Source organism: Bos mutus, chromosome 3, assembly GCF_027580195.1.
Source record: "Bos mutus isolate GX-2022 chromosome 3, NWIPB_WYAK_1.1, whole genome shotgun sequence".
In the NCBI taxonomy this organism is placed as follows: Eukaryota; Metazoa; Chordata; class Mammalia; order Artiodactyla; family Bovidae; genus Bos; species Bos mutus.
Window position 1 is genome coordinate 32,206,085 of NC_091619.1, and position 72,089 is coordinate 32,278,173.

General features: G+C 43.3%; 1 protein-coding gene across 1 annotated transcript; it reads right to left on the bottom strand.

Moving 5' to 3' along the window:
* Positions 1 to 21,389: 21,389 nt before the first annotated feature.
* On the bottom strand, positions 21,390 to 28,086 carry LOC102283655 (glutathione S-transferase Mu 1). Its single transcript, XM_005891301.3, has 8 exons — positions 27,938 to 28,086; positions 27,421 to 27,496; positions 26,927 to 26,991; positions 26,546 to 26,627; positions 26,346 to 26,446; positions 25,151 to 25,246; positions 24,953 to 25,063; positions 21,390 to 21,928 (listed from the first exon to the last, which is right to left on the bottom strand). The coding sequence occupies exons 1-8, from the start codon at positions 27,971 to 27,973 to the stop codon at positions 21,839 to 21,841; spliced, it is 657 nt and encodes a 218-aa protein (XP_005891363.1). The 5' UTR covers positions 27,974 to 28,086; the 3' UTR covers positions 21,390 to 21,838.
* Positions 28,087 to 72,089: the final 44,003 nt, after the last annotated feature.

Consider the following 72,089-nt stretch of genomic DNA (forward strand, 5'->3'; position numbering starts at 1 on the left):
TGGCAACTCACGATGTCTAGACCAGGATCCTCTCTGTTTTTAACACCCTCATAGGGTGACCACAGTTGAATATGTCAGCACCTAATGACTACCACACATGGATATCAGTGATGGAAGTAACCATAGAAACAGCTCCTTCTCCATATTTTACGTACCACTCAAGGCCTCCTAGAGACACTGATGCACACACATCAGGTGGGCAAAACATGCAGGCAGACATGTTTGTGACTTGCTCTTTAAAGGCTTTAAAACAGTCCCTATGATCAAGGAGACTGACCAGTAGAAAAAAGGACCTCTTCTCTCCAAACCTCCTTAGAGTTCTATTATAAGATACCTCAGCCAGTCCAGTTTGATAGAGGAGACTTCAAAAAAACGGGGTGCTTTAGCTTTTTATATTATGATTAGTTTTACAAACATATTCATTGATTATTATAATTATATATTTATTTATAATTACATATTTATTTGCTATGTGGTAAGAAGTGCAAAATAAAACCACAAGTAGTTCCACTTTGCCTATGAGAAAAGGTTGTGACTGCTGCCACCTCATCTATGATCCAGAATTAAATAAATCGTGGATGAACAAAGTCAAACAGCACTGGACACAGGGAGATTCACAGACAGGGATTCATTCATCAGCTGTAAACAAGCACAGCCAATAAACACCAAAAGTGGAAACATCTTATGGTGGAAAACCATAAGGTATGATTATGAGCCCGTAAAACTAGCATCAGATGAAATTGTGACACCCCAACTGCCTAAGATACTGCAGAAAGAAGTCCACATGCCTTGCTGGGGGCACCATCATGTAAATTACTCTCTCTGCAGAGCAATAAAATAATCTACTATCAAAGCTTAAAACCGTTCTCACCCTTTGCCTTCTAGTATCTGCTTGGGGATCTACCACATAAAGGAAATAAGACAAAGGAAAACATTAGTTTAAGATAATCCTATAGTGTGGTAAAAAAAAAAAAATGTAAAATATTAGAAAACCCCACATGTCCAACAGTGTGCGACTGACAAGGCAAATTGCACTTTATCTGTTCGAAAGAATGAAACATATCCAGTAAATACTCAGTAGTATGTGGACAGGCGTATGGCCAATAAGTATAGATTTAAAGGGAAATGTTAAAGGAAAAGAAGAACCTAAGGATATACGTACACAGGTAGAAGTGAACATAGACAAAACATCCTCTGACATAAATCATACCAACGTTTTCTTAGGTCAGTCTCCCAAGGCAATAAAATAAAAACAAAAATAAACAAATGGGACCTAATCAAACTTACAAGCTTTTGCACAGCAAAGGAAACCATTAAAAAATGAAAAGACAGCCTACAGAACGGGAGAAAATATTTGCAAATGGTGCAACAGACAAGGGCTTAATCTCCAAAACATACAAATAGCTCATACAACTCAGCAACAACAACAACAAAAAAAAAACCTGATCAAAAAATGGGAAGAATACTTTAACAGACATTTCTCCAAATAAGACATACAGATGGCCAGTAGGTACATGAAAAGATGCTCAACATGACAAATTATTAGAAAATTGCAAATCCAAGCTACAGTGAGGTACCATCTCACACCAGTGAGAATGACCACCATTTAAAAGTCTACAAAAAAAAACGAATGGAAAAAAAAAATAATAGATGCTGGAGAAGGTGTGGAGAAAAGGGAACCTCCTACACTGTTGGTGGGAATTTAAGTTGGTGCAGCCACTATGGAAAACAATGTGGAGATTGCTCAGAAAACTAAGCATAGAGCTACTCTATGATACAACAATACCATTCTTGGGCATGCACCTGGATAAAACTGTAATTTAAAAGGATACCTTCACCCCATGTTCACAGCAGCACTGTTCACATAACTAAAGTATGGAAATAACCCAAATGTCCATCAGCAGAAAAATGAATAAACAAGATGTGGTATGTATACGTATTCCACATACATATATACCTAGGATTATATAAACCTAGTTCTACGGGTCTCTGCCTAGGGCTAGGAGGAAGAAAAACTCCACTCTGAGGTCCATGCTCTGGCTGAGGCCTTATGGGACCTATATTTTGAAAAGAGCTGTGGCTGTCTGCCCCTCCGGTGTGCCTAGCAACTCCCCCCAGCCCCAACCCAACCGGGGGTCTCATGCCTCACACTGCCTTCCATCAACATCTTAAAGTAACAACTGTGCTGAGCCTGTAAACAACACAGCTTTTCTGGGCCACCTCAACAGGGTCTTGGCATGTCCCTGGAGGGGCGTGGGTCCTCTCAGGGCTCAGAACCCCTGCAGCCTGTTTCAGACACCTGGGGAGCCGGCCTCACTGCCCAGCCCACCCCAGGGAATGAGCCCCACTCAGGCAGGAGGCCAGGGGCCCCGAGGCAACTCTGGATTTCCCCTTTCAAGCAATGATAGGGAGCTGTCCAGAGTGGGCCACAATAGTTTCAAAATCCCGAGTAAAAGCTAATAGCATTTGGGAATCTCACCGTGGTACTGCACCTCTGTAACCTGGGACCAGCCACAAGCAAATGGGAGGAAGAAGCTGGGATGAGGATGGGGAAAATGAAATAATGCCATTTGCAGCAACATGGATGAACCTAGAGATTAGCATGCTAAGTGAAGTAAGTCAGAAAGAGCAAGACTAATACCATATGTGGTATATAAAATATGGCACAAATGAATCGATTTACAAAACAGAAACACTCATAGACAGAGAGAACAGACTTGTGGTTGCCAACAGGGTGAGATGGGGAGGGAAGGACCGGGAGTGTGGGATTGGCAGATGCGAACTGCTATATATACAATAGGTAAAAAACAAATGCAATAGCACAGGCAATCATACTTGATATCCCTTGTGATAAACCATAATGCAAAAGAATCTTTTAAAAAAAGACTGTTTTTTACACAACTAGGTTGTGTATAATTGAGTCACATTGCTATACGGTAGAGACTGGAACACCTTTGTAAATCAGCTATTGTTCAGTCGCTCATGTTGTTCATGTCCAACTCCTTGTGACTCCATGGACTGCAGCACACCAGGCTTCCCTGTCCTTCACTATCTCCTGGAGTTGGCTCAAATTCATGTCCATTGAGTCATGATGCTATCTAACCACCTCATCCTCTGCTGCCCTCTTCTCCTTTGCCTTCAACCTTTTCCAAAATCAAGGTCTTTTCCAATGATTGGCTCTTCATATCAGGTAGTCATAGTATTGGAGCTTCAGCTTCAGCATCAGTCCTTCCAATGAATATGCAGGGTTGATTTCCTTTAGGATTGGCTGGTTTGATTTCCTTAAAGTCCAAGGGACTCTCAAGAGTCTTCTCCAGCACCATGATTCAAAAGCATCACTTCTTCTGTGTTCTGACTTCATTATGGTCCAACTTTACATCCATATATGACTACTGAAAAAACCATAGCTTTGACTATAGGGAGCTTTGTTGGCAAAGTGATGTCTCTGCTTTTTAATACACTGCCTAGCTTTGTCATAGCTTTCTTTCCAAAGAGCAAATCACCGGCTGCAATCACTATCCACAGTGATTTTGGAGCCCAAGAAAATAAAATCTGCCACTGCTTCCACTTTTTCTTCACCTATTAGCCATGAAGTGATGGGACTGGATGCCATGATCTTAGTGTTTGAATGTTGAGTTTTAAGCCAGTTTTTTCACCTACCTTTTTCACGTTTTCCAGAAGCTCTTTAGTTCCTCCTTACTTTCTGCCATTAGAGTGGTAACAGCTGCATATATGAGGTTGTTGATATTTCTCCTGGCAATCTTGACATCCAGCCCAGCATTTCTCATGATATACTCTGCATATAAGTTAAATAAACAAGGTGACAATATACAGCCTTGTGTTACTCCTTTCCCAATTTTGAACCAGTCAGTTGTCCCATCTAAGGTTCTGTTTCTTCTTGACCCAAATACAGGTTTCTCAGGAGGCAGATAAGATGGTCTGGTATTCCCATCTCTTTAAGAATTTTCCACAGTTTGTTGCGATCCACACAGTCAAAGGCTTTCAAGTAATCAATGAAGCAGAAGTAGATGTTTTTCTGGAATCGCCTTGCCATCTCTGCTGCTGCTGCTGCTGCTAAGTCGCTTCAGTCGTGTCCGACTCTGTGCGACCCCATAGACGGCAGCCCACCAGGCTTCCCCGTCCTGGGATTCTCCTGGCAAGAACACTGGAGTGGGTTGCCATTTCCTTCTCCAATGCATGAAAGTGAATGATCCAACAAATGTTGGCAATTTGATCCCTGGTTCCTCTGCCTTTTCTAAAACCATATTGTACATCTGGAAGTTCTCAATTCACATATTCCTGTAGCCTAGCTTGAAGGATTTTGAGCATAACTTTAGTAGCATGTGAAATGAAGGCAACTGCACAGTAGCTGGAACATTCTTTGGCATTTCCCTTCTTTGGGATTGGAATGAAAACTTATCTTTTCCACTCCTATAGCCACTGCTGAGTTTTCCAAATTTGCTGACGTATTGAGTGCAGCACTTTTGCAGCATCATTTTTTAGGATTTTAAATTACTCAACTGGAATTCCATCACTCCACTAGCTTTGTTCTCAATGATGCTTCCTAAGGCCCACTTGACTTCACACTCTAGGATGTCTGATTCTAGGTGAGTGACCACACCATCCTGGTTATCCTGGTCATTAAAACTTTGTTCGTATAGTTTTGTGTATTCTTGCTGCCTCTTCTTTATCTCTTCTGCTTCTGTTAGGTCCTTAGCATTCCTGTCTTCTATCATGCCCATCCTTGCATGAAATGTTCCCTTGATCACTCCAATTTTGTTGAAGAGATCTCTAGTCCTTCCCTTCTATCGCTTTCCTCTACTTCTTTGCATTGTTCATTTAAGAAGGTCTTAAATGGCAACCCACTCCAGTACTCTTGCCTGGAGAATCCCATGGACAGAGGAGCCTGGTAGGCTACAATCCATGGGGTCACAAAGAGTCGGACACGACTGAGTCACTTCACTTCACTTCACTTTATCTCTCCTTGGTATTCTCTGGAAGTTTGTATTCAGTTGGGTATATCTTCCCTTTCTCCCTTGCTTTTCACTTCTCTTCTTTCCTCAGCTATTTATAAAGACTTCTCAGACAACCACTTTGCCTTCTTGCATTTCTTTTTCTTTGGGGTAGTTTTGGTCACTGCCTCCTGTACAATGTTACAAACCTCTGTGCATAGTTCTTCAGGCACTGAATCTGCTTGTCACCTCCACTGTTAATCATAAGGGGTTTGATTTAGGTTGTATCTGAATGGTGTAGTGGTTTTCCCTACTTCAATTTAAGTCTGAATTTTGCAATCAGGAGTTCATGGTCTGAGCCATAGTCAGCTCCCGGTCTTGTTTTTGCTGATTGTATAGAGCTTCTCCATCTTCGGCTGCTAAGAATATAATCTATCTGATTTCAGTATTGACCATCTGGTGATGTCCTTGTGTAAAGTTGTCTCATGTCATTGGAATAGGGTGTTTGCTATGACCAGCATGTTCTCTTAACAAAACTCTGTTAGCCTTGGCCCTGCTTCCTTTTGTACTCCAAGGTCAAACTTGCCTGTTACTTCAAGTATCTCTTGACTTCCTGCTTTTGCATTCCAGTCCCCTATGATGAAAAGGTCATTTTTTTTTTTTTTTGGTGTTAGGTCTAGAAAGTGTTGTAGGTCTTCATAGAACCAGTCAACTTCAACTTCTTTGGCATCAGTGGTTGGGGCATAGACTTAGATTACTGTGATGTTGAATGGTTTGCTTTAGAAACGAGCCAAGTCATTCAGTCATTTTTGAGGTTGCACCCAAGTGCTGCATTTTGAAGGCTACTCCATTTCTTCTAAAGGATTATTCCCCACAGTAGATATAATGGTCATCTGAATTAAATTCTCCCATTCCCATCTATTTTACTTTACCGATACCTAAGATGTCGATGTTCAATCTTGCCATCTCCTGCTTGAGCAGGTCCAATTTACCTTGATTTATGGACAAGGTTCCTATGTAATATTGTTTTTTACATCATCGGACTTTACTTTCACCACCAGACACATCCACACCTGAGCATCCTTTCCACTTTGGCCCAGCTGCTTCATTCTTTCTGGAGCTGTTAGCAGTTGCCTTCTGCTCTTCCCCAGTGGCATATTGGACACCTTCTGAACTGGGAGGCTCATCTTCTAGTGTCATATCTTTTTGCCTTTTCATACTGTTTATGGGGTTCTCGCAGCAAGAATACTGTAGTGGTCTGCCATTCCCTACTCCAGTGGACCATGTTTTGTCAGAACCCTCCACTATGACCCGTCAGTCTTGGGTGGCCCTGCACAGCATGGCTGATCACTTCATTGAGTTACACAAGCCTCTTTGCCATGATAAGGCTGTGATCCATGAAGGGGAAAATCAACTATACTTCAACCTAAAAAATTAAATTAAAAAAAAAGCACTCTTTTCTGTTCTAATTTTTGTCTATGTAGGTATGTAATCAGATCTGAGTTCTTAACCTCTCTAGTATCTAATGATGCTAAGCACCATTTCATATGCTTATTGGCCTTCTGGATATTCTTTTTTAGGAAATGCCCATTCAAGACTTGGGCCTTTTTTCATTGGATTATATTTTTAGATAAATGTCCTTTGTTGATTTGCAATGTTTTCTCCCAACTGAATGTTGCCTGAATACCATACCCACAAAATCAGCAGCTACTTACGTATGGTAGGACAGTTTTTGGGGACTCCTGAGATACTAGAAACTTCCTCTTAAGCAGACCACTGGGCAGTGTGATTTGAAATTCCTTCTAGTGGGTGCAATGCAGAGAGAGGAGTGGTGACTGGTAAATCATGGTGGAGAAAACTTGTGCTTAAAATATTCATGGAAGGGTGTAATGGAAAAAATTTTCACCTATGGAGGTTAGAGAAAGTCATTGGCTTTTATGACTTAAACATTATGTCAACAGAACAGCCTATTTTGTGATCTGTCAAACATAGATTGTATATCTGCTTTAATCTTTAAAGAAAAGAATGCATCTACAGATCAAAAGGCAGTAACTGTGGTTCAGGCATCCAAAATGGAGCCCTATGGCCATTGTGGATATAATTTCAGATGTGTTCCTGTGCTGCTGCAACCTTTTTCTCTGAGCAAGATCAGATCCTAGGACACTAGCCCTGCCAGCTGCAACCTTATGTTCTCAAGGTCTCCCCTCACAACTATGCAACCATTCTGGATCCCAATCAAGCCTTGCTTAACAAGCACCCTTACTTCTTGCCAACTTCAATTATAATTCTTCACAAACAACTTACATAATTTTGTGGGGTTTTTTTTTTTTTGCCCTTATAAGCCTCCCTTATTTTGCAGTTTGGAGGAACACAATTCAAGTGCTTCTTGAATCTGTGTTTCCTGGGCTAAATTTCTCAGTTTGCCTCAAAGAAAACTCTTTTCTGTTATAGATTGGATTGTTGATTATTTCCACAGACATTGCTTGGCAGAGTCGACAAGATATCTGAAAATCTACCTGAGGGCACTTGGAGTCTATGTGGTAGACTTAGTACAGCACTTGGTACAGTGCTCAGTACTAAGCTTGTGCCTTCTGTGTCCCCCTTCCCTTAGCCTTATAGAGCACTTCAGTTGCTTCTGGGAGCTCTTCCTGATATCTGGACCTCCTTATGGTAACTTTATTTGAAATCTTAGGATAATTTCACTTAATAAGGATTATTATTTGAAATCTTAGGATATTAAGACTTGAAGTCTTTAAGTTCTGCTTTGTTTTGTCTGGGCTTCATGGCTTGCAGGATCTTAGTTCCCTGACCAGGGATCAAACTTGGGCCATAGCAATGAAAACGCCCAAGTCCTAACCACTGGACTGCCAGGGAATTCCCAAGACCTGAAGTCTTAATAGGGTAGTAGTACATTTCCTAGATTAAAGTAACCTATGAGGAATCTATAAGCAAGAAAGGTCTAGAAGAAATTTTCGCACATTTCCACAGTGAAATAAGCCTAGGAAACCCTAGGCAGAAAAGCCTAGAAAAAATATCTGGAGTGATTTACTAGGCAAGAAGCTAGAATTGATTTCTTAGCAGGAACCTAGAAGAAATCCAGAGACAGGAAAAGTCTAGAATGAGCCTTGGAATGAATTGATCTGACTGACTTTTTTTTTTAAATATGGCTTAAAATTGGAAAGATTTGTACTTTATAAGAAAATGAGAAATTGTATTTCTAAAGTCTGTCAAAATTGTGTTTCTGAAAGCCTTCCTAAATGAGCAATGCAAAGAAATAGAGGAAAACAATAAATGGGGAAGACTAGAGATCTCTTCAAGAAAATTAGAGATATCAAGGGAACATTTCATGCAAAGATGGGCAAAATAAAGGACAGAAATGGTATGGACCTAACAGAAGCAGAAGATATTAAAAAGAGGTGGCAGAAGAACTATACAAAAGTTTTATACAAAAGAACTATACAAAAACTATACACAGAAGAACTATATAAAAAAGATCTTCATGACCCAGATAATCACAATAGTATGGTCACCTAGAGCCAGACATCCTGGAATACAAAGTCAAGTGGGCCTAAGGAAGCATCACTACAAACAAAGCTAGTGGATGTGATGGAATTCCAGTTGAGCTATTTCAAATCCTGAAAGATGATGCTGTGAAAGTGTTGCACTCAATATGCCAACAAATTTGGAAAACAGCAGTGGCCACAGGACTGGAAAAGGTCAGTTTTCATTCCAATCCAAAAGAAAGGTAATGCCAAAGAATGCTCAAACTATCACACAATTGTACTCATCTTACACACTAGCAAAGTAATACTCAAAATTCTCCAAGCCAGGCTTCAACAGTACATGAACCAGGAACTTCCAGATGTTCAAGCTGGATTTAGAAAAGGCAGAGGAACCAGAGATTAAATTGCCAACATCCGTTGGATCATTGAAAAAGCAAGAGAGTTCCAGAAAAACATCTATTTCTGCTGTATTGACTACACCAAAGCCTTTGACTGTGTGGATCACAATAAACCGTGGAAAATTCTGAAAGAGATGGGAATACCAGACTATCTTACCTGCCTCCTAAGAAATCTGTATGCAGGTCAGGAAGCAACAGTTAGAACTGGACATGGAACAGACTGGTTCCAAATTGGGAAAGGAGTACGTCAAGGTTGTATATTGTCACCCTGCTTATTTAACTTATATGCAGAGTACATCATGCGAAATGCTGGGCTGGATGAAGCACAAGCTGGAATCAAGCTTGCCAGGAGAAATATCAATAACCTCAGATATGCAGATAACACCACCCTTATGGCAGAAAGAACTAAAATGCCTCAATGAAAGTGAAAGAGGAGAGTGAAAAAGTTGGCTTAAAACTCAATACTCAGAAAACTAAGATCACAACATCTGGTCCCATCACTTCATGGCAAATAGATGGGGAAGCAATGGAAACGGTGAGAGACTTTATTTTTATGGGCTCCAAAATCACTGCAGATGGTGACTGCAGCCATGAAATTAAAAGGTGCTTTCCCCTTGGAAGAAAAGCTATGACTAACCTAGACAGCATATTAAGAAGCAGAGGTATTACTTTTCCAACAAAGGTCCGTCTAGTCAAATCTATGGTTTTTCCAGTAGTCATGTATGGATGTGAGAGTTGGACTAAAGAAAGCTTAGTGCCAAAGAACTGATGCTTTTGAACTGTGGTGTTGGAGAAGACTCAGAGTCCCCTGGACTGCAAGGAGATCCAACCAACAATCCTAAAGGAAATCAGTCCTGAATATTCATTGGGAGGACTGATGCTGAAGCTGAAACTCCAATACTTTGGCCACCTGATGGGAAGAACTGACTTATTTGAAAAGACTCTGATGTTGGGAAAGATTAAATACGGGAGGAAAAGGGGACAACAGAGGATGAAATGGTTGGATGGCATCACTGACTTGATGGACCTGAATTTGAGTAAGCTCCAGGAGTTGGTGATGGACAGGGAGGCCTGGCGTGCTACAGTCCATGGGGTCGCAAAGAGTTGGAGACGACTGAGTGACTGAACTGAACTGAAAGTCTATCAGCTCCGGGGCTGGCAGCTGCCCACTAGAACTCCAGCTGGTTTTGTGTACAATTGGTACACAGCCAATACCTGAAAGTCCTTATCTTGCCCCAAATTGGCCAGGATAGGGTTCTTTCATCATTCCCAAACTGGTTTTTTGTTTCTGAAATTAGAGAAAAACATTTACAGATTCCGAACTTGAGGGAACAGAAGTGCTCCCAGGAGAAAGCTTGTGATTATAATTCTTACCAAGTCCTGAGACCTGTAAACACAGCCCATATTGCCTGAAACAGCAGCCTTGGGTCCATCAGTAGAACCTAAAAATGAAGAAAAAAAGGGGAAAGAGTTATAGGTCTTTCTTTAAATTCAAGGTGTAAATGAATTATTCCAGCTTATAAATTAGTGAGTTTACAATACTTGACTCATGACTAAGTATTTTTTTTTTTTACTTTTAAAAAATATTTCATTTATTTATTTGGCTGTGTGAGGGCTTAATTGTAGCATGTGACCTCTTAGTTGTGGCATGTGGCATCTAGTTCCCTGACCAGGGATCAAAACTGGGCTCCCTGCATTGGGAGCATGTAATCTTAGTCACCGGACCACCAGGAAATCCCCATAACTAAGTTTTAAAATAAAACTGTGAGATCTCTGTGTCTATCTAGATGTATGCTTGTCTGTGCACATTATAAATATGATATGCTTTTCCCTCATAATAGCATTATTAAAATTAATTAATAAAAGAATTCTATTTAATTGACTTAAAAGTGTTTACAAATTAAATATTTCTAAATGTAACAGAAACTTGTCCCCAATTTTAAAACTATATTTAATATTTAATGAATGAAAACCAGTTTAAGTTATTGGTTTAATTAATACAGCCACGTCTTTAGGGTTATGGATATTGTGGTTGCTTCAGAAGCACATATACTAAAAGTAGAGTCACCAACATTAAGAGCCATCCACCAGAGATTCAGGGAAGAGTGCCATTGCCCTCTTATGAACAACGCTGAATTCTAGAAGCTCTGACTAATTTCATCAGAGGCTTGAAGATCTTCGTCTTAGACTTCTATACCCAACCAAAATGTTAGTTTAATGTACACTAGCAATACATCTGCAGATATGCAAGGACTAAAGAAATTTATCTCCTAGGTAGCCAAGAAAATGAGGAAGCAAACCAAGAAAGAAGGTCCTGAATAATAGCTGTGTAGCAGCCAACAGAAGGCGCCTTGAAGGCATCTGAGAAAAGAGTGGAGATGGGACCCTAGACACATTCCAGATGTGATAAAGCCAGGCACTATAAAGGGAAACGAATCCTGTTCTCTCCACTAGGCATTCCCACCACTCTGAGCCCTGCTAAGACACACAGCTCTACAAAGCCATGAGCTCTTAATAAGGAGGAGGAGTGGATGAGAGATGGAGGCTCAGGAAGAGGCCTCCCTTCTATTAGTAGAAGGAACCCTCTGAGAACTCCTGCTCTGAGGGCCTCAGAAATGGGAACAAGAAATCTCAGAACATCTTACTACCAGACAGGATCCCCATGCACCCAGCCACTGCCAGTGTCACCACTCTATCCCTAGGAAGCAGCAGGGCCAGTTGGACAGTTCAGATGGTCAGGAGGAAAAAAGATAAGACATAGCAGGTGTGGTTAAAGCTTAATTGGTGATTGGCAATGCTGGGCAGGGCCCATGCTGGGAGAGTAAGGCCTGCACACTAGGCCTATTCTGGTCTTCAGGGCAGTGCTGGGGGCTCAGGCCTGAGCTCTCCAAGCCAGGGATCTGGTCAGGCTACTCACAGCAGGAAAAAAAAAAAAAAACATGGAAAGGAAGGATGATCTGGTTGGCTTTAGAGCAGAAATGATAACATCAGGGGATGACTTCTCTGAAGAAAAATGGGGTATTGTAGAGCTTAGAGATCCTAAATGAATGGGATTGGAAAGAGTTGGGGCAAAATAGGGCCTGAGTGGGGACGAACAGAAAGAAAGAAGGAGAAAATAAGACATCTGGTCCTGGGGTGTAGGAAGCTCCAGCTGTTCTCCAGGGCCCTGGTGCAGCAAGCATGGCGCTGGCTCCTTCATGTAGGCAGAAATCCTCTCGAGACCATAAGGATGAGAAAAAAGAAGTCGGATCATGATCAGCTGCCCCACTGGGGCTTCAGCAGCTCCATGTCAGATACCCAAGTTGGGAAGCCCAGTACAGCCCCTCCTTGTGGGGGCAAGTGTTACAGAAGGCACAGTCTTCCTGCAATCCCTAGTGGTCAGAACTCAACCCCTTCAGTTTCCTCTAACTAATGTGCTATCTTACTAAGACCTACCACACATGGAGACTCCACTCTGAGGATATCCACCAGAGAGGGTGATGTATAGGCGTCTCTGGTTCTATCACACTTCACTTAATTGTGCATCCCAGGTATTGTGTATTTTACAAACTAAGGTTGGTGTCATCAAGTAAGTATATCACCAATATTTATTCCAAGAGCATTTATTTGCTCACTAAAGGTCACTAAATGTCTCTGTCACACTTTGGTAATTATAGCACCATTTTCAAATTTTTCATAATCATTACATTTGTTAAGGTGGTCTGTGATCATTTGATCTTACTATTGCAAAACTCAACATTCAAAAAATTAAGATCATGGCATCTGGTCCCATCACTTCATGGCAAATAGGAGGAAAAAAAGTGGAAGCAGTGACAGATTTTCTTTTCTTTGGCTCCAAAATTACTGTAGATGGTGACTGCAGCCATGAAATTAAAAGACCCTTGCTCCTTGGAAGGAAAGTTATGACAAACCTAGACAGCATATTAAAAAGCAGAGACATCACTTTGCTGACAAATGTCGCTATAGTCAAAGCTACGGTTTTCCCTGTAGTCATGTACGGATGTGAGAGTTGGACCCTAAAGAAGACTGAGCACTGAAGAATGGATGCTTTCAAATTGTGGTGCTGGAGAAGACTCTTGAGAGTCCTTTGGACAGCAAAGAGATCAAACCAGTCAATCCTTAACGAAATTAACCCTGAATATTCATTGGAAGGACGGATGCTGAAGGTACAATACTTTGGCCACCTGATGTGAAGAGGTGACTCACTGGAAAAGACTGATGCTGGGAAAGATTGAGGGCAACAGAGGCAACAGAGGATGAGTTGGTTGGATGGCATCATTGACTTAATGGACACAAGATTGAGCAAACTTCAGGAGATAGTAAAGGACAGAGAAGACTGGTGTGCTGCAGCCAATGGGGTTACAAAGAGTCGGACTTGAATTAGTGACTAAACAACAACAATTGCAAAAACACTACAATTCTCTGAATGCTCAGATGATGGTTAGCATTTCTTAGCAATAAACTATTTTAAATTAAGGTAAAATACATTCTTTTTGTAGACATAGTCAAGGCTATGGTTTTTCCTGTGGTCATGTATGGATGTGAGAGTTGGACTGTGAAGAAGGCTGAGTGCCGAAGAATTGATGCTTTTGAACTGTGGTGTTGGAGAAGACCCTTGAGAGTCCCTTGGACTGCAAGGAGATCCAACCAGTCCACTCTGAAGGAGATCAGCCCTGGGATTTCTTTGGAAGGAATGATGCTAAAGCTGAAACTCCAGTACTTTGGCCACCTCATACGAAGAGTTGACTCATTGGAAAAGACTCTGATGCTGGGAGGGATTGGGGGCAGGAGGAGAAGGGGATGACAGAGGATGAGATGGCTGGATGGCATCACTGACTCGATGGACGTGAGTCTGGGTGAACTCCAGGAGTTGGTGATGGACAGGGAGGCCTGGCGTGCTGCGATTCATGGGGTCGCAAAGAATCGGACACAACTGAGCGGCTGAACTGAACTGAACTGAATGCTATTGCACACTTTGTAGATTACAGTAGGGGCTTCCTGGTGGTTCAATGATAAAGAATCTGCCTGCCAATGCAAAAAAACACAAGTTCCATCTCTGATCCAGGAAGATCCCATATGCCATGCAGCAACCAAGCCCAGGCGCCATAACTATTGAGCCTGTGCTCTAAAGCCCAGGAGCCACAACTCCTGAGCCCACATGCTAAACTACTGAAGCTGCGTTCCTAGAGCCTGTGCTCAGCAATAAGAGAAGCCACTGCGGTGAGAAGTCTGCCCAATGCAACTAGAGAGTAGCCCCTGCTTGCCACAACTAGAGAAAAGCCAGCCCAGCCGTGAAGACCAGGCACAGCCAAAAATAAATAAATTAGAAAAAAAAAATTTTTTTTAAAGATTACAATATACTATAAACATAATTTTTATCAGAGACAGGCTCCAGGCTTTGCCCACAGGGGGCCCCCTAGCACCACAAAGAGGCTCAGAAATACATAAACAACTTGAAGAAGAGACCACTGTACTCAATGACTCAGCAAACCTGGATGAAAGCTGATAGAAAAGTATAAAGCTCAGTACCAGATTCTAATTATTTCTCTTAAAGGACAAAGTCCAACTGCCTGGCCTGAGACTTGAGCTTAGTCTCACTGGGCCCCTAGAGTTTCAAGGATCCAAAGATCCTGGGGCTGCCTATATCCAACAGTCCAGGCCCCAGAAGCCACACACTGCAGCCCACATCTGTCTCCAACTCACTTCCAGGCAGTCGTCTGGGTGATGATCCAGATGACTCTTGAATGATCCCCAAGGCGGATCAGCTTGGACCAAACCAGAACTGATGAGAACTAGCTGAGAAAGGAGATTCCATGATGGAGAGGGGGAATAGAAAGCAGACTGTAGGCTGAAAACCTTTTGGACTAGAGCTTCAAATTCCCAAACCTGACATAAAGCAGACTTTGTCGCTCTCTAGTTGGTTGACTGAGGGTACCAGTGGTGAGTTGGGAAATGAGATCAAGCTGTGCTCTTCCAGAACCAAGGTGGCTCCACCCACACCACACAGCTTGGGGTTCTTATAGTTCTCCAGCTACGCTGAGCCCCAGAGGTTGGGCACCAGGACTCCCTGCGCCTGATTCAGTGCCTCATGCACAGGAGAGGGTCAGATCAGTGAATGTGACTTAAAATGATGTACTATCACATCTCTGAGACAGAATCTGGGGTAACTGGAAGGAAGAAGGAAAGGAAGACAGAAAGGGAAGAGTAGTGATCACCATAAGAGGTGTCAAGAAAAATACTTCCACATGGGTATCTACCTATGTTTTCAAATGTCAGCGTCAATTAGTCCTCGGGCTGCTGCTTAGACGTTTCTGTCGTGTCTGACTCTGTACGACCCCATGGACTGCAGCCACCAGGCTCCTCTGTCCATGGGATTCTCTAGGCAAAAATACTGGAGTGGGTTGTCATGCCCTCCTCCAGGAGATCCCCCTCAACCCAGGGATCGAATCTGGGTCTGCATTGCAGGCAGATTCTTTACTACTGAGCCCCCAAGGAAGCCCCCAGTTAGTCCTAGGAATCATAATACAACCCCAGGCAGGGATATGATTGCTGCTAAGCTCCCCAGGAACCAGGAGAAAAAATTGTGTCCGTCTTTGGTACTTGATATCAATCCTTCTGTGTCTCATTATATCACTCACAGCTGCATACCATCTCTTGAAAGTTCTGCTTCCTCCATACTGTCCAGGGCTGTGAACTCAGACAAGGAAAGGACCTGAGCCTTTCTTTTCAGTACAAGAAACAGAGAACCACTGACTGTTGCACACAGAAGCCAGATGCTCTCACTGGGAGCCCAGCACAGGCTGTCTGTGATCTTCAGCAATTACTGTCCTTTCAACTTAATTCCTTACTATAAGACAGAGGTGATAATGTGCACCCATGGGTGATTCATGTCAATGTATGGCAATAACCACCACAATATTGTAAATAAATTATCCTCCAATTAAAATAATTAATTTAAAAAGATGGAGGTGATAATTCTTCTACCACGTAGAAATGCTGCAAAGATGAAACACAATATATGCACGATGTTCAGCAGATATCCTGGTATAAATCAATCATTGATAAATGGTAGGTAGTCTTAATTTTTAGCCCTGAGACTAAGAAAGTATCATGGAGAAGACAGAAGAGATATAAATAGTGAGAAGACCAGGAGAATTACTTCAAAGCGGTTGAGGAAGTCTTTTAGGTTTGTGAATTCATACAGGCACTTGGGTTCCAATCTGTGGTGCAGGTCAACGATGTCATAAGCAGATAAATCCACATAGGTGAGCTGCAGAAAGGCAAAGCAAGAATGGGCTTTAAACTCTGAACCTGGGCAAAATGAACTCCTGGCTCTCAAATCTGCCCCTGCACTTACCTTCTCCCCTGAAAACCAATGCCTTTTCCCCAGAAGCTGGGATAAAAGCTTCATCTTCAGAGGGATTCCCTCCAATTATGCAGGTTTCATTTTCTCCTGAAGGAAAACACAGCTGTCACTGCCCTCAGACACTGACTCCCTGGCAGAGAGCAGGCCTCCTGGGGCTGCGTCTGAACCCAGCTGCCAGGTGAGCAGCGATGTTTTCCGCCTGAACCTGGGTCGGTGCCCGGGCTGCAATTCAACCCACCTGTGTTCACTAGACTCCTATGGGTACCACCGCCCATGTGTGAGAGGCAATGGGAAGGCAAAGGGCAAAAACCACACTGTTCCTAACCTAACTCAGCTCCAGACACCTGCCCTGGGTGTCTCAAACTGGAGAGTGATGCAGGGTGTGACGCAGCCAGTGGTTGCCTCACTGATATTCAGAGTCAATGCGGCCACATCTTCTGGATTCACATGTGCTCTCTCTTGACTATAAAATGTTGACGAGTTCTAATATTTTAGAGAACACTGTGCAGGACATCAGAACATATAGTGTCCAGTATCCAGTCAAGAAGTCCAGCCTCTGATCTCCTGCATGGCCTTCCATAATTCCCTCCAACTCTAGTGCTGACAGACATTCTGAATCTAGTGAATTAACAGAAATTCTATGTGGAATAACCTCAGAATACTAAATTATGTCGTATAAATAAATACAAACAGTAAGATTTAAATGTGTCCTGCTGCTAAGTCGCTTCAGTCATGTCCGACTCTCTGCGACCCCATAGACGGCAGCCCACCAGGCTCCCCCGCCCCTGGGATTCTCCAGGCAAGAACACTGGAGTGGGTTGCCATTTCCTTCTCCAATGCATCAAAGTGAAAAATGAAAGTGAAGTCGCTCAGTCGCGCCAATGTATCCTAATTTATGTTAATTTTTTAAAGATTGTTAAATGTTGTCTGTGTAAGCTTAGAATATGCCAAAGGAATATATTTTTCACTTGAAAATAAGAAAATGAAAATAAACATTGACAAGAATCTGCCAAGTGGGATATCAGAAAAGAAAATTGCCTACTTATATTACTTTGAATAAAGAAATGCGACAAACTAGGGCTGCAGGATTTTAGAAAAGAAACTAAGTTCAAGGTGAAAAATATGGAAAATAAGAAACAATGCTAAGTAGAAAAATTTCAAACCTACACTGGGAAGAACTGAATGGATTGTTAAACCGTGTCCACCAAGGGGCAAGTTTGGGGGAGGTCTTTGGTGCGGCTCTCACAGCACAGCCCTGCTTAGGTGTCCACTTAGACTGGAGGAGCTGGGTCAGGCGGTCACCAGGACACCTGTGTCTGAAAAGCAGTGGTGTGCTCAGGAGAAGACTGGACGGCTACGCTCCCCACAGCCAGGCACTGGGGTCCACAGCTCCTGTGACAGTCTAAAGGCCATCCTCCAGCCCTGGGCCAGTGGGGTGGCCCTGAAACAGAGGTGGAGCAACCCCGTTACGCCAAAGGTGAAGGGCTGGGTTGGCTGGCCGTGCCTCTAGAATCACAGCTGGAAACCTCCCTGGCGCTGAGAAACAGGAAAAGAAATTTGAAAAACGAAATAATAATAATAAAAACCCCACATGACTGAGAAGATTGTACAGAAATTTGCAACACGTCACTGCGAACTCAGTGTCTAGACTGAGACCTGTTTTTATCACCCTTGTAGGGTGATCGAAAGTTGAATATGTAAGCCTCTAGTGACTGCCACACAAGGATATTGGTGATGGACAGGACCACAGTGTATCTCAATTACCACTGCTGGCCCATCACTCAAGGCCTTCCAGAGACACTCATATACATCAAATTGGCAAAACACGCAGACTGACACGACTTGCCCTTTAAAGTCCTTAAAATAATGACAATGTCAAGGAGATTGACCAGTGGAAAAGAGGATCTCTTCTCTCCAAACCTACTTAAAGTTCTTTTATAAGGCGTCTCAGCCAGTCCCCTCTAATTCATAAGTCCTGTAAAAACAGATTGCTTTAGCTCTTATGTTTTGCTTTAAAAACATATTTATTATCATATTCAATGTGTGTGTTCATTTGCTCTAGATAATAAGCTAGAATAGAACCACAATGAGTTCCACTTTGCCCATTAAAAAAAGGTTGTGACTACCATCACTTCACCTTTTAACTGTGATCCAGAATTAAATGAGTAATGCGGCGAGCATAGGACACAGGGAGATTTATAGACTGGGATTTATTCAGCAAGTGGAAACATGCACAGCCAATAAACAATTGGAAAAATGTAAAGGTCGGAAACAGCAGGGTAGATAATGAGCCCATAAAATTAGCATACAATGAAATTGTGACACCCCAAGTGCCTAAGGTACAGGAAAAAGAGGCCCACGTGCTTTGCTGGGGGCACCATCAAGTAAGTTACTCTCTCTACAGAGCAATAAAATAGTCTGCTATTAAAGCTTAAAACCATTCTCACATTTTGCCTTCTAGTATCTGCTAGGGGATCTACCAAATAAAGGCCACAAACCAGAGGAAAACATCAGTTTAAGATGACACTATTGTAAGGAAAAGTAAAAAATAGAAAACCCCACATTGCCCAGTAATGAGTGACTGACTAGGCAAATTACACTTTATCTACTGGATCCAGGAACTATTTAGTAGAATGTGCACAAATGTATGGCTAATAGGTATAGATTTTTAAGGGAAACCTTAAGAGAAAAAAGAGCAGAACCTAAAAATGTATGTACACACAAATTACATGTACCCAAAGAAGTAGGCACAAGTAAAAATCAAGTGAATACTTGAAGTGATCCCCCTAATATTAAATACAACTAGCTTAATAACTCTTCATTGAACACCCAGTATCTTCCAGGTGCTGTTCTGGTTGTATAAAAACACCTGTAAGACCAGGAACAAGAAGAGACAGAAATGCCTGCTTTCATGGTATTTATATCCTACAGGGAAGACTGATGATAAAGAAAAACATAAGCAATATAACAATGAGACCATGTCTATGTCCGTCACAAGCAGTAAGGTGCACCATCTTAAGTGGACAACTCAATGGGTTTTTAGATATGTATATTTTTATGGAATCACCACCTGGGTCAAGATAGAGAACATTTCCAGCCCCGCACAATCTCTTCAACAAAGACAAGCTCACCATTCAGCTGACCTCTGTTACCCTGGACTTATTTTGCCTACTAATAATCATGTAAATAGAAGGATGTGGTAAGTGCATTTGGTGTCTACATCCTGTTGTCCACATTGTGTCTCTGAGAGTCATCCATGTTATTGTGTGTAGCAGTAGCCCTTCATAATATTTTCATCATACGTATATATATTGTATAATACTCCATCATATGAATAATGAATTTGTAGCAGATCCAACCAGTCCATTCTAAAGGAGATCAGCCCTGGGATTTCTTTGGAAGGAATGATGCTAAAGCTGAAACTCCAGTACTTTGGCCACTTCATGCGAAGAGTTGACTCATTGGAAAAGACTCTGATGCTGGGAGGGATTTGGGAGCAAGAGGAGAAGGGGACGACAGAGGATGAGATGGCTGGATGGCATCACTGACTCGATGGACATGAGTCTGAGTGAACTCCGGGAGTTGGTGATGGACAGGGAGGCCTGGCGTGCTGCGATTCATGGGGTTGCAAGGAGTAGGACACGACTGAGTGACTGATCTGATCTGATCTGATAATGGACTTATATAACATATCACAGCTTATTGGTCCACTCTTGCATTGCCAGACATTGGAAAGTTGCCAGTTCTTGGCTCTTTCATATAAAGCCGCTTTGAACACTATGGTACATGTCTGTTGAAGACATAAGCACACATCCCCATTAGTATATAACAAGGCATGGCATTCCAGGGGCATAGGGTAGATGTTATGTTTAGTTCCAGGAAGTGCTGTTGGTTTCCAAAGTGGTTGTTCCACCAGCAGTGACTGATGGTTCCAGTTACTGCACATATTTGTGAACAATTGTTGGTCCTTTTCATTTTAGCTTCTGTGAGTATATAATTGGATTAACTGTGTTCATAACTTCCCCAAATTCAATATTGTTGGGCACCTTTTCATATACTGACTGGCCTTTGGAATATTCTCTTTTGTAATACCCAATCAAGACTTGGGCCTTGGAGTTGCCTGGTGGCCTAGTGTTTAGGATTCTGGGCTTTCAATGCCAGGGCCTGGGTTCAACCTCTGGTTGGGAAACTGAGATCCTACAAGCCACATGATGCGGCCAAAAAGCCACTTAGGCCTTTTTTTTTCATTGGTTATATTTTTAGCTAAATATATTTGGATAAAGGTCCTTTGTGATTTGTAATATTTTCTCCCAACTGAGCCTTGACTGAATACTAGACCCCAAAATAAACAACTATTTATGGTAGCATGGTCTGGGAACTCCTGAGGTCCTAGAAACTTACTCTTAAGCAGACCACTGGACAGTGTGATTTGAAATTACTTCCAGAGGATGCAAAGCAGTGATGAATGGTGCCTGATAAAAAGGAGACCAGGAAACTTAGTATACTCATAGAAGGATGTGAAGTGAAAACACAACAGCCCCAAGATCTCTATATAGACTCTGGACTCGGATACCTCACATGGGCAAGAACTGAAAAGCAAGTGCCTTAAGTTAAAAAATATATGTATCCATCAGATATTCAAGAGATACTGGATATTCAAGAGAGACTGGCATCACCCATCCCGTGAACAAGGCTTAATTCTAGCTGTGTCTAATTGCATCAGAGGCCTGAAGGTCCTTATCCTAGAATTGTATAACCAACAAAAACATTACTTTAGTGTACACTAGCAACACATCTTCAGATATGTGAGGACTAAAGAAATTTACCTCGCGGGTAGCTAAGAAAATGAGGAAGTAACCCAGAAAGACAGTCCTGAATAATAGCTGCGCAGCAGCCAACAGAGAGCGCCTGAGCTCTTAACAAGGAGGAGAAATGGATGAGAGATGGAGGCTCAGGAAGAGGCCTCCCTTCTATTAGTAGAAGGAGCCCTCTGAGGACTCCTGCTCTGAGGGCCTCAGAAATGGGAACAAGAAGTCTCAGAACATCTTACTACCAGACAGGATCCCCATGCACCCAGACACTGCCAGTGTCACCACTCTATCCCTAGGAAGCAGCAGGGCCAGTTAGACAGTTCAGATGGTCAGGAGGAAAAAAGATAAGACATAGCAGGTGTGGTTAAGGCTTTATTGGTGATCAGCAGGGCTGGGCAGGGCCCACACTGGGAGAGCAAGGCCTGCACACTAGGCCTGTCCTGGTCTTCAGGGCAGTGCTGGGGGCTCAGGCTTGAGCTCTCCAAGCCAGGGATCTGGTCAGGCTACTCATAGCAGGGGAGGAAAAAAAAAAAAACAGCAACATGGAAAGGAAGGATGATCTGGTTGGCTTTAGAGCAGAAAGCATAATGTCAGGGGGTGACTTCACTGAAGAAGAGTGGGGTGCTATAGAGCTTAAAGATCCTGGATGAATGGGGTTGGGAAAGAGTTGGGGCCAAATAAGACCTAAGTGCGACAAATGGAAAGAAAGAAGGAGAAAACAAGACATCTGGTTCTGGGGTGCAGGAAGCTCCAGCTGTTCTCCACACACAGCACTGGCTCCTCGCTCCATCTCCTGCCGTCCAGAGCACTACTTGTTGCCCCACACAGCCATCTTTGAATATACAGGGTGTGGGAGGAAGCGGCTGGACTTCATGTAGGCAGAGATCCTCTTCAGGCCCTGAGGGTGGAAAAAAGAAGGTCAGGTCTGCTGCCCCACTGGGGCTCATGCAATTCCACTCCAGACTTTGAGTTGGAACCCTGGTCCAACCCTTCCTTGTGGAGTGAAGCAATCAGCAAAAATCTATCTTCCTAGGGTCCCCAGTTCTGATAAGTTACCTCTTCAGTTTCCTGTGACTAATGTGGTATCTTACTAAGACCTGCCACACATGGAGAACAGGCTGTGTTAGCTGCTGTATATACCCAGAGATGAGAAAACACAGCCATCCCTCATTCCAGTCCACTTCAAATTACTGTGATTCACACGTTTTGTGTATTTTACAACCTGAAGCTTTGTGCCAACCATCATTAAGCAAGTCAACTGATGCCATTTTTCCAACCACATCTGCTCACTTTCTGTCTCTGTGTCATCTTTGGTGATTTTCCCAATATTTCTACTTTTTCATTATGATTGTGTTTGTTATGTTGATCTGTGATCAGGGATCTTTGATGTTACTGTGGCAAAAAAATCAAACTCCCTGATGTATTGAGGGTTTGGGTCTAGATGCCCACAATACAGTGAAGCGAGTCACATAGCTTTTTTGGTTTCTCAGGGCATGTAAAAGTTGTTTATAGTATACTGTAGCCTGTAAAATGTTCAATAGCATTATACCTAAAATATAAATATATATTTATCTTAATTTAAACATCCTTTATTGCTGGGCATTAATTCTCTGGCAGTCCAGTGGTTAGTTAGGACTCCATGCTTTCACTGCCAGGGGCTGGGTTTGATCCCTGCTCTGGAATCTAAGATCCCACATGCTGCACATCTTGGCCAAACAAACAAACAAACAAACCTGAAACTTTCTTGCCAAAAAATGCTGAGACCCTCAGTACATCAGGGAGGGTTGTACCTTGAAGTCTCTATAGTGGGCAATTTCCTTCCCTCTCTTTCCTTCTTCCAGTTACTCATGATTCTGTCTCAGAGACAGGATCGTACATTCATTTTAAGTTACATTCACTGATCTGAGCCTCTCCCCTGTATGAGTCACTGTATCAGGCCCAGAGGGGATGCAGAAGTCACACAATCCTGGCGCCCGGCCCTGGGGCTCAGTGCAGCTGGAGAACTACAGGAATTCTGAGGTATATGTGACAACTGAGAACCTCCACAGAAGTAACCTAAGAGTGGTTAGTGTGTCCTTATCTGGGGGGAAACGGGATCACAGAGGTTAAGTACCTTCCTCACGTTCAAGCCACTAGAAAGTGATAGCATGGAACACAGCTGGCTCTCTCTCCAACTCTGTGCTCTTGGCAAAGCACTCCCTTCCTCCATTTCCCCACAGGAGGGCTTGTCTTTCCTCCTGCACACAAACCTGGTTCTTTCGAAGAGGGAGACTCCAGGCTTTGCCCACAGAGGGACCCCTAGCACAACAAAGAGCCTCAGAAAGTACATGAGCAGCTTGCAGAAGACACCAGATCTCACCCAATGACTCAGCAAAACCCAGAAGAAAGGTGATAGGAGGGTGAGAAGCAGCAAGACCAGGCTCTAATTATTCCACTTAAAGGACAGAATCCAACTCCTGGCTGGGACCTGAGCCCACTCTCACTGGGCCCCGACCTACCTCATCCCCAGTCCTGCTACAGCCACCCAGGCAGTGAGACACTCAGATGTACCTGTGCACCATCTTCTCAAGACCCAGAGTTCCCAGGAGTTCCAGACCTAGGGCTGACTGTACCCCACAGCCCAGGGCCCACAGGCCACACACTGCAGTCCACATCTGTCCCCATCCTCCTTCCCAGGCACTCATCTCAACTCTTTGTTGCTCTCCAATTATTAATAGTTGACTGAGGGTGACGATGAGCTGGGAGGTGAGGTCAGGCTGTGCTCCTTCAGAACCAAGGACGTTCCACCCATACCACACAGCTTCAGGGTTCCTGAAGTTCTCCAGCTGCACTGAGCCCCAGAGTTAGGACTCCAGGATTGTGTGACTTCTGTATCCCTCCTGTGCCTGACACAGTGCCTCATACAGAAGACGCTCAGATCGGTGAATGTGACTTAAAATGAATGGACCATCCTGTCTCTGAGACAGGATTATGAGTAACTGGAAGAAGGAAAGAGAGGGAAGGAAACTGCCTACTATAGAGACAAGATAAGATCTTCCCAAGAAGGCATCTACCTATGGAAGAAAATCCCAGAACGAATTACATTCTTGGAAATCTCGGTACAACCCCAGAGAGGGAGCCAATAAGCCGCAGGGCCCTTGGGTGATCAGGAAAAAACATTATGTCTTTGACACCTAAGATCACTCTTACTGTGCCTCAACTCAACTAATGCCAGCCACATCCAAACTCCTGAGATTTCTGCTTCCTCCACACTTTCCTGAGCTCTGAGCCCAGACAACAAAAGGACCTGAGCTTTTCTCTTCCACACAGGAAACGGAGAGCCATTGACTGCTGCCCATAGAATCCAGACACTTTAACTGGGAGCCCAGCACAGCCTGTACTGGTTCTGTGACCATCAGAAATTACACATCCTTTTGGCTTATTCCTTGTCTTTAAGATGGAGGTGATACTTCTTTACCTTGTAGAAATAAGGCAAAGATCAAATCTGATACAATGTATGTAAAGTCCTGAGCAGAAAACCTGGCATAAACCAAGTTCTCAATAAATGCTAGTTATACTTGGTTTTCAGAGAAGGCAATGGTATCCCACAGTACTCTTGCCTGGAAAATCCCATGGACGGAGAAGCCTGGTGGACTGCAGTCCATGGGTCGCTGAGGGTCGGACACGACTGAGAGACTTCACTTTCACTTTTTACTTCCATGCACTGGAGAAGGAAATGGCAACCCACTCCAGTGTTTTTGCCTGCAGAATCTCAGGGACGGGGGAGCCTGGTGGGCTGCCGTCTATGGGGTCGCACAGAGTCGGACACGACTGAAGTGACTTAGCTTAGCTTATACTTGGTTTCAGTTCCAATTAGGAAAGCTGCAGGGAGAAGAGTGTAGAGAAAAGAGATGTATTAATAGTAGGACGATCAGGAGAGTACCTCAAAATGAGAGATGAAATCTTTCAGGTTTGGGAATGCATCCAGGCACTTGGGCTCAAATATGCGGTGAATGTCAAGAACATCATAAACCAGGAAATCCACAAAGGTGAGCTGCAGAAAGACAAAGCATGAATGTGCACCAAACTCTGAACCTCAGGAAAGTGACAGCTCTCCCTCCCCTAAAGCCATCCCACTTACCTTGTCCCCTGCAAACCAAGGCCTCCTCCCCAGAAACTCTGAGTAGAGCTTCATCTTTCCAGGGATCTCCTTCAAGTATTGAGACTTTAGTTTCTCCTGAGACACAAAACAGCTGTCACTGCCCTCAGACACAGACTCCCTGGCAGAGCAGGCCTCCTGGGGATGATTCTGATCCCAGCTGCCAGGTGAGGAGCCATGTCCCCCAACTGAACCTGGGTTGGCACCCACCTGCCATTCAACCCACCTGTGTTCATCAGACTCCTATGGGTACTACCTCCCATCTGTGAGAGGTAATGGGAAGGCAAAGGCCAAAACCACACTGTTCCTGACCCTGTCACCAGTCAGCTCCAGACACCTGCCCTGGGTCAGACCAGCAGTTCTGTGAGATTTGGCAGAGCTCAGGCCTCAGACCTCAGGCTGATCAACACTAAAATAACTATGAAAGAAGTCCTTTGTTCCAGTGTGGGAGACAGAATGGTCTGGATGCCTGGACAGTTGGAAAGAATTGGGAGCTGAAAGGAAGGAAGGAAAGGAATAAAGTCTGACCCTGGGCTGCCCACTGGACACATGTCCTGATCCCTGAGATGCCAAGGAGGAGGCACTGGTTGAACTCATAAACACCTATATAGGATGTGAATTTCTACCCTGGGAGGCTGGACTCTACCCTAAGATTGATGGGAACTGAGTCCAAGGTTGCATTTCATGCACTGGGAGTTCTGAGGGTCACTCTCAGAACTCTGTAGGGACTAGCTTGGTGAATCAGTAGTTTCCAAGGAGTTTAAATGGCAAAAGGACCAGTGTAGATAGGACCCTGTCCAACTCAGCAGGAGTGGACTCACAGTCAGGACTTTAACAGATCCTGACTATGTAAATGTAGACCCAGCCCTGCCCACCGGGCAAAATGGGTTTATGCCTGAGATGTTGAAGAAGAGGCATTGCACTAACAAGGTAAATATCCTGTCTAGGAACTGAATTTCCACCTTGGGGAGTCTGGATTCTATCCTTAGATTGGGGAGAACTGAGTCAGAGCTTCTATATCCTGAATTATGTTATGAGAATCACTCAGGGGACTCCATATAGACCAGCTCAGTAGCTCCAAGGAGATCAAATCACAAAATGATCTGTGTAGAAGGGATAAACTAATCTAGTCTCCTTTTAAAGCACATCCAGCCCAGATCAGTGGGAGGAGACTCACAAATTCAGGGTTGTAGCAGAGTATAGCCAATTCATTAGCAGTGTCCATAGTCTGGTTCTCCAATACATCCACGCGAATCTTCTCCTCCTCTGTCTCCCCACCTGTACCCACACAACAGAGACTCACCCTCAGTATCCCCTCCCAGCCCAGCCCAGGGCATGGCCACCTATATCCCTGCCCCCAACCCCAGCCCCACTCACACATGTTGTGCTTGCGAGCAATGTAGCGAAGGATGGCCTTGCTCTGGGTGAGCCTGTGAGCTCCATCAATTAAGTAGGGCAACTGGAAGAACAACAAGGCCAGGTGAGGTGGGCCACCAGGCTCAGTGCATCTGGTCACTTGAGGAAGGGCAGAGATGAAACCTAGCACTCACAGAGCCTGCCCCATGGTAGGCACTAGATAATATGCTATAAAATGGAGGGAAGAGCTGGACACAGAGTATCATTGAAGGGCAGGGGAGAGAACCAGGAAGCTGAGAGACAGAGCAGAAGGCACCTGTTCCTGAAACCTCTAAGCCAGGAAAGGAGATGGATTGAGACACTGTCCACTCCCCCTCCCAGCCCCCCAGCCCCTGCACCTACATTGGGAAAGTCCAGGCCCAGCTTGAATTTTTCATTCAGCCACTGGCTTCTGTCATAGTCGGGAGCTGAGAAAAAGAAGATGCAGTGAAACAACCTCCCAGGAATCCAACCCTCCTTCCCAGGGGACCTACAAAGGAGTCAGGGGCAAGATGCCCCTGAACTGGTGGATCTGGAATCTGAATCACTAATCTCACATGGAGCTTTGAGGGGAAAAACAAACAGAAATTTCCTGAAACTACATGAGTAATCCTTACAAAGGATTTAGGTAAGCGCTAAAGGGAGCCTGTGCCAATGGCTGATATAGGACCCAGCTGCGGACTCTCACAGCCTTCCTTGGAGGCCAGCTACACCCTAAAGGGTTCGGGAAGGGGCAGGTCCCTGCTCCAGCTGGTGGAAGGCGATAGACGTGAACAACAGGGGTCAGGACATGGGATGCTTGGCACCAAACCAGCATGAGTTGAGCAGAAGTCAGGACATGACAAGGATGCCATTACCGTCCCCCATCGTGTACTTCTTTTCCTCATAGTTTGAGTCTGTGTACTCCAGGAGCAGGCGGATGGCGTGGGCTAGCTGAGAGAGATGCCAGGACACAGGGCAGATGTCAGGTCTTGACTGCAAAACTTTCACTGTTCCAGTCCCTCCCATACTCCCAACCCTCTCCCCCTATCCACCCACTTCTGAGCGCACGCGCGCGCGCGCGCACACACACACACACACACCTGGGAAGGAGGCGGCGGTGAGAACACACAAGCACACAGCGGTGCGAACACACACACACACTCACACACACACTCACACACACACCTGGGAAGGAGGCGGCGGTGAGAACACACAAACACACAGCGGTGCGAACACACACACACACACACACACACACACCTGGGAAGGAGGCTGTGGTGCGAAGGGGCTAGGCTGCAGCGAGCAGAAAACATTTCTGGCTTACCGGTCCCCAACTGCGCAGCATATCCCCGCCCGCCTCCATCCCACCCTTCCTAGCGGACCCCCGCTCACCCCGCGGATGTCCCAGTAACCCAGGGTCATCGCCATAGTCAGCGTCTGTGGATCGGATTTCCAGCTCTGCACCGTTGATTTGGAAGTTTATCCGGTGCCTGGGTCAAGTCTGGGTGTGGCCTGAATGAGGCCACGCCCCATCGCCTCTCTCCGCCCCGCCCCCAACTATTGCCCAATCTCCGAAGCTTCCTGGCACTCGGGGCACCCCGGACTCTTCAACGAGGCATCTGCGCCCAGGGCAGTCGAAATAGTCCATTTCCCCCTCCAGCCTCAAAACTCGGGAGCCGAGCTCTGGACACCAGGACGCTGAGGGCAGCCTGGTTCCCGTCGCCAGTTCGATCTCAGCTAAATCGGGGGAGTTGGTAGCACGCTCGGGAAACAAGCCTGAATCCTAACGACAGCACGAATCTTCCACCTCCCCTGCCCTCCTACAATCATTCAGACTTGCTCCTGGATTACCGAGTTCCCTTGGGCTCTGGGAAGCTCTTAACTGCCAAGTTAAGACTAAGAGTGGGTGCCCCTCAAATCGAAACTCTAAATGAGCCGCTGGCACAGGAAGATCAGTACTCCAAGTAATCCTCACGCTCCCCCGACTCTTTATAATTCCTGACGGCAGCATGTCTTCTAGAACAAACTATTAATGGGATACAAGAAACACCCACAAGGTGCAGGAAGAAGTTTGTCAGTGCTTTTCTTTCAGGGACTAGAGGGGACTCATCCCTTCAGTCGTGTAGCTAAGAGTGATAATCATCAAATGTGAATTAATCAAGCAGATTTATGGCCTAAATAATGGATCTAAATACAGAAGCAGGTCCAGCAAAGAAGATATCCAGGTGCAACTCCAGAAATAACCCGACAACCAGCTAGATGTACTCCATTTTGACTGGGTCAATGACCTGGGCTTTGGTAGTCACAGAGGGCTCTGAATGAAGAGGGGAGAGCTGTTCTTTGAGCAGCTGGGAGCCTCTCCTGCTGCAAGGGGGACCGGTAGGGGAGGCCAGCAAGGAGCCTGGACGACACCACACAGGACTGCAGTCAGAGTGGGCCCAGCACAGCTTGGCTGTCCCAGTCCACAGATTCCTGCCCTGATCTTGACCCAGGTGTGGTTCTGTGTAGGAAAGGGTGGCTCAGGTGGCCTCTGATGTCACTCTGTGATACAACCTCCTCAAAAACAGTGTCCTACCTGCCAACTTTCCTCTTTGAAGATTGAAGGCTATTTCAAAATTACGAGAAGAGGACAAGGTTGGCCTGTATTTCCTTTTCCCTTGTTTAAAGTATACTACAAAGTAATGGATACACAAAAAGAGATGACAAGACCTTTTAAAAACAAATCGATTTCAGAAGTTAAAAGGCAAGCTTGGAACTCTACAGGAAAGTCAGTTTAAAATTAGCTAACACTTTTTAAGGATAGAAAGGTCCCAGTATTCAATAAAGGTTTCAGACCACCAAGATAAAGTATGGAGTGGGGGTTTGAAGAAGACAGACTTTCTCTAATCCATGTTGAATCACAGACTCAGAGTCTACACATCTCTGCTAAACTGGGGAGCAGGGAAAGTGTATCAGCAGAGACCCGCAGAGCTCAGTCCCTCTGTGGATGCCCCTAGCCATTCCCACCCTGCCAGTCTTCAGAGCTCAGCTCTGGGTCCAGACTCAAGAGGCAGATCAGGGAAAGGCAGATTCCCTTGTCGTTTTGCCCAAAGGGAGGAAATAGTGGCTCTGGCCGCACAAAAGTGCTGCCTGTCTTAATAGTTATATTTTTCATATAATAAAGGGGTTGTCATTCTGAGTTTTACACATCTTGAGCTTGGAAAAGACACATGACTGGATTCCACTGAGAAAATAACTTTCTTAAAAACACTAAACAGAATAATAACAGTTAAATAGATATTGTTAATAACAGTTAATAATAATTGTTAGATATTGTTAAAAACAGTTAATAATAACTGTTAATTGTTAGTTAACAGTTAATAATAATTGTTAGATATTGTTAAAAACAATTAATAATAACTGTTAATTGTTCATTAACAGTTAATAATTGTTAATAACAGTTAAACTAGAAATTGTTATGCTAGTATTCAGTCAGTCAGTCATTTATTTACAAAAATCATTGAAATTCTGTCATAGAGCAGCACTAAGAAAAAGAAAATTCTAGGTAGTAACGGCTGGAACTCAGCTAGGAAATACAAGGAGAGATTTTAAAATATAGAAGAGGTTTTTAAGTGTTCAAAATCTCTGAGGGGCACTGAGAGAGAGGGAGGCTGAAGGCAGGAGAAAGAGGCCGTGCCTGCTGGGACAAGAAACTGAGGACACAGGGATGGGCCCCAAGCACAGGCGGCCTGTCAGGAGGAAGACGTCAATCCTGCAGGAGGAGGAGGGGGGCTGGCGGAGAAGGCTCTCAGACTCAGCCTCCAGGCCCAGGGGTCCCACCGATGGGGGCAGTGGGTGTGGAAGGCAGTAGGGGGCAGGGGGACTCGGGAAACTGGAGATGGGGCTGAAGGGCCTGATGCAGCCAGTGGTTGCCTCGCTGATATTCAGTGTTAAAGTGGCCACATCTGGATTTACAGGCGCTCTCGCTTGACTGGAAGTATTGACAGGTTCTAATATTTTAGAGAGCACTGTGCAGGACGTCAGAACACATAGTGTCCAGTATCCAGTCGAGAATCCTGCCTGACTCTGCACTGTACTCCATCCTTCCAGCTCTACTGCTGACATTCTGAACTCCCAGAGTAAATTTAAAATTCTATGTAAAACAGCCTCAGAATACAAATCAACACTTTAAATACCAACAGTAGTATTAAATTGTGTTCTACTTGATAGAAATTTTTTAAAGGTTTTTAAAGTATTATCTAGATAAACTTTTGTAACCCAGGATACAAAGGATATTTTTTAATCTGAATAGAAAGTAAAAACCATAATTTATAAGATTCTGTCATAGCAGTATATAGTTTAAGATGGGGACTTTACAGGTGGTGCAGTGGTAAAGAATCCGCCTGCCACTCCAGCATTCTTGCTTGGAAGATTCCATGGACAGAGGAGCCTGGTGGGCTACAGTCCGTGGGGTCACAAAGAGTCAGATGTCATAGTTTTAAGAACAAATAAATATAAACAAAGGCTTCAAGAATTTAAACAGGAATTAAATTTAAAATAAATAACATGTGGAATTGTATTTCTATGTGTTTCTGTCCTGTCGTGTTTTGTGTTTCTAGGAACATTTTTATTTTATCTAGATTATCCAGTTTGTTGGCATATGATTCTTGGTAGTATTCTGTTGCAATATTTTTATTTCTGTAGATTCAGTAGTCCTGTCCCACTTTCATTTCTGATTTTAGTAATTTGCATCTTCTCCCTTCTTTCTTAGTCTAGCTAAAGGTTTGTCAATTTTGTTAATTTCATAAAATCTTTCAAAGAAATTTCTTTAAAATTTTCATTGATTTTCTCTATTGTTTTTCTATTTTATTTTTCTATTTATCTCTGCCATAATCTTTATTATTTCCTTTCTTCTATTTATTTCGGTTTAGTTCTTTTCCTAATTTCTTAATTTATAAACTTAGGATGTTTATTTGAGATCCTCTTGTTTTTAAAGTAGCCATAAATCTCCCCCTTAGCAATGCTCTTGCTGCGTTCCTTAAGTGTTTGCATTCTGTGTTTTCAGTTTCTCTCCTAAGTGTTTGTGCTTTCTTATTTTTTGTTGTTATTGTTCAGTCACTAAGTCATGTCTGACTCCTTGCAACCGGATGGACTGCAGCATGCCAGGATCCTCTGTCCTCCATTATCTCCCGGAGTTTGCTAAAATTCGTGTCCATTGAGTCAGTGATGCTATCTAACCATCTCGTCCTCACCTGCCCCCTTCTCCTTTTGCCTTAAATCTTTCTCAGCATCAGGGTCTTTTCCAATAAGTCTGCTTTTTGCATCAGGTGACCAAAGTATTGGAGCTTCAGCATCAGTCCTTTCAATGAATATTCAGGGTTGATTTACTTTAGTATTGACTGGTTTGATCTCCTTGCAGTCCAAGGGACTCTCAAGAGTCTTCTCCAGTACCACAATTGGAAAGCCTTCTTTAGGGTCCAACTCTCACATCGGTACATGACTACTGGAAAAACCATAGCTTGGACTATAGGGACCTCTGTTGGCAAAGTGATGTCTCTGCTTTTTAATATGCTGTCTAGGTTTGTCATAGCTTTCCTTCCAAGGAGCAAGCATCTTCTAGTTTCATGGCTGCAGTCACCATCCACAGTGATTTAGGAGCCCAAGTAAAGAAAATCTGTCTCTGCTTCCACTTTTTCCCCTACTATTGGCCTTGAAATGATGGGACCATGTGCCATGATCTTAGTTTTTTCAGTTTGAATTTATACCAGCTTAATTCAAATAGCTCTTAAATACTTTGCTCTTATACATCTCTGTCCTTTCTCTTTGATTATCGGTGTCACAAAATTACATTTTTATGCACGTGTGTCCAAAACCATAGACTAATAATTCTTATTTAATGGACTAGTCTGTTTAATTACTGTGATACTGAATGGTTTGCCTTGGAAATAAACAGATCATTCTGTCATTTTTGAGATTGCATCTAAGTACCACATTTCAGACTGTTCTGTTGACTATGATGGATACTCCATTTCTTCTAAAGGATTCTTCCCCACAGTAGAAGATACAATGATCATCTGAGTTAAATTCACCCATTCCAGTCCATTTTACTTCACTGATTCCTTAAATGTTGACATACAGTCTTGCCATCTCCTGTTTGACCACTTCCAATTTGCCTTGATTCATGGACCTAACATTCCAGGTTCCTATGCAATATTGCTCTTTATAACATCAGACCTTCCTTCCATCACCAGTCACATCCACAACTGGGTGTTGTTTTTGCTTTGGCTCTGTCTCTTCATTCTTTCTGGAATTATTTCTCCACTGATCTCCAGTAGCAATTATTGGGCCCCTACCAACCTGGGGAGTTCATCTTTCAGCTGCTAAACTGCTATGTCGCTTCAGTCATGTCCAACTCTGTGCGACCCCGTAGACAGCGGCCCACCAGGCTTCCCCATCCCTGGGATTCTCCAGGCACGAATACTGGAGTGGGTTGCCATTTAGTCCTATCTTATTGCCTTTTCATACTGTTCATGGGGTTCTCAAGGCAAGAATACTGAAATAGTTTGCCATTCTCTTCTCCAGTGGACCACATTTTGTCAGAACTCTTCACCATGACCCGTCCGTCTTGGGTGGCCCTACATGGTATGGCTTATAGTTTCATTGAGTTAGACAAGGCTGGGGTCCATGTGATTAGATTGGTTAGTTTTCTGTGATTGTGGATTTCAGTCTGGATTATCACAGTAATCCAAATCTATGCCCCGACCAGTAATGCTGAAGAAGCTGAAGTTAAACAGTTCTATGAAGATGTACAAAACCTTCTAGAACTAACACCCAAAAAAGATGTCCTTTTCATTATAGGGGACTGGAATGCAAAAGTAGGAAGTCAAGAAACACCTGGAGCAACAGGCAAATTTGGCCTTGGAGTACAGAATGAAGTAGGGCAAAGGCTAATAGAGTTTTGCCAAGAGAACACACTGGTCATAGCAAACACCCTCTTCCAACAACGCAAGAGAACATTCTACACGTGGATATCACCAGATGGTCAACACCAAAATCAGATTGATTATATTCTTTGCAGCCAAAGATGGAGATGCTCTATACATTCAGCAAAAACAAAACTGGGAGCTGACTGTGGCTCAGATCATGAACTCCTTATTACCAAACTCAGACTTAAATTGAAGAAACTAGGGAAAACCACTTAACGATTATACAGTGGAAGTGAGAAATAGATTTAAGGGACTAGATCTGATAGACAGAGTGCCTGATGAACTATGGAAGGAGGTTTGTGACATTGTACAGGAGACAGGGATCAAGAAATCCCAAAGAAAAAGAAATGCAAAAGAGCAAAATGGCTGTCTGAGGAGGCCTTACTGCTGCTACTGCTAAGTCACGTCAGTTGTGTCCGACTCTGTGCGACCCCATAGACGGCAGCCCACCAGGCTCCCCCATCCCTGGGATTCTCCAGGCAAGAGTACTGGAGTGGGGTGCCATTGCCTTCTCCAGAGAAGGCCTTACAATAGCTGTCAAATGAAGAGAAGTGAAAAGCAAAGGAGAAAAGGAAAGATATACCCATTTGAATGCAGAGTTCCAAAGAATAGCAAGGAGAGATAAGAAAGCCTTCTTCAGGGATCAGTGTAAAGAAACAGAGGAAAACAATAGAATGGGGAACATGAGATCTCTTCAAGAAAATCAGAGATACCAAGGGAATATTTCATGCAAAATGGGCCCAATAAAGGATAGAAATGGTATGGACCTAACAGAAGCAGAAGATATTAAGAAGAGGTGGCAAGAATACACAGAAGAACTGTACAAAAATGATCTTCAACCCAGATAAATCAATGGTGTGACCACTCACCTAGAGCCAGACATCCTGGAATACGAAGTCAAGTGGGCCTTAGGAAGCATCACTAAGAATAAAGCTAGTGGAGGTGATGGAATTCCAGTTGAGCTAATTCAAACCCTAAAAGATGATGCTGTGAAAGTGCTGCATTCAATAAGCCAGCAAATTTGGAAAACTCAGCGGTGGCCACAGGACAGGAAAAAGTCAGTTTTCATTCCAATCCTTAAGAAAGGCAATGCCAAAGAATGCTCAAACTACTGCACAATTGCACTCATCTCACATGCTAGTAAAGTAATGCTCAAAATTCTCTAAGACAGACTTCAACAATACATGAACCATGAAGTTCCAAATGTTCAAACTGATTTTAGAAAAGGCAGAGGAACCAGAGATCAAATTGCCAACACCCGCTGGATCATGAAAAAAGCAAGAGAATTCCAGGAAAACATCTATTTCTGCTTTATTGACTATGCCAAAGCCTTTGACTGTGTGGATCACAATAAACTGTGGAAAATTCTGAAAGAGATGGGAATACGAGACCACCTGACCTGCCTGTTGAGAAATCTGTGTGCAGGTCAGAAAGCAACAGTTAGAACTGGACATGGAACAACAGACTGGTTCCAAATCAGGAAAGGAGTACATCAAGGCTGTATATCGTCACCCTGCTTATTTAACTTATATGCAGAGTACATCATGAGAAACGTTAGGCTGGATGAAGCACAAGCTGGAATCAAGATTGCTGGGAGAAATATGAATAACCTCGGATATGCAGATAACACCACCCTTATGGCAGAAAGTGAAGAAGAACTAAAAAGCCTCTTGATGAAAGTGAAAAAAGGAGAGTGAAAAAGTTGGCTTAAAACTCAACATTCAGAAAACGAAAATCATGGCATCTGATCCCATCATTTCATGGCAAATAGATGGGGAAACAGTGGCAGACTTTTTTTTTTTTTTTTTTTGGCTCCAAAATCATTGCAGATGGTAATTGCAGCCATGAAATTAAAAGATGCTTGCTCCTTGGAAGAAAAGCTGTGACCAACCTAGACAGCATATTAAAAAGCAGAGACATTACTTTGCCAACAAAGGTCCATCTAGTTAAGGCTATGGTTTTTCCAGTAGTCATGTATGGATGTGAGACTTGGACTATAAAGAAAGCTGAGAGCCAAATAATTGATGATTTTGAACTGTGGTGTAGGAGAAGACTCTTGTGTCCCTTGGACTGCAAGGAGATCCAACCAGTCCATCCTAAAGGAAATTAATCCTGAATATTCATTGGAAGGACTGATGTTGAAGCTGAAACTCCAATACTTTGGCTACTTGATGCGAAGAACTGACTCATTTGAAAAGACCCTGATGCTGGGAAAGAGTGAAGGCAGGAGGAGAAGGGGATGACAGAGGATGAGATGGTTGGATGGCATCACCGACTCAATGGACATGAGTTTGAGTAAGCTCCGGGAGTTGGTGATGGACAGGAAGGACTGGCATGCTACAGTCCATGGGGTTGCAAAGAGTCGGACACGACTGAGCGACTGAACTGAGTCTCTTCAATTATATAGAAAACAAAAAGATTTATAAAACAAAGTAACGATAGTAGTACTAGCTTTTATCACTATACATATATTTACCTTTTCCAGGATTCTTTACTTCTTCAACATGGTTTCTCATAACTCTCTAGTTATCCTTTCACTGCAACCTGAAGGACTCCTTTTAGCATTTTTTGCAGGAAAGGTCTACTGGTGACAAACTCAACTTTCACTTATCTGGGAATGTCTTAATTTCACCTAATAAATGAAGGACAGTTTTGCCAGATATTGGATTCTTGGTTGACAGGAAAACATTTCCTTTATCACTTTGAATATATCAACTCACTGCTTCTGGCTTCCAAGGTTTCTAAGAGAAATCTGATAACAGTCTTTTTGAAAATCTCTTGTATGTGTTGTTTCCTTCTTGCTGCTTTTAAGTAATGGCCTTTTAATAATTTGCACTGTGTCTTGGTGTGCATCTCTTTGAATTCATCCTACTGGGAGTTTCTTGAGCTTCTTGAATGTTTATATTTGTGTATTTCATCAAATTTGGTAAGCTTTCAGACATTATTTCTTCAAAAATCTTCAGTCTCTTTCTCTCTCATCTCCCTGTAGGACTCCCACGATGTATAGGTGTTCCACAGGTCCCTTACATTCCATCCAGTTTTCTTCTTTTTTCTTTCTATTCCTCAAAGTCAATCATTTCCCTTATATTGTCCTCAATTTCCCTGACTCTTCTTCCTTCTTGAACATTCCTTCAAATTCTTCCAGTGAATTTTTCATTTCAATTATTGTAATTTTCAGCTCTAAAATTTACTTTTGGTTCCTTCTTATGTTTTTTATATCTTTTTTGATCTTTCCATTTTGTTCATTCATTGTTTTCTTAACTTTGTCCACATCTTCTTTTAGCTCTTTGATCATCTTTAAGACTATTGGCTTAAAGTCTTCGTCTAGTAAGCCCATAATCTGATCTTTCTCAGAAATAGTTTCCATTGTTTTTCCATTGATTTACCTCCTCCCCTTTGGAGTGGGCCATACTTTCCTGTTTCTAGTATGCTTTGTGACTTATTTAAATGGATATTTGGATCTTATAATGTAGTAACTGTGGAAATCAGAGTCTGCCCCTTCTTTAGAATTTGCTGCAGTGTATGTGTGTTTGTGTTATATGCTGTCTCTATGGGATCAGTCTGAGATGTACTTGTAAGGTCTGTGTGGTACCTTTCTAAATCCTCCCATATATATGCTTGCTTTTGAATATCCTAGACCTTAAACATCTGGCTTCCAAAAGGATTAAAAGTGAAAAATAAAGAATGGGGAAATATGGTGCTGGCCCTTTAAATCTCCTAGAAGCAGTGGGGCTAGTTGGTGAGTCCAGGTATCCAGGAGGGAAAAAGACAAGACACAGCAGGTATTAGCCAGTCTTTACCTGGTGATCAGACATGTCAGGGACAGGGACCAGGCTAGCTGCTGCAACTGAGAGCAGTGAAAGGCCCGGCTGGCCAGGAGGCCTCCACACAGGCTGGTACTTTCCTGGAAGGACAGTGGAGGAGAGGTCCAGTTGAACTCTTCAGGGCAGAGGCAACCACAGGATTGGGTTCTCCTCAAGGTCTACGCTTTTTCCACTGCACTCTCCTCACTGCCCCCTAACCGCCTTCTGTCCCTCAGGCTGCCCTATCACTCACTCCATCTCTACAATATTCTTCTGTTTCAGAAGGAGGCTCATAGTTCCTTAAGAGCTGCAAGCACAAGAGGTACCCCAGAAAAACAAACTTGCAAGAACATGCCTATACAACTTGCAAGATAGGCTGAATGACACAGTAAAACTGGATAAAATTGGAGGAGGAGGAGGTGGCAGACCAGGTTCTAATTATTCCCCTTAGAGGAGAGAGTGAAACTCCTTAGCCTGGTTCAGGAACTGTTTCAGATTTCCTAACTTGCCCCTGTAGCTTTTTCTCCTGATCACTGAGGCAGAATGGCCCTCAAGTATGTAACATGACTGAGGGGTTTAAAGATTAACAACTCCCTCAGAACCTGGAGAGATTAACATGACCTCATCTTCTAATGCCAAAACCTTCACACCACTTCCTCCCACACTGACCCTGATGGAGTTAACAATCCTCCTATCTTTGGCTGTCCTCCACCCACCTCCCAAGAAGAACATTCCGGCTTGAAAGAAAGGGCCTAAACATACACTAGGCTCCCCTCTGCAGAGACTGACCTGGAGGACATGCCTGCCACCCCGGTCTTCTCTGCTGTCTTGTCCCTGAGGGGCCATCAGTGATGGGATGGAAGTGCCCACTGGCCTTAGCTGTGGCTGGAGCACAGAACTCTTTCTGGATGGTCCTTCGAGGGGCTGCGAGGGTGACTCCACTCACTCCTGCCCCCTTGGCCTGCCAGGTGCTCTGAGACCTGAGAAAGGCAGAGCCTGTATTGTGGAAACATCTGGGAAAGAAATAAAGTCTGTTTCTACCTCTCAACCCTAGGGATCTGAAAGCCAAACTCTGGAAGGCCTTAGAAGCCAAATGAGAGGGTAGAAACAAGAGCTGGGTTGGTGCTGGGGAGAAGGTTCTCTAAAACCTAAAAGGATTTAAGAGAGGGAAGAGCATTCCAGAGAAATGCCGTGGTGAGCACTGACCCCAGCAGGCTTTGATCTGTAAACATGATGTTTTCCTCTTGTTTTTCCCTTTCTTAAAAGTCCCAGCTCTGTTAGTGACTCATTCAACAAACATTTCAGTACCTCTGTGTGAGGCTGGGAGTATGACTCTGCGAATGCAAAGAAACAATTCCTACCCTCAGGAAGCCTATGGTTGAGAATTGTGCTGAGTCACTGGGGATCCACCAGACACACGTGGCCACTGAGAGCTTGAAATGTGTCCAGTGCCACTGAGGAACTCAGATCTTCATTTTATTTAATTTTAATTAACTTCATTTTTTAAGCTGATACTCAGTTCCATCATTGAAATCTTTTAGGTATATTTGGGATGATCTGGGTATGTGACTCAATTTTTTTCAACTGTAAATGCTTATAAATCTAGACACAGGTTAAGTATTTCCAATGAAAATTTAGGATCTGAATTGAGACATGCTCTAAGTATAAAATACACTCTGGATTTCAAAGACTTAGTAGGGACAAAAGAGCTTGTAAAATATCTTATTAATCATTTTAATTTGATTTACATGTTGAAATTATGATATTTTGGATATTGGGTTAAATAAAATATATTGTTAAAGTTACTACTATAAACTTTTTAATGAGGCTAGGCAATGGCAACCCACTCCAGTACTCTTGCCTGGAAAATCCCATGGACAGAGGAGCCTGGTAGGCTGCAGTCCATGGGGTTGCTAAGGGTCGGACACGACTGAGTGACTTCACTTTCACTTTTCACTTTTCTGCATTGGAGAAGGAAATGGCAACCCACTCCAGTGTTCTTGCCTGAAGAATCCCAGGGACGGGGGAACCTGGTGGCTGCCGTCTATGGGGTCACACAGAGTCAGACACGACTGAAGTGACTTAGCAGTAGCAGTAGAACACTTAAAATTAGACAGGTGGTTGGCATCATGTGAATATTCCTCGATTTAGGAGAGATTATGTCCCCATAAACCCACTGTAAGTAGAAAATGCATTTAATACACCTAGCCTAACTTAAAAGTTCTCAGAGCACGTACATTAGCCTGCTGTTGGGCAAAATCAATAACACAAAGCCTATTTTATAGTAAAGTATTGAATATCTTACGTAATTTATGGAATATCATGCTGAAAGTGTGAAACAGAATGACTGTCTGCTACCAAATGGTGGCCAGTGCATCAGGTTGTTTATGCACATGTCTGGCTGGGAGCTGCTGACGGGCCACTGCCCAGCATCACAAGAGGGTGTCATACCTCACATCCCTAGCCCGAGAAGAGAGCAAAATACAAAATTCAAAGCACCACTTCTGGGCTTCCTTGGTGGTCTAGGGGTTAAGAATCCGCCTGCCAATGCAGGGGACTCAAGTTTGACCTCTGGTCTGGGAAGATCCCACATGCCTCAGAGCAGCTAAGCCCATGTGCCCAGCAAATACTGAAGCCCACGCAATACAGCCTGCACTCTGCAACCAGAAAAGCCACTGCAATGAGTAGCCCTACATGCCACAACGAAGAGCAGCCTCTGCTCACCACAACTAGAGAAAGCAATGGAGACCTAGTGCCGCGGAAAATAAATAAATCTTAAAAAAAAAAAAAAAGGCCCTGCTTCCACTGGACCCTTATGCTGGTTCGACTATCGTAAAGTCGAACCAGCATAAATGAGGGACTGTCTGCATTTCCTGAGGATGGCGCTGGTAGAGAGCTTGAGGAAATCCGAGAAGGGCCAACTGGTGTGGCAGTGTCTGGAGGACCAGGAGAGAATAGTCAGGAAAGTCTGAAGAGCCAACTATGAGTGGGACCTTGGAAGGTACACTTATTCTGAGCAGAGGGAGGAAGGACACAAACAGAAGGCAATAGGCACTTTCAGGAACTGCAGGGGGATGGGAGTGCTGGCCAGAGAGGAGGCAGGGCTCTTCAGTTCACCCTGCACTGGCAGCCACAGCCCATAATCAAGGAGGCAGTTGAGGAAAGCAAAGGCAATGGCAGGTGCTGGGGTAGGGGGCTGCCCCTCTGTTCCCACACTTAGGCTTCCCTCGACCTGAGAGCATGTTTGTGCTGCTTTCCTTGGGCTCCCAAATTGAGAGAGACTACTGGGTCCTGAAGTCCATCTAGACATTTCAACACACACTTAATGATGTGAGCTACATCCTATGTCTAAAGGCAGTGCAGGGATCTCGGCTTGAGATAAAGAAAATCCAAAACCTTGCCTCAGTCGCCAAGATGACAAAACGATGTACTTTCTGAGTTGTTCACGGGGCAGGGTGGGGGTGCGCAGGGGGCGGTGATGAATTTCACTTCTCAGGTGTAGCATTTGAAATGAACACTAAGTCCACTGAGTTGTGTCTTGCAGGGACTTCCAGAGCAAGCTCCAGGGCAAGTTGAGCCAAACTTCCAGGGCAAGTTGAGCTAAAGTGCTTTCAGAGGCTGCCTAGGGAGAGCATCACTCAGAACTGTCAGCAGCCTCACAGAAGCAGCTGCCACAGGGCTGAGTTGGGAGGCAGAGGTGCTGTGGAGACCCCAGGAATGACGGTCGGAATTCCTGCATTTTATAAGTCCAGAGGGAACCAGACTCAAAATGCAGGTACTTGGAGTCCCTGCAACCCTGTTTTTATTCTGGGCCCTGGGAATATGGATCACATTCTTTACAGAGCATAAAAAAAGAAGTACCCGTTTAATTGACTCTAAAATTCACTCACTGGGACTTCCCTGGTGGTCCAGCGGCTAAGACTCAATGCAGGAGGCCTGGGTTTTTACCAGATTCGGGGAACTAGATCCCACATGCCACAACTAAGGATTCCTCAGGCAACACCAAAGATTGAAGATCCCAGATTCTGCATGCTGCAACTAAAACCTAGCACAGCCAAAAATATTAATAAATAAAATATTTTAAATGCACTTATTTTTTCCACACGCTAACATCTCTAAAATCAAAATGTCTTACAATCAGCAACACTTTGTTGTTTGCATCGTTGCTGTTGTTGTTTAGTCACTGAGTTGTGTCCGACTCTGTGCGACCCCATGGTTTATGTAGCCCGCCAGGCTTGTCTGTCCATGAGATTCTCAGGCAAGAGCACTGGAGTGGGTTGCCATAGGGTTTCTAAAACGTCTTATTTGTCCATAAAGTAACAGTGCATCTCACCACTGAGGAAATAGAGTCTGTGTGCTTTTTTCTTCTTTGACGTCTTTGGTTACAGTCTGCTTCTCAGAGCAGATTTGTGTATTCCGTTAATATTTTGTTACGCAGAGTGTGTGTAGGGCCTAAAAGAACACTTCAGCGCAGACATAGAACTGCACAGGTTCCTTTAGTGGGCCAAACGGCCAAGGGCCACAGTGGTGTGAGGAACACTCACCCAAGCTAGTGACAGCGGGCTGTGTCACAAGATTTTAGGACACGGGCCATCAGTGGGGTGTCTCTATCTCACCTCTCACCCACATCCGGTGGCTAGTTGCTTAATTGGTGCCTTCAGGCCGAATATAGATTTCCTTCACCTGGAAAATAAGGATGATAAACCCATCCTGTCTCACAAGGTGGCTATGTGAATCAAGCGACAGTGATCTGCAGACTCTGAAGGGTTGTACCCAATTACAGTATAAGCAAAGGAAGTTGTCATTTGAGTAGATTCGACTAAGATTAAAAGATAGAAACTGTATCAGAGAGACACAGGCAATCCTTGATCCTCTAATCCAGGCACATGCCCTGTATGTACTGCTTAACTTTTTAAAAAAATTATTAATTTATGATTTTTGGCTATGTCAGATCTTAGTTGTTACAATGCGTGGACTTCCTTCTAGTTGGGACTTGAGATCTCAGTAGCTGCTGCACACACAGGGGCTTTAGTTGCCCTACAACATGTGGGATCTTAGTTTCCTGACCAGGAATTGAACCTGCATCCCCTGCATTGGAAGGTGGATTCTTAACCATTGGACCATCAGGGAAAGTTCTATGCTTACTTCTTTTTTTTTCAATTTGTCAGCCTTTCCTCAATCTCTCTAACTTTTAAAGGCAGTAATTCTCAACCTGTCTGCACAAGAATTACCTGAAGAACTTTTAAAACGATACTGGGTCCAACATTACAGGCCAGTGAAGTAGGAATCTCCGAATGTGGTGGCATCTGGAGGTTTAAAAGCTCTCTGGGTGATTCTCTCGTGAGCCAGGATTGAATAGTTGCTTCACAGAGCATGCTGTTCTCATCAGAAACATGGGATGTCTGCACTCCAGGATTTTGCCAGATGTCAGTCTAAACCCTCTTGAGAATTATCAAATGCTCCACTGCAAGAAATAATGTTCTTTAGATTATTTCTGTACTTTATTCATTCCTTTAGATACTGATAATGCTAGATTAAAACAGACTTTCAGAAAGTGAGTCTTTAGACCATAATTTTTTTTTAAATTGAGGTAAAATACACCTAATATAAAATTCACCATTTTAACCTTGACCACACTGCTCTGTCATAAAACCGCTTTAACCCAGCAGAGCTTTGGCATCTTGTCATCCGCCTGCCGTTACGGGAGAACCTGGGGAAAGTCCCCTCTATGGACTGGAGACCCTCTGACATCACCACAAGACAGGTGCTTCTGCTGTGGGAAGCAGAAGGGAGGCACAGCCTGTGGCTGTGAGTTATTGTTCTTACAAAAGGTGCTCAAAGACCTGTGTGTCCCTTCCCTGATTGCTTGTTATAGACTTTTGACAAAGCAGTAAACTAAAGTGTTTTCAGTCCCACTCTTTTTGTGTGTTTGCTTCAGAGAAGAGGGTGAGCACTGTAGCTCAGGGCCCAGGAAGAAGTGAGGGACGTGTGACTGGCTGTCACCTGCCGCCCACAGTGCTTGCTAAGGAAACCAACAGTCCTCCGCCTCTGTGAGCTGCCCAGGGTGTCCTGCGGAGGCCTGGGCATGTCAGGGACCAGTCACTCCACAAAGTCCAGTGGATGGAGTCAGGCCTGGATCATCCAGACAATGGATGAACTGCAGCTCCTGGGAGAGGGCAGGGTGGGCACTGGCCCTCGTGGCGGGGGCCCTGTGATGCCCTGGGCATTGTGCTCATGAGAGGCCCAGTGCAGCCTGGCCAGGAGAGAGAGGCAGTCCTCATCTTGGTGGATGCTAAACCAGTTCTTTAGAAGGATGTTGGAAGAAATAGCCTCCTGAAGCCTGTCACTGAATTTTCCCTTGTGAGTGATGTGGAGAGCATTCACTTTAACAGGATCCTCCAGGAAATGTTCCTCTAAGGGGTCATTACCAGAACAAGGGCACTTTCTCCAAGCCGCTTGTTCATTTTTAAAAATTGTTCTAGACCCAGAATTGGATAACAAATTGTACTTCACTCTTTGCCTTTCCTTGTAGGAAATTTACAGCCAAATTTTGTCACCTGGAGAGAACACAAGGTCTCACATTGTTCATTCTGTATTAATCTGGCCTCTGACTCGGCAGTATTTCTTTTCCTTTTGTTGTACTTTCCCCTGATTTACCTCACTTTTAAAAATTCCATATGTCTTTTTTATGTCTCTTGGAAACAAGGAGAGACCAGAGTAGGGGCGAGAGAGAGACATGGGCACCTGAGAAGAACAACTGTTACAAAAGAAAGCAGCACTGGACAACCTACATCACCAGACACAGAAATGTTTTGAAAGATGGGCCAAGAATTTTAATCGCTGGACACTGTCCCTTCCCTGCACTGCAGCCAGGGACAACCAGGAACATAGCCATGGTAGTAAGACAGCTTTACTGACCCTCGCAGCCAAGAAAAACCCTCGGAAAGCCAGAGAGTGTCTCAGGAAGAGGGTTCTATCACAGAATTTGGGTTCTGGTTGGCTAATTTGGGAGAGGTCCAAGGAAGCAGGGGCTACCTCTAGATTTAACGCTGTCAGAAAGCGGGGAGCAGATTCTGTGGTTGGGTATTTTGTGGGTTACACAGTGATCTTGTTTTTGTCTGTGATTAGGTAAAATTATAGGGTGGTCTTGTTTTGTCTTATTTTATCATGAGCTCAGAGTAACTATGAGACTGTTATTCTGTGGGGCTACTTGTCCAAGAGGAGAGCAGGGCCCTGCTGCGAGCATCAGAGCGGCTTGCAATAACATTGAGGCCTTGCTCGAAACGGCAGATCAGCTCCAGACACCAGGGACTGCTTCCTTTCTTTCTCAGCACCACCCCTCTGCTTTCCCCATCCCCATCTTTGGACCAAAGACAGACAAAGTCAGACCACAGGATGCTTATCCAAGGATCCCAGAGTTCCTCCAGTGTCAAGATTTTGCTAAGAGAATAGTGTACATTGACAGCAGTCTAATTAAACTGAAGGTACTCTTTTCCTCTCCTGTTGCAGGATGAATGGCTGAACTACATGATGTGACAGTGGCTGTGCAGTCACATTTAAGACTCAGTACATGAACATCAGCCAACTGTCAAATATGCAGTTGTCAGAAACTAAATGGCTTTCAGTCCTTGTAATACATCTCCAAACAGAAAGGTAAAGGGCTACTTCCCTTTTCAGGAAAACAAAGGAATTAAATTATCCTCTTAAATAGAATTGATGCTATTAGCTTTTGAATTTTCTAAGTTCTGTTCCTATATATATATATACTCAGTCATGTCCAACTCTTTTGGGACCGCATGGACTGTAGCCCACCAGGCTCCTCTGTCCATAGGATTATCCAGGCAAGAATACTGGAGTGGGTTGCCATTTCCCCCTCCAGGGGAATCTTTCTGACCCAGGGATTGAACCTGAGTCTCCTGCACCTTCTGCACTGCAGGTGGATTCTTTACCACTGAGCTACCTGGGAAGGCCCTAGTTTTTTAATTGATATAAGTTGATAAATTGATATCAAAATATTAAATTTTTTTTGACTGCACATCATGAGGGATCTTAGTTAGATCCCCAACCAGGTATCAAGCCCACACCTCTGGAGTGGAAGCACGGAATCTTAACTACTAGACCACCAGGGAAGTCCCGGTATCAGAATGATCATTTTGATCTGAAGTCTTCAGCAGAAACTGTCTACTCCTGAAGTCAGCATCTCCTCATAATCTCAGTTTAAGATTTCTGGTGGAATAGTCAGAAGGAAGTGTTTAATCTTTTGAACTGGGAAATATTAACCTAAGGATCAATGCATTGGAGTTTCGTTAGTGAGTCAGTTGTTAACAATACCTTAATAGGTCCTTTTTTTATCAAAGAATTAGGGCAGCTTATCTCAGGTATCTTTTCCAGAACACTTAATCTCCTGTTGTAAATGACAAATAAAACAAAGAAAGCGAAGTTGCTCAGTCATGTCTGACTCTTTGCAACTCCGTGGACTGGAGCCTACCAGGCTCTTCAGTCCATGGAATTTTCCAGGCAAGGGTACTGGAGTGGGTTGCCATTTCCTTCTCCAGAGGATCTTCTCAACCCAAGGATCGAACCCGGGTCTCCCAAATTTCAGGCAGATGCTTTACCATCTGAGCCACCAGGAAAGCCCTAAATGACAAGTGAGTGGTTTGGAAATGTAGCTTATAATCACTGATGATAAAGCTGGAGGTATTGTATGCATTCCTCCCAGTGCTTGATCATATATCATTGCTATAGGGTAGAACTTAGACTGAGCATGAAATTTTCAGAGGCATGGACTAGACTTTAATTCATAAGGAGATAAACTGTGAGTCCCAGAGGAGATTGATCTCATACACCTTAAAGTCAATGGCAATATTTTAGGCCATGGACATTCAAAGGAGCTTGTTAATTTTAGTACTTAGAATTCCATTAGTTCTCTATTTTTCTTAAAGACAGTGGACGATAAAAAACAGTAAGATTTGGGGTAAAAGGCAAACATTCTAGCATCCCTTAATAATGATACCAGTAAAATAAGAGAGTATCATTATTAGAGAGATAGGTAGAAATTCTCCAGGCCAGAAAACAAAATCAAGCAAAAAAAGATTTTTTTTACAACAATTAGAGCCACATCTCTCTGATAAAGGAAAGCTTTAACCTACTCTGAGAAGAAACCAGAAAATAACTAGAACATGGTATTTATAATCCACTGCAAGAGGCATCTGTACAAAGTCCATTTGGAGAATCAGACTTCGGTCCTTGAGTTACCGCACCAATTGTACCTTTAGTACTGTTGGCAGTGTATATGCTACTGTAAGTAATATCAGGAAGCGTTTTTGCTCAGCTCCATTTTAAATTGTTTGGTGTTATTAGTCAGCCATTCTGAGAACACCAAAAGTTATCTTTATATAACTTTTCCCACATCTCAATTTTTCCAATTTCCACTTCTCCAAGTTAGGGATTTGTCTCTGACAGTTAAGAATAGCCTCTTTGGGATTTCCCTTAAGGTCCAATGGCTAAAACTCCCAATTAAGGGGACCCGGGTTCAACCCCTGGTCAGGGAGCTAGATCCCACATGCCACAATTAAGAATTCACATGCCGCAACTAAAGATCCCACAGCTAAGACCTGGCGCAGTCAAATAAATAAATGTTAAAAAAAAAAAAAAAGAATAGCCTCTTTGAATCCCTCCAGGATCTCTCTCTTCTACAGTTACAGGAGGCATTGTCTTGGTTACCACTGCTTATGTAGAAGAAGGGCCAGCTAAAGCATTACCAGGAGATTGTGGGTCTTGGTGCTTTTAACGGTTCTACTTTTATTATAGCTATTTCTTTAGGTAATAGCAAATCAGCTAAAAGCTTTTTTTTAATTTGTCCAATTTTTACATTGCAGTTGTTCAGTCACTAAGTCATGTTTGACACTTTGCGATCCCATGGACTGCAGCACACCAGGCTTCCCTGACCTCCACCATCTCCCCGGAGTTTGCTCAAGTTCACGCCCATTAAGCTGGTGATGCTGTGTTTTTATATGTTTTATACATTTTTTTCAAAATTAGAAAACTCTTCATTTCTAAGGAATTCCAAATTTACAGACTACTCCCAAAGCACACCTACTATTAGTATACATGCTTGTTCTTTTAAGTTTTATCAGTTGGCAGACTCAGATGAGGGCAGTTATTTTAGTCTTTGGAGCTGATATAATTGCTGGGCTGGTCTATATTTCAAGGGTGAATTTAGATCTGTGATAGCATTTTAAAATACAAACGAACAAAATTATGTAAGGGCTAACCAGGGGAATTTCTAACAATATTATTTCAAAGTATGAGAAAAGCACTGAAAATTATGAGAATTATTTTGTTGTTTTTTTTTTTTTTTAAAAGGAAACTTTGCTATTCTGGGCATAAAATAACTTAGTCATTTTACATGAAATATCCAAATTCTAATTTTACTGCTTTGGTACATTATTTTTGTAACAGATTATAGTAAATGATCTGTTAACTTTTCTTTATTTGTATGTATTTAGGCAAATGTATTTAGGCAAATGAAACAGATGATAATCTAAAGTTTTTAACTATAGCTTTAAAATATAATTAACTTCTCTGTATATTAAATTAAGCAATGTGTCATATTAAATTTACATTTGAATAAATTGTAAGAATTTCTCTAATTAAGCAGAAAGTTACCTCTTACTCTGTACGTATATCTATATCTCTCTGCAATTACAATAACCAGGACAATTAACCATCTACACTAATTATTATCTTTAATTAGAGTAATCAATATTTTCTCTTATTTTTAGACAGAAGAGGCACTGAGAGAAAGGAAAGTTTAGAAACCATCCAGCTGTTTTTTAATGACCATTTATCTTAAAGCATGTAAACGCTTTGAGAAGGTCAAAGGAAATATACATTATATTTCATTGCATGTGCATTATTATCCATATTCTGTTATTGTCTGGCATTTTAAGAAATAAAGACAAATTAAAATTATGTTTAGTAACCAATGTTTTGTATCTTCCCACTCTGCTTAGAAACCACCTTATTTCTGTCTCTCTGGTATCAGGAGCTCTTGTCTGACCCTGGCTGGGTGATTCTTAGTCTTTGACCAAGTCCCAGAGATACAGGTCACACTGAATGTTCTTATGGATGGTCACACCACAGTTCTAATGCGGGCTTTTCCATCTGAACCTGTGCCCCCTTCCAAGTCAGACACCTGCCCCCCTTCACTTTCGCTTTTCACTTTCACTCATTGGAGAAGGAAATGGCAACCCACTCCAGTGTTCTTGCCTGGAGAATCCCGGGGACTGGGGAGCCTGGTGGGCTGCCATCTATGGGGTCGCACAGAGTCGGACACGACTGAAGTGACTTAGCAGCAGCAGCACCCCCTTCATTCTTTCTCACTATAATGCTCCCTCCTGTGTATCTTTCTAACTGACACAGCTTCATCAGTGACAATTTTAAATTACACTGGCCACTTTAGGGGAACTTTAAGATGGAAAAATTGTTCATTTGAGAGGCACCTTCAAATAAAACAAACAAAAGCCCCACTGTCCACAAGTCAGCTTTCTTTCATTGGTAATAGGAAGCTAGCTTCTAATCATAATTCAGACTCAAAAATTGCCTCTCCAAAATATTCTTTAGCTAAAGCAATTACAAAATGTGAGAAACTGTCTCCCTAATAATCCCCGTAAGACTTTAATCAGAATTAGCTCTTGAAGTTATTCTAATTCCCTTTCCACTTTTTTATTGATGGCTTAATATCAAAACGTAAACCAAAATTGGCAAACCACTCCACTGCATGAACTTTTGGTTAAGCATTTTAAAGAGACTTTGAAGACCAGAAACAAAAGAACTCCTTTGAGAAATTGTTTGTCCTCTTTGTCTGAAAAGATCATTTGTTTAACATGGAATGCACGCCCTCGTTTATTTGCATACTTTGGGGTTAGTGGGTGCTTGTGCTTTAATCTTATGGCTAGTTTTTGTGTCCCAGAGAAGGCGAGGGCCTCAGAGCTAGCCTGGGATGTTCCTCTTTGGTGTCTACTTAAGTCCCCAACTCAAATCTTGAGAAAAGTAATGGTGAACGATGTGTATGTGAGTATTCAGTCATGTCAAACTCTGTGACCCCCATGGACTATAGCCCACTAGGCTCCTCTATCCATAGGATTTTTCAGGCAAAAATACTGGAGTAGGTTGCCATTTCCTTCTCCAGGGGATCTTCCTGACCCAGGGATTGAACCCACGTCTCTTGCATTTGGACAGAATTTCCCCAAAGGGGATATTTGTTCTCACTAATGGTCAGAGATGGTTGTATTAGACCAGAAGGGAAGAATGGGACAAGAATGAAGTGGAGAGGGAGGCAATTTGACCCGGAATCCCAGATTTGCAGGGCCACGTTGACAGAGGCTGAATTTGCATCTCTGGTTTAAAGATTTCTGGGAGGTACATGGGACTCTCAGTAATGTTCATGCCTGTGGGATGCTGCAAGTAAGCCCCTCTAGAGATACACTGGTTTTACTTAGCTGCCCGATGTTGAGAGATTAGTTTCCTCATCTGTTCAATGGGGTTAACAATAATACCTACCCCAGAGGGTTGCTGGGAGGATGAAATGTAATGAAGCAGTTGGAGCTGCTTGGCACAGTGTGAGCTGTGAAGATGATAATGATGATGACGATGATGGTAATTCCTTCCATGTTCCTCACACCTGGAGGAAAGTCTGGTTAACTGCTTTCCAGCTGTTTTTACTTCTAGGCTCTGAGGTGGAAACACAGGGCTATCAAGGATGTCAGCAGCTATGCCTGGCTCAAGGCCATCACGTGGGGTCAGAGCAGGGGAAGCAGTGCTATGGGGCAGCTAGCAGAGAGAGAGTCTATGTGATCTGGCACTTGGGTCAAGGAGGCTCCTGCTATTCACCAATCAGGGTGAAAATGAAGTGTTACCTCAGTGTAATCAGAATGAGAACATACAAGTTACAATAACCCGAGTAGTTCTGCACAGCAAAAGAAACAATCAACAAAATGAAAATGCAACCCACAGAATGGGAGAAAGCATTTTCAAGCCATGTATCTGATAAGAAGTTAACATCCAAAACATAGTGAACTCATACAGCTCAACAGCAAAAAAAAAAAAAAAATTTTAACGGGCAAAAGTGTTCACCTGAAACTACCACACATTATTTGTTAATCAGCTATGCCCCAGTACAAAATAAAAAGTTTCAAATAAATAAGTAAACGGGCAAAGGGCCTGAATAGACATATTTTCCAAAACTGAAGTGAAAGTGTGAGTCGCTCAGTCGTGTACAACTCTTTGCAACCCCATGGACTTTAACCTGCCAGGTTCCTCTGTCCCTGGAATTCACCAGGCAAGAATACTGGAGTGGGTTGCCATTCCCTTCTCCAGGGGATCTTTCTGACCCAGGGATTGAACCCTGGTCTCCTACATTGGAGGCAAATTCTTTATCATCTGAGCCATTAGGGAGCCCACAGTTTTCATTTTCCAAAGACAGTATACAAATAACTAACAGGTACATGACAAGATGCTCAACATCACTAATCATCAGGGAAATGCAAATCAAAACCATAATGAGATATCACCTCACACCTGTTAGAATGGCTATCGTCAAAGAGATACAGCAATTACTGGTGAGGATACAGAGAAAAGGGAACCCTCGTATATTATTGGTGGGAATGTAAATTGGCATAGCTACTATGGAAAACAATATGATGGCTCCTCAACAAGTTAAAAATAGAACTAGCATATGATTCAGCAATCCCACTTCTGGGTGTTTATCCGAAGGAAACGAGATCACTATCTCAAAGAGATACCTGTGCTCCCATGTTGATTGCAGCATTACTTACATTAACCAAGACAGACAAATACTGTATGATCCCACTGATATGTGCAATCTAAAAATGCCAGATTCATAGAAAGAGAATAGGTTGGTGGTTGCCAGGAGCCAGGAGGTAGGGGAGGTGAGGAGTTGTTGGTCGAAGGGTACAAACTTACAGCTCTTAGAGGAACAAGTTCTGGGGACCCAATGTACAGCATCGTGGCCATAGTAAACAATACTGCATTGTACACTCGAAAATTGCTAACAAAGTCAATCTCAGATGTTCTCAACACACACTGCATGAAAACAGTAACTATGTGAGGTGATGGATGTGTTAACTAACCTTGTTGTGGTAATCATTTCACAATATATACACATATCAATTCATCACACTGTCTGCCTTATACTTATGCAATGGTTTATTCAGTTCAGTTTAGTCACTCAGTCGTGTCCAACTCTTTGCGATCCCATGGACTGCAGCACACCAGGCTTCCCTGTCCATCACCAACTCCTGGAGCTTGCTCAAACTCAAATCCATCGAGTTGGTGATGCCATCCAACCATCTCATCCTCTGTCATCCCCTTCTCCTCCCGCCTTCAATCTTTCCCAACATCAGGGTCTTTTCCAATGATTCAGTTCTTCCTATCAGGTGGCCAAAGTATTGGAGTTTCAGCTTCAACATCAGTCCTTCCAATGAATATTCAGGACTGATCTCCTTTAGGATTGATTGATTGGATCTCCTTGCAGTTCAAGGGACTCTCAAGAGTCTTCTCCAACACCACAGTTCAAAAGCATCAATTCTTCAGCACTCAGCTTTCTTTATAGTCCAACTCTCACATCCAAACATGACTACTGGAAAAACCATAGCTTTGACTAGATGGACCTTTGTTGGCAAAGTAACGTCTCTGCTTTTTGATATGCTGTCTAGGTTGGTCATGGAGAAGGAAATGAGAACCCACTCCAGTGTTCTTGCCTGGAGAATCCCAGGGACGGCGGAGCCTGGTGGGCTGCCATCTGTAGGGTTGCACAGAGTCGGACATGACTGAAGCGACTTAGCAGCAGCAGGTTGGTCATAGCTTTTCTTCCAAGGAGCAAGTGTCTTTTAATTTCATGGCTGCAGTCACCATCTGTAGTGATTTTGGAGCCCAAAGAAATAAAGTCTGTGGCTGTTTCCACTGTTTCCCCATCTATTTCCCATGAAGTGATGGGACCGGATGCCATGATCTTTGTTTTCTGAATGTTGAGCTTTAAGCCAACTTTTTCACTCTCCTCTTTCACTTTCATCAAGAGGCTCTTTAGTTCTTCACTTTCTGCCATGAGGGTGGTGTCATCTGCATATCTGAGGTTACTGATATTTCTCCTGGCAATCTTGATTCCAGCTTCTGCTTCATCCAACCCAGCATTTTACATGATGTACTCTGCATTAAGTTAAATAAGGAGGGTGACAATATACAGCCTCAATGTACTCCTTTCCAGATTTGGAACCAGTCTGTTGTTCCATGTCCAGTTCTAACTGTTGCTTCTTGACTTGCATACAAATTTCTTAGGAGGCAGGTAAGGTGGTTTATGTCAGTTACATCTATTTTAATAAAGTTGGGGGGATATTCCAAGTAAACCTCCTGAGCACAATAGTTCTCTTCACAGAAATAGCACAGTAACTCAAATATATCCTTTCATTTCTTTTTCGTATCACCCCAAGTTAAGGAAACCTGGCAACATCAAAGGGCAATGTGTCAATCAAAGCCTGATGAGAATCATTGGTGGGCAGAGTCTGTGAACGCAGACCCCTCCACCCTCCACCAGACCTGTTGAATTCGAGTCTGGAGAGGGCGGTGGTACAGGGCACTTGCATATATTTATTCCAGACCCACAAGTGCTGCTGATGGGCAGGAAAGGTTGAGAGCCCCAGACCAGAGAGGACATCCTCAGGCTGGGCAGGACAAGACCCAAAGCCCTCCAGCTTCGGAACCAGAGTAAGAGCAGTTCTGGGGCTGAGGCAGGAGGGGAAATGGTGAAAAGAGGATGGAGGGGTGGGAAAGTCAAGGAGCAGAAGAGCTGCTGAACTGAGGCCAAGATCCAGACACCTCGAAGATGGCTGCTTTCTTTCCAGCTTGTTCTTGATTTCTTTCCAGGCTGGCCTGGAAGAAGGGCAGGTTCAGACATCATCCCTCCCATTTCTCACGTCTTCACTGAATGTGCAGAACATGCCTGGACAGTCCAGAAGGCTTTCTGATTTGGTGCAAATCACCGGCCTTCAACCTTGAAGATCTAATTCTCTGAATACCTTCATCATCAGGAAAAACTAGAGTTTGCAAACATGTAAACCAGACTCTTTTACTGAAGTATAGGGACATACGCTGTGAAAATGGGAAATCGAGTGTGGGTGAAAATAAGTGCCCCAAAGGTAATTTGTCCGAGTTTACAAACATCTACAGAGAGGCAAGGTAGGGAAAGCTCCAGGTAAGCAGATCACAAGAAAGAAAAGAAACTGGTCAGACACCCTATGAAAACAGGCAGAGGGGAGACGGGATCCAGATGCTTGCAGGCAGTTTCTCCCTGTGGCCTGGGTTCCATCCTGAGTTGGCCCTTTGCCAGCTGGGGAATCGGGCAAGTTACTTCATCTCCCTGCGTACTCGAACTTCTTCCTGATTCCAGCGCTGCTGACAAACCTCACAGGGTTTGTTCCTTCAGCAAATGTGTATCAGGCATCTACTGTGTGGCAGGAACTCTTGAGAAATTCTGCAGTAAACAAAACAGACAAATTTTGCAAAACGCATTCATGGGGGGTGGTTTGGGGCATTGAATCTGCTCACATGTGAAGAGCACCTTGAACAGTGCTCTACACAGGGCACAAGTTCCATGAGTGTGTGTGTGTGTCTGTGTCTGTGATCCTCAGGCCGGGCCTGGCTCACTGCCTGTGGAGCCTCAACTGCTCTGCTAAGGCTGGGGCCTGAGTTCTCACCCGAGGCTCCTGGAAGCTCTGCTGCTCCCTGAAATTGGATCCCACCTTTGGCTTCAGTCCTTTTACATAATTCCCCAGAACAACCTGCCTCTGCCTCACCTGCCCCAGGTGGAGGGCTCAGCTCCTTACACTGCAGAAGCTGGAAATGGCCCTTCTCCTGCTTTTTGTCTGAGGCTGCAGATCCCTAGCACCACGGGGCAGCCCCTCTCCCCTGCTCCCTGAAATAACCCTTTCCCCAGCCTCTGCTCCTGGATGTCTGGGGGAACCACAACTTCTTGGAAAAGTGTTTAGTAAAGAGCTATGTTCCTTTTTAAAGGAGGAGCCTGTAATCCTAGTACTAATTACTAATTGACTAGTAACCCTAACCAATATTTTTCTGAGTGCCAATCACATCTACTACATATACTTTCTCACTGAATTCTCAGAACATTTCTTTGAAAAACATTTATTTAAATTTTGTACTGGGGTATCACCAATTGAGTATAGCCAATTGGATCATAGGAAAAGCAGTTCAGTTCAGTTCAGGCGCTCAGTCATGTTCAACTCTTTGTAACTCTGTGGACTACAGCATGCCAGGCTTTCTTGTCCATTACCAACTCCCAGAGCATGCTCAAACTCATGTCCATTGAGTCGGTGATGCCATCCAACCATCTCATCCTCTGTTGTCCCCTTCTCATCCCGCCTTCAATCTTTCCCAGCATCAGGGTCTTTTCCAATGACTCAGTTCTTTGTATCAGGTGGCCAGTGTATTGGAGCTTCAGCTTCAGCTTCAGCATCAGTCATTCCAATGAATATTCAGGACTGATTTCCTTTAGAATGGACTGGTTGGATCTCCTTGCAGTCCAAGGGACTCTAAAGAGTCTTCTCCTACACCACAGTTCAAAAGCATCGATTCTTTGGTACTCAGCTTTCTTTATAGTCCAACTCTCACATCCATACATGACTACTGGAAAAACCGTAGCCTTGACTAGATGGACCTTTGTTGGCAAAGTAATGTCTCTCCTTTTTAATATGCTGTCTAGTTTGGTCATAGCTTTCTTCCAAGGAGCATGCGTCTTTTTATTTCATGGCTGCAATCACCATCTGCAGTGATTTAGAAGCCCAAAAGAAATAAAGTCAGCCACTGTTTCCACTGTTTCTCCATCTATTTGTCATGAAGTGATGGGACCAGATGCCATGATCTTAGTTTTCTGAATGTTGAGTTTTAAGCCAACTTTTTCGCTCTTCTCTTTCACTTTCATCAAGAAGCTCTTTAGTTCTTCTTCACTTTCTGCCATAAGGGTGGTGTCATCTGCATATCTGAGGTTATTGATATTTCTCCCAGCAATCTTGATTCCAGCTTGTGCTTCATCCAGCCTGGCATTTTGCATGATGTACTCTGATGTAAGTTCAATAAGCAGGATGACAATATACAACCTTGACACACTCCTTTCCTGATTTGGATCCAGTCTGTTGTTCCATGTCTGGTTATAACGGTTGCTTCTTGACGTGCATACAGATTTCTCAGGAGGCAGGTAAGATGGTCTGGTATTCCCATCTCTTGAAGAATTTTTCACACTTTGCTGTGATCCACACCGTCAAAGGCTTTGGCGTAGTCAATAAAGCAGAAATAGATGTTTTTATGGAACTCTCTTGCTTTTTCAATGATCCAGCGGATGTTAGCAATTTGATCTCTGATTCCTCTGCCTTTTCTAAATTCAGCTTGAACATCTGGAAGTTCACAGTTCATGTACTATTGAAGCTTGGCTTAGAGAATTTTGAGCATTACTTTGCTAGTGTGTGAGATGAGTGCAACTGTGTGGTAGTTTGAACCTCCTTTGGCATTGCCTCTTTTTTTAAGGGAATTAAAAAAAAAATCTACTCCTGCTTCATTGGGACTATGCTAAAGCCTTTGACTATGTGGACCACAAAAAACTATGGAAAATACTCAAAAAGATGTGTCGGGAGCCGCGTTAGGCATTACTGACAAAATGGAGGCATGGTCCCCAGCCCCTTCTCCTCATTCCGCAGGCACGGATCCCAGGATGAAGGAGTTAGGCCTTGTAATTCTGACTTGTCTTTTCCTCTCCTCGGCTGAGTTGACTGAAAAGGAATATTAAGGTGCTTATTGGTCTTGAGAGGAGCATGAGAAGGCACAAAGCCTTCTGCAGCATTGCTCAGAAAATAATTCATAAAGTTAATCATTGACATTTGTTCAAGGACTTTTACAAAAGAGTGTTCCAGGATGAGCACATAGGCCATACCTTGAGGCCATGGGAGAAATTGATATCTGAAGCCTATTTGTGAGGAGAATGTTTATGGCAAAGGAGTTTACTGAATTTAGGGCTTAGAAATAATTAAAATATTTAGAAGTTAAAGATTTAAGGAATGTTGTAAAGTTAGCATATTTTACTATAGCTTATAGAAGTTAGGAATTTTTAGAGACACTATAGCTAGAAGCATTTTTTAAGAGATAGTGAGCTCAGGATGTTAGGGGCAAACAGGATTTAGGAAGATACGTAATAAACTGAGGAATGTAGCGTGAGTTACAATGTAATCACAAGTTAACTATAGGACACATTAGAAGAGGTAGATAATAGATGATATTATACCGAGAGAATCACTGAAGCAGGGACTCTGTTTGAAGAGCAACAATGATTTATGGGGATAATCAATCTGGGAGAGGGGGAACTGAAAATGTCAAACCTCTGGCCTAATGTTTTTGTAATATAAGTATAAAAGAGAATCTTAAACTTGAAATAAGCAGGCAGTCCATAGAAAACTGAGAGGCTGTCTCATCACCAACACTGTTCACCTCTTCAGGTTGAATCCCTGGTTGCTGGAGTTGGACTCCAGCAGAGATGGGAATATCAATCCACCTTACCTGTCTCCTGAGAAGCCTATATGCAAGACAAGAAATAACAGTTAAAACTAGACATGGAACAATGGACTGGTTCAAAATTGGAAAAGGAGTATGTCAAGGCTGTATATTGTCACTTTGCTTATTTAAATTATATGTAGAGTACATCATGCAAAATGCTGGGCTGGATGACTCACAAGCTGGAATAAAGACTTCGGGGAAAAATATCAACAACCTCAGATATGCAGATGATATCACTCTAACAGCAGAAAGTGAAGAGGAACTAAGGAGTTTCTTGATGAGGGTGAAAGAGAAGAGTGAAAAAGCTGGCTTAAAACTCAACGTTCAAAAAACTAAGATCATGGCATCCAGTCCCATCACTTCATGGCAAATAAATGGGGAAAAAGTGAAAGTAGTGACAGATTTTATTTTCTTGGGATCCAAAATAACTGCAGACTGTGACTGCAGCCACAAAATTAAAAGACGCATTCTCCCTGGAAGAAAAGCTGTGACAAACCTAGACAGTGTGTTAAAAAGCAGCAGCATCACTTTGCTGACAAGGGTGCATATAGTCAAAGCTGTGGTTTTGCTAGTAGTCATGCATGGATGTGAGAGATGGACCATGAGGAAGGCTGAGTGCTGAAGAATTGATGCTTTCGAATTGTGGGGCTGGAGAAGACTCTTAAGAGTCCCTTGGACAGCAAAATCAAATGAGTCAATCTTAAAGGAGATCAATCCCGAATATTCATTGGAAGGACTAATGCTAAAGTTGAAACTCCAATACTTTTGCCACCTGATGCAAAGAGCCGATTCATTGGAAAAGACCCTGGTGCTGGCAAAGACTGAGGACAAGAGGAGAAGGGGGTGACAGTGCATAAGACGGTTGGATGTCATCACTGACTCAATGGACATGAGTTTGAGCAAATTTCAGGAGATAGTGAAGGACAGGGAAGCCTGGCATGATGCAGTTCATGGGATCGCCACAAGTCAGACACAACTTAGTGACTGAACAGCATTAATAGCCGATTACCAATGCTGTGTAGTTTCACATGAACAGGAAAGGGACTCAGCCATACATGTACAGGTATCCATTCTCCCCCAAACTCTCCTATCCCGACTGCCATAGAACATTGAGCAGAGCTTCCTGCACTATATAGAGGTCCTGTGCTATCCATTTTAAAGAAGTTTGGAATGGACATGTACACACTGCTATATTTAAAATGGATAACCACCAAACATCTCTTTAAATTACATATTTCTTCTCCCATTCTATGGATGAGGAAACTAAGTCTCAGAGAAATTAACTAACTTACCCGAGGACACACAGCTAGTAAGTCACTGAAGTATATTTGGCTCAGTCCAGACCACCCCAAGGCCTGCTTCTCCCCAAGACACCACCCTGCCCACAAAGGCTGTAAACTGAAACCACAGGACCAGAAGATCCAACAACAACTCAAGAGTGTTTCCAAACACCGTGGGAGCTGATACTAGACAAACTTGGCAGTAAGCAAAGGGCCCTCACACACCAAACATAGTGGGTGTTTCTTAGAATGCTTTATGTCTTTTGTATTCCTTATCGGCAAGAAATGCAACTTCACAAGGCCAGATTATGTGAAAGTTAGTAGATCTTATAAATACTTTGAGTGGTGTGAACAAGGTAACTGATATACCCGAGGGAGATCATAATAAGCCAGAAAGAATGTGCTAGAAAGATTCAAAACAGTGCTGCTGCTGCTGCTAAGTCGCTTCAGTCGTGTCCAACTCTGTGCGACCCCATAGACAGCAGCCCACCAGGCTCCGCCATCCCTGGGATTCTCCCGGCAGGAACACTGCACAGGGGCACAAAAGACTTGTTGGGCTGCAGAAGACTCATTGTATCTAACCTTTGGGCTTTTGCACACAATAAGATTAGTGAACTTCTAAATACAAAGAAAATGTGAAAGAAAGGGTGTGACTGGGTGAGGTGGAAACAAAAAAACAGACAGCATTGCTCATCACCCAGTTCTGCAAGGATTAACCCACTGCAGTTGCTGGCTGGTAGCACTCTGTGCTCCAGACAGAAGAAATGACTATGATAACAGGATGCCCTGTGTGTTGGACAACCAGGCTTATTAGATGTATTAATATTGATTTATTATTTAATTAATCTCAGGAAGAATTTTAACGACCCCAGATTCTTTTACCTTCCCATACATGGAAAAGCGCTTAAATCAGCAACTTGAGGTATCTATTTTTTGTGACTAGCAGTAGTGTTTTGCCAAAATGTATGCTTGACTGCACATCAGTCAGTTCAGTTCAGTCGCTCAGTCGTGTCCAACTTTTGCAGCCCCATGGACTGCAGCACGCCAGGCCTCCCTGTCCATCACCAACTCTTGGAGTTTACTCAAACTCAGGTTCATTGAATCAGTGATGCCATCCAATCATCTCATCCTCTGCCTTCTCTTCCTGCCTTCAATCTTTCCAGCATGAGGGTCTTTTCAAATGAGTCAGCTCTTCACATTAGGTGACCAAAGTATTGGAGTTTCAGCTTCAACATCAGTCCTTCCAATGAATATTCAGGACTGATCTCCTTTAGGATGGACTGGTTGGATCTCCTTGCAGTCCAAGGGACTCTTCAAGAGTCTTCTCCAACACCACAATTCAAAAGCATCAACTTTTCAGTGCTCAGCTTTCTTTATAGTCCAAATCTCACATCCATACATGACTACTGGAAAAACCATAGCCTTGACTAGACAGACCTTTGTTGGCAAAGTAATGTCTCTGCTTTTTAATATGCTGTCTAGGTTAGTCACAGCTTTTCTTCCAAGGAGCAAGCATCTTTTAATTTCATGGCTGCAATCACCATCTGCAGTGATTTTGGAGCCCAGAAAAATAAAGTCTGTCACTGTTTCCACTGTTTCTCTTTCTATTTGCCATGAGGTGATTGGACTGGATGCCATGATCTTTGTTTTCTTAATGTTGAGCTTTAAGCCAACTTTTTCACTCTCCTCTTTCACTTTCATCAAGAGGCTCTTTAGTTCTTCTTCACTTTCTGCCTTAAGGGTGGTGTCATCTGCATATCTGAGGTTATTGATATTTCTCCCGGCAATCTTGATTCCAGCTTATGCTTCATCCAGCCCAGCGTTTCTCATGATGTACTCTGCATATAAGTTAAATAAGCAGGGTGATAATATACAGCCTTGACGTACTCCTTTTCCTATTTGGAACCAGTCTGTTGTTCCATGTTCAGTTCTTACTGTTGCTTTCTGACCTGCACACAGATTTCTCAAGAGGCAGGTCAGGTGGTCTGGTATTCCCATCTCTTGAAGAATTTTCCACAGTTTATTGTGATCCACACAGTCAAAGGCTTTGGCATAGTCAATAAAGCAGAAATAGATGTTTTTATGGAACTCTCTTCCTTTTTCAATGATCCAGCGGATGTTGGCAATTTGATCTCTGGTTCCTCTGTTTTTTCTAAAACCAGCTTGAACATCTGGAAGTTCACAGTTCATGCATTGTTGAAGTCTGGTTTGGAGAATTTTGAGCATTACTTTACTAGCATGTGAGATGAGTGCAATTGTGTGGTAGTTTGAGCATTCTTTGGCATTGCCTTTCTTTGGGATTGGAATGAAAACTGACCTTTTCCAGTCCTGTGACCACTACTGAGTTTTCCAAATTTGCTGGCATATTGAGTGTAGCATTTTCACAGCATCATCTTATAGGATTTTAAGTAGCTCAACTGGAATTCCATCACCTCCACTAGCTTTGTTTGTAGTGATGCTTCCCAAGGGCCACTTGACTTCACATTCCAGGATGTCTGGCTTTAGGTGAGTGATCACACCATCATGATTATCTGGGTCATGAAGATCTTTTTTGTACAGTTCTTCTGTGTATTCTTGCCACCTCTTCTTAATATCTTCTGCTTCTGTTAGGTCCATACCATTTCTGTCCTTTATTGAGCCCATTTTTGCATGAAACAGGAGATGGCAAGAGTGAACATTGACATTTTAGGAACCAGTGAAATAATATGGACTGGAATGGGTGAATTTAACTCAGATCACCATTATATCTACTACTGTGGGCAAGAATCCCTTAGAAGAAATGGAGTAGCCACCATAGTCAACAAAGGAGTTCAAAATGCAGTACTTGGGTGCAGTCTCAAAAATGACAGAATGATCTCTGTTCATTTCCAAGGCAAATCATTCAATATCACAGTAATCCAAGCCTACTCCCCAACCAGTAACGCTGAAGAAACTGAAGTCGAACAGTTCTATGAAGACCTACAAAACCTTCTGGAACTAACACCCAAAAAAGATGTCCTTTTCATTATGAGAGACTGGAATGCAAAAGTAGGAAGTCAAGAAACACCTGGAGCAACAGGCAAATTTGGCCTTGGAGTACAGAATGAAGCAGGGCAATAATAGAGTTTTGCCAAGAGAACCCACTGGTCACAGCAAACACCCTCTTCCAACAACATGAGAGAAAAGTCTACACATGGACATCACCAGATGGTCAACACCAAAATCAGATTGATTATATTCTTTGCAGCCAAAGATGGAGAAGCTCTATGCTGCTGCTGCTGCTGCTAAGTCTCTTCAGTCGTGTCCAACTCTGTGCGACCCCATAAACGGCAGCCCACCAGGCTTCCCCATCCCTGGGATTCTCCAGGCAAGAACACTGGAGTGGGTTGCCATTTCCTTCTCCAATGCATGAAAGTGAAAAGTGAAAGTGAAGTCGCTCAGTCGTTCCGACTCTTAGCAACCCCATGGACTGCAGCCTACCAGGCTCCTCTGTCCATGGATTTTCCAGGCAAGAGTACTGGAGTGGGGTGCCATTGCCTTCTCTGGGAGAAGCTCTATACATTCAGCAAAAACAAGACCGGAAGCTGATTGTCATTCAGATCATGAACTCCTTATTGCCAAATGCAGACTTAAATTGAATAAAGTAGGGAAAACCACTAGACCATTTAGATATGACCTAAATCAAATCCCTAATGATTATACAGTGGAAGTGAGAAATAGATTTAATGGACTAGATTGGATAGACAGAGTGCCTGATGAACTATGGATGGAGGTTTGTGACATTGTACAGGAGACAGGGATCAAGACCATCCCCAAGGGAAAAAAAAATGCAAAAAAGCAAAATGGCTGTCTGAGGAGGCCTTACAAATAGCTGTGAAAAGAAGAGAAGCAAAAAGCAAAGGAGAAAAGGAAAGACATACCCATTTGAATGCAGAGGTCCAAAGAATAGCAAGGAGAGATAAGAAAGCCTTCCTCAGTGATTGACTGCACATAGCCTCTAGCTAAAATTACACATAAACTGGCCTCTCTGTGTACCTCTTTAGATTCATTTTCTCTGAGCTACTGAACAACTATCTGCGGGCTGTTGTCCTCAGTAAGATACTGAATAAAACATAAACTCACAGCTCTTATGTTAGGTGTCTTTCTTTTGGTTAACAGTTTTAGTGACCACAAAGGGACCCAGAGCAAATTCTCTTCTTCACCTGAATCTGCAAGGATCCAGAGCGTTGGTACTAGTAAAGTCTCCTTGTGCCCTTCACCTCCTCACTGAGTCCCATAACTGGATGTCTCTCCCGGCCTCAGATCTCACATCTTGGTTGATGATCCTGAGTTTTATTCCATGATTGGTAAACTCCTCACTATGAGGAGAAAGTTTCTCTGAACTTAAATCAGTTCAGAAAGAGGTACCTGGACTTTCAGTTGAAAGACACTGGGAAGGAAGGTCACTTATTGGAAAGACACTGAGACGGTTTTTAGGTAGGGGGCTGACCTGGCTAAAAATGACCTGATGTTCTTTGTTAATTAGCTACTTTAACAGAGTTATTTGAATGAAAGTGAAGATATCATATGAGAGCTTTCAGCTTCCAAGATAAGGGACAGAGTTCCTCCTGGCCAGGTACAGATTTTTCAGGCAACTGAGAAATTTACAGAAGTGGTGGAGGTGAGTCCTATACCTGTGCAGTGGTCCCTCAGGGAAAACCACTCACTCGTTTAAAAACTGCTTGTCTGAGGGACACACACATTAAGATTGGCCATGTAAGAACCATGTTGAGATCGGCTCTGAGAGCCCATGCTGGTTTTAGACTGCTGGAGGGGGAAGAAATGACTCTTGAGTGACACCTAGAGGAGTTCAGCTCAAAGCAGCACACCAGCCCCCCAGTTTTCTATAGTAATTCTGTCCTGACCAACCACTTTGAAATGGGAGGCAAAGGCTTCAGATTTTTTTTTTTAATATTTGTTTATTTATTTTGCCGCACCCTTGGGTCTTAGTTTCGGCAAGTGGGATCTTTAGTCGCGCCATGTGGGATCTAGTTCCCTAACTAGGGATTGAACCTGGGACCCCTGCATTGAGAGCACAGCATCTTAGCCCCTGTACAACCAGGGAAGTCCCAAGGCTTCAGATTGAACGAAAAAGGGGTGACAGATAGATGGTCAAACTCTGACCACCCTAGCCAGGTTTATGCATGTACAGAGAATATACTTAGAAGTACTTACTTAAATGGGAACTAAAGAAGACCTGGCCTTGAAATGGTCAAGATGAGGCTCCAAATGGGTTTTTTGTGTACGCAGCCAGAGAAAGCCAACCTGAGAAAAACATCGTTTCCAAGTTCTGACCCTAGGGGAGCAAAAGTCCTTCTGGGAGGAAATTACACTTATCTTCCTGTGCCTGTGAGATGTGGATGTTTCTCCATGTCTTCTCAGGATGCTCTTATCTAGACCATCTCCAATTCCTGAGACTGAGAGGGAAAAAGGCCTGTTTAAACTCAAGTGAGAGACTTAATTTATTCCAGCTGTTAATCATAAACTAGTGGGCTTCCCTGGGGGCTCAGTGGTAAAGAATCCACCAGCCAATGCAGGAGTTCGATTCCTGGTCCAGGAAGATCCCACATGCCTCAGAGCAACTAAGCCTGTGCCCCACAACTACTGAGGCTGTGCTCTAGAGCCTGGGAGCCGCAACTACTGAGCCCAAGCACTGCAACTACCGAAACGTGCGCACCCTAGAACTGGTGCTCCACAAAGGGAGAAGTCACTGCAGTGAAAAGCCTGTGCAGTGCAACTAGAGAGCGGCCCTGGTCTCCGAAACTAGAGGAAAGCCCACACAGCAGCAAAGACCCAGCACAGCTATAAATTAACAATTATTTATAAACTAGTGAGTTTTGTTTTATACCTGATTCATAACTAAAGCCTTAAAATGAAAGCGATGTGATCTCTGGTTGTGTCTATCTATTATGTCTTATATATTTTATAGGTAAGTTATGTTTCTAACTCCTGACAGTATTGCCAATCTTAATTTGTAAAGGAGCTCTATTTAATTGGCTTAAAAGTAAATGCTTGTGAATTAACTATTTCTAAATGTAATAGAAACTAATGCATTATTTTTAAGATTATGTGATCTAGGATTGGGGCTTCCCAGGTGGCACCAGTGATAAAGGTGCCCACCTGCCAATTCAGGAGACATAAGAGATGCAGTTTTTATCCCTGGGTTGGGAAGACCCCCTGGAGGAAGGAATGGCAACCCACTCCAGTGTTCTTACCTGGAGAATCCCATGGACAGAGAAGCCTGGTAGGCTACAGTCCATGGGATCACAAAAGAGTCAGACACGACTGAAGCGACTGAGCCAGCCTGCACGCATGATCTAAGACTAATGCTTAGTAAATAAAAACAAGTTTGTTGCTTGGCTTAATTTACATAGGCCTATCTTGTCTACAGAGTTATCAGTATTAAAACCTTTATTCTACCTAGGTTTACCGAAAGTGAAATAAGTTCATGTTATCTCTAACAAAATTTGTCATCAAGAAAAATAACTTGGTATGATGGTATCTTCATAAGTAAACTAAATGTAAGTGAGATAAGAGTTTGATGTAAACTTTTGAGAATAATAACTTCCCTGGTGGCTCAGATGGTAAAGCATCTGCCTGCAGTGCGGGAGACCCAGGTTCGATCCCCGGGTCAGGAAGATCCCCTGGAGAAGGAAATGGCAACCCACTCCAGTATTCTTGCCTGGAGAATCCCATGGACAGAGGAGCCTGGTAGGCTAAAGTCCATGGGGTTGCAAAGAGTTAGATACGACTGAGCAATTTCACTTTTGAGAATAATTATGTCTTATGGTATATCTAGTGAAAAATAGTTTCTCCAGGGAATTCCCTGTTTGATGTTTTCACTGCCACAGGCTCAGGTTCAATCCCTGGTCAGGGAACTAAAATCCTGAAAGCCATGCAGAATGGCCAAAAAAAAGGAAAGAAAGATCTTGAATTTAAAAAAAAAGTTTCTCCAAATCTTTATGGTAACTTGAAACTTTGGAGTTTTGCTACATTAAATTAAATTATGGGAATTCATTGAATGTCTAGATTATTTTCCAAATAAGACAAAATACTTAGGCATTAATTACTAAACAAGTCTAAGTTTACCTATTTTTATCTTCTTAGTAGATAAAAAAAAAAGAAAGATGTTTCGGTTTATCAGACACACATCTTGTACCACAATGAGGAAATAAATTATGCTGGGAGGACACGTGTGTTTCTAGAGGCTGTGGAATGTGTTCATAAGCTTGCCAGTCTCACACTGCTAATGTGAAAGTGAGTGAGAGCTTCCCCAGGGGCTCAGAGGTAAAGAATCTTCCTGCCAATGCAGGAGATGCAAAAGACAGGGGTTAGATCCCTGGGATGAGAAGATCCCCTGGAGAAAGAAATGGCAACCCACTCCAGTATTCTTCTCTGGGAAATCCCATGGACAGAGAAGCCTGACAGGCCAGTCTATGGGGTTGCAAAGGAGTCGGACACAACCTTAGCCACAAACAACAAATGTGAAAGTAAATTTACAGTTGTTTACTTCTTAGTTTTCACTAGAAATTAAGATTTTTAAAGGTTAAGAATTCCAATCAATATGTGTGACGAAAACTATTAAAATTAGTAAGGAAAAACATCTTGGTAAGCAAGGAATGAAAACATGTTTGTTAAGGAAAAAAAGCAATTTTATCCTAAAGAAAGGTTAAAAAGAGTAAGAGAGAGAAAGGGAAAACATAGGACAAAATCTGAAGGTAAAAAAACTGTAAAAAGTTTGGGGAAGAAACCCTGAGAAAAGAGTTTTGTGCATGGTCAGGGCTGGTTAAGGTGAGAATAAATTTAGTTGAATGAATGACTTTTTAAATATTAAAAGTAAGATAGTGCAAAACTAGAAACTGGCTTTCTCTCTGTTAAAAGGACAAAGGTTTCTTGGAATATCAATCTGCTTTTGGTAACAAATTGTACAGTTTCTTCATCTTTTAAGTAACCTGTTGTAACTTTCTGTATTTGCCTTTGAAATCTTTATTGTCACTTTGGTTAAGTGAATAAGCATTGTTTCACAGTGACAGTGATCCTATTTGGCCAAGTGTTTTAAAATCTTGTGATATCTTTGACAAACTTTCCCAAATCAAATTCTAAATGAAGCCCTTTTAACCTCTAACTAACTTTGAAACATTTTAGCAGGACTCTGAAACATCTCGAAGAAAAATATTAAACAAGGCTTATTTGATATATTAAATTATATGGGAAGCACTGTCAAATGAGTGATAATAAACCTTCTTAATTTATGTTTTATGGATATATGTTATTAATATAAATGCTCTAGGAATTATATGAAATTTGCATTTGCTCTGGCATAATGTTATCAATCACAGTGTTAGTTATTATCTTAAAATATGTCATATGTCATAGAAATAACCAAATTTCTTTGTCAAACACATTGTAATCCAATCTTTAATCATGCCGTTTTGTTTTGACATTTATAAATAATTACTGTTTTACTTTGATGCTCTTACAAAATGCTTTGTCTTCAAGACAATTCATAGAAAGAACTTCTTGACAAGTAGAGGTTTCTGATAACTTTTAGATCAAACACTGAACAGGGTTGGAAATAATTGAACTCCAGCGCAGGACCTGATGGTTTCCTAAAACTGTTAACAGAAGGTTAATATCAACAAGAATTAGCTACATAGGGCTGAAGGTTTCCTTAAATCATACTAAGTTTAATACACACATCAGCTTAATAATAGTAGGAAATTGGACTGGGCACCTTATGAACAATTAGCTTAGTCACTCAGTCGTGTCCAGCTCTTTGTGACCCCATGGACTGTAGCCCACCAGGCTCCTCTGTCCATGGGGATTCTCCAGGCAAGAAGACTAGAGTGAGTTGCCATGCCCTTCTCCAGGGGATCTTCCCAACCCAGGGATCGAACGCAGGTCTCCAGCATTGCAGGCAGATTCTTTACAGTCTGAGCCACCAGGGAAACCCAAAAATACTGGAGTGGGTAGCCTCTCTGTTCTCCAGGGGAACTTCCCAACCCAGGAATTGAAGCGGGGTCTCCTGCACTGCAGGCCGATTCTTTACCAGGTAAACCACCTAGCAAGCCCCACCTTATGAACCATATCAATATATAATTAGCCTTAAAGGTAGTAGTTGGTATAGAACAGACTGAGTCAGGTAACCAGGGATATACTAGGCTGGACCTAATGGGAGTTCTTGACTTAAATTTTCACTTATGACCTTATTAATGTTATAAGACTTGTATTCTATTTTACAAGATGTTGTTTCTTTTTTTAAGATTTATTCATTTATGGCTGTGATGTGTCTTCATTGCTGTGCAGGCTACTTCCTAGCTGTGGTGTGCAGGCTTCTCACTGCAGTGCTTTCTCTTATTGTGGAGCACAGGCCCTAGGGCGTGCAGGCTTCAGCACTTGCAGCTCACGGGCTCCAGAGCACTGGCTCAGTGGTTGTGGTGCACAGGTTTAGTGGTTCCACGGCACGTGGGATCTTCCCAGACCAGGAATTGAACCCATACCCCCTGTACTGGCAAATGGATTCTTTACCACTGAGCCACCAGGAAAACCCAAGATTATAGTTTCGTGTATTTCCCAATGTGTACGTGAGCCTCTGACAAAAACAATGATTACTAAGCTACTTGAAATCATCAGTCAAATATATAGTTCTATATAAGATTAAAATTATTGTTGTACTGTAACTCTTGGTATGGGAAGAAGCGGCAAGGTGGAATCATGTCCTAGACCATAACAGTGAGACAAATGGTGCAGAGACCTTCATGGCTACCATTAGAAGGGCCCAGCCCAACCATAACACATCAGGTGGCCTGCCAACAAAATCCTCATTTGACCTAGGAATGAGCCTTCCTGGCACCATGGGAAATATTGGTCAGGAAATGTGTCTCAAACCTTGGTAGAATTTATGACCAAAAGGGGAGAAACTATAAGTAAACAGAGAGCCTTGCTCATCGCCCATTTCTACAAGGATTAACCCACTGCACTGATCAACAGGGCACTTTGGGCTTCAGACAGAGGAAACAAGAATAATAATAACAGGTTGTTCTGCACCGTGGACAAGCAGGCCCATAGTTAGATGCACATCTCAGGAAGAATTGTAATGACTCCAGATTCTCGTACCCTTTCATGCATAGGAAAACACCACAGTCCTTAACTTGAGATGTGTCCTTGGTGACTAGCGTTAATCTTTCACCCAGATGTACGCCTGACTGCACATAGTCTCTAGCTAAAAATCACAAAAAAACTGGCGGTTTACTCAGAGCTGAGTACGCGTTTACTGAGCAAATGTCTCCTGAGCCATAGTCCTCGGTCAGATGCGAAATAAACTTACACTCACAGCTCTAGCCTTATGCATTTTTCTTTCAGTCAGCAGTGGCAATGAGTGGGTCTGGCGGGAGCACAAAGCAGGCTGTAGGCTTGGCTCCAGCAGACTGGAACTGGGCCTTGTGTGCCTTCAGAAGGCCTGAGCTGACGTGGGAGAAGCAGGAATCTCTAAGTGGTGATGACGTAATAGTGGTGGTGGTCTCGTTCCAGGAGTTCTGCCCTTGGTAGAGCATCAGGAGTTGGGGATAACCCCCAGAGGAGGGGCAATGAGAGCTGTGGTCTCAGTGGGCAATCTGGGACAGGTCAACTAAGCCTGGCTTGAGAACTAACCAATGAAACATGAAGCAGAGGTGACGCAGACTCACGCAGAAGTGGCTGGGAGAGAAGGAAAGGCTGTGGCTTCAGGACACAGAGGGGTCAGACACCCCTCGCATCCCCAGATCCCTGAACCTCCAGCAAGGAGACCAACTCCAACCCACCAGTTCCTGGGTCTGAGCCTTCCCACACTGGTCCTGCCTCAGCACTGGCCAGGCCCTGGAGTCAGGGGCAAGGCCAGAAGTGCAATAGCTGGATGGGGTGGATGGAGGGGTGGGCCTGGGCAGGGCCTGCCCTCCACTCCAAGCCCACCTCCCTCCCTGCCAAACACACAGCAACCTCTATTCTATTCAGGGTGCATGCAAGAGAAGGAGAGGAGAGGAGCCTAGAGAGATTGCCTGACCATGGGGCAGAAGGGTTTTCCCCTCTTTCCCCTCTCAGTTCTTCTGGCAGACATAAGGCAGATTAACAGGAGAAAATCAAGTTTATTATGTGCACACAGGCAATCCACATAAGTATGAAGAATTTCAAAGACAGCAAGTCAAGATGAGGTATATGGAGATGAGAGTGCTCAGTCACTTCAGTCTTGTCTGACTTTTTTGCAACCCTATGGACTGTAGCCCACCAGGATCCTCTGTCCATGGGGATTCTCCAGCCAAGAATACTGGAGTGGGTTGTTGTGCCTTCCTCCAGGGGAACTTCCTGACCCAGGGATTGAACCCACATCTCCTGAATTGCAGGTGGATTCTTGTACCACTGAGCCACCAGGGAAGCCCAGGTATATGGATATATACATTGATACTTGGTCCATCTCCTGGTGGTCACATTTGCAGTTCCCAGGCAGGGGAAAAGCCACTCCTTACCTCTTGCCCTGGGAATGCCCAGCTTCAGCCCCTCCAGACCTCCCACAGAACACTCGCTTGTTCTGCAGTGGCTCCACTACTCTTGCAAGGGGCATATCTTCATCCACATGAGAACAATAGCCCATTAGGTACCACCTCACACCTAGAGCTCTTGGGGAATTTTGCCCAGGGAGGTAAGCCACAGCTCCCAGGGCCCGCAGGGAGACTGGGGCACCCCTGATGCAACCTTAGGAAGTGGCGTTGAGAGAACAACAGGCACCTTTTATTGAAGAGCTGAACAGGAGCCGCTTTGTACATACTGTTTTATTCCTTACCACCTCCCATGAAGTAAGTAGTATTTTAGCCTCTTTTTGCCAGTAAGAAAACTGAGACTGGTTATTTCTTCTCACATTTGTTTTACATTGAGGTGAAATTCACCTAACATAAAATTTAACGTTTTAAGGTCAGCAATTCAATGGCAATTAAGTACATTTAAATTATTGTGAAACTGCCACCTCTATCTAGTTCCAAGGTTTTTATCACCCCAAAAGCAAGCCCCACACCTCTTATGCAGCTGCTCCCCACTGTCCCTCTTCCTCAGGCCCAGGCTGTCTCTATGGAGTCACCTGCTCTGGATATTCTGTATAAATGGAGTCATGCGGTATATGGCCTATTGTATCTGTCTTCTCTCACTTAGCGCAATGTTTTCAAGGTTCATCCATGTTGTCACATGGCTCAGGACTCCATTTCTTCTTTTTAAAATGTATTCATTTATTTTATTTTGGAGGATGGATATTTATTTTTATGGCTGGATAATATTCCATTGCATGGATTGCACTGTTGTTTATCCCTTCTTCTGTTGATGTATCTTTGGGCTATTTTTACTTTTAGGTTATCATGAACAGTGCTGCTATGAACATAAATGTTCATGTATGTATTTAAATACCACTTTTCATTTCTTTCGAATATGTAGGTAGGACTGCAATTGCTGGGTCTGATGGTAATCCTGTGACTCACTTTTTGGGAAACCACGGAATTGTTTCCCACAGCGGCCGCACCATTTTAAACTCCCACCAGCAATGTATGAGGGTTTCAACCTCTCCACTAATTTTCTATTTCATCCTTCCAATTACAGCCATCCTCGTGGTTGTGAAGTTACTCTGAGACTGATTTTTTAAATTATTTTTATTTTTTTATTTTCATCAAATACAATGTTAACTTTTTCCCTCCTGCACAGCATGTGGGATCCCCAACCAGGGATCAAAGCTGTGCCCCCTGCGTGGGAAGCGCAGACTCTTAACCCCTGGAACACTAGTGAAGTCCTGAGATCGTTTTTGGTTTTTGTTTTTTTTACGTGAACTAACTTGCGTGGGAAGCGCAGACTCTTAACCCCTGGAACACTAGTGAAGTCCTGAGATCGTTTTTGGTTTTTGTTTTTTTTACGTGAACTAACTTTAAATCAATTTTAAGAAAAGCGTAGCTCGGCTGTTGTGGACAGGGTAGGTACGGCTGGCAAACGCAGAGCCTGCAGCCCGGAGGCGGGAAAGCAGACTTTCTGCCGGTTCGTCACTCCCCTGGCCAAAACGCTTCCCCTGCAGCACCCCCACTGCTAAACCCAGCCCTGACTCTGCAAGAAGCCTCCGGATCTTCTCTGTCCCCTGCATCGAGGTGAGCCCCAGGTTGAGGCAGATCTCCTCTGGGTAGAAGGGCCATCACTGTGTCTCCCACCTTAATACCAGGGACCTGACCACAGAGACCGTGTCTGCTTTGCAGGCTCTACCTGGTCCTGTGCCTGAGAATGCCCTGGCTCGGATCCCAGGGTTTCCCAGGGCAAGTCTGTGGGTTAGTCCCACCCGTCCCCATGATTTTGGTTTTTAACTTCTTATTCTTATTTCCTATATGTATTAAATATGTATAGGAAAAGTACACAAGTTACAAATATACAGTTCGATGTGTTTTCACAAAATCCAGACTCTGGCTAACAGCATCGAGAAAAAAATAGGACATCATTTATACCCCAAACAGCCCTAAAAGTCTGTACTACCCCCAAGGGTTACCACTAGCCTGACCTTTAATACCATGGAGTGGTCTGGCCCGGTTTGAGGTTTTGGTAACTGGAGTCACTTAGCATATGTGTCTGGTTTCTTCAGCAGCACTGCCTGTGTGGTGTTGCTCTGTGTGTGTGTGTGACTGTGGCTTGCTCATTTCCCTCACTGTCTGGCATCCCTTTGTGTGACTCAGCCACCTCCATTTCTTTATTCTGCAGTTGACCGGCACTGAGCTACATGGATGGTGCTGCTCTGACAGTCTACCAAGGAGTGGGGTTCCTGGTCACAGGGTGTGCCTGTCCTGCTTTGCCAGATACCACC

Excerpts from the sequence above, each read along its gene's own strand:
- LOC102283655 (XM_005891301.3), bottom strand. The coding sequence starts at position 27,973 with ATGGCGATGACCCTGGGTTACTGGGACATCCGCGGG. Across the intron at positions 26,992-27,420 it reads GAAGTACACGATGGGGGACG|CTCCCGACTATGACAGAAGC; the intron begins GTAATGGCATCC and ends TCTTTTTCTCAG. Across the intron at positions 25,247-26,345 it reads TCTGCTACAACCCTGAATTT|GAGAAACTAAAGTCTCAATA; the intron begins GTGAGTCTCCTC and ends TTTGTGTCTCAG.